This window comes from Dama dama, chromosome 3 (assembly GCF_033118175.1).
Source record: "Dama dama isolate Ldn47 chromosome 3, ASM3311817v1, whole genome shotgun sequence".
Classification (NCBI taxonomy): domain Eukaryota; kingdom Metazoa; phylum Chordata; class Mammalia; order Artiodactyla; family Cervidae; genus Dama; species Dama dama.
The window spans coordinates 4198396-4270484 of record NC_083683.1 but is presented as its reverse complement, the minus strand read 5'-3'; positions in this window follow the sequence as shown (position 1 = coordinate 4270484).

The window sequence follows — 72089 nt, the reverse complement described above, 5'->3', positions numbered from 1 at the left end:
TCATGCTCATCTCATTTTTGACACCTTTTTAATCTCTTCATATTTTTCACAACTTTTGAAGCTCTTCATATTTTTAATATTTTTGGAGCTCTTCATATTTTCACACGTTTTCACACTCTACATGTTTTTCAACACCGCTTCATGCTCCTCCTATTTTTCAGTCCGTTTCATGCTCCTCATATTTTTGACACCTTTTGAAGCTCTTCATATTTTTCACACCTTTTCAGGCTCTTCATGTTTTTGAACACTTCTTCATGCTCTTCCTCTTTTTCAGACCGTTTCATGCTCCTCATATTTTTGACACTTTTTGAAGCTCTTCATATTTTTCACTCATTTTCAGGCTCTTCATGTTTTTCAACACCACTTCATGCTCCTCCTATTTTTGAGACCGTTTGATGCTCCTCATATTTTTGACACCTTTAGAAACTCTTCATATTATTCACACCTTTTCAGGCTCTTCATGTTTTTTATCACTGCTTCATGCTCGTCCTATATTTCAGAACGTTTCATGCTCCTCATATTTTTGACACCTTTTGAAGCTCTTCATATATTTCACACCTTTTCAGGCTCTTCATATTTTTGATCACCGCTTCATGCTCCTCCTATTTTTGAGATTGTTTCATGCTCCTCATATTTTTGACACCTTTTGAAGCTTTTCATATTTTTCACACCTTTTCAGGCTCTTCATGTTTTTCAACACCGCTTCAAGCTCGTCGTATTTTGCCGACCGTTTCATGCTCCTCATATTTTTGACACCTTTTGAAGCTCTTCAGATATTTCACACCTTTCCAGGCTCTTCATTTTTTCAACACCACTTCATGCTCCTCCTATTTTTCAGATCATTTCATGCTCATCTCATTTTAACACCTTTTGAAGCTCTTCATATTTTTGACAAATTTTGAAGGTCTTCATATTTTTCACACCTTTTCAGGCTCTTCATGTTTTTGAACACGGCTTCATGCTCCTCCTATTTTTCAGACCGTTTAATCTCCTCATATTTTTGACATCTATTGAACCTCTTCATATTTTTCACACCTTTCCAGGCTCTTCATGTTTTTGAACACCGCTTCATGCTCCTCCTATTTTTCAGACCGTTTAATCCTCCTCATGTATTTCACACCTTTTGAAGCTCTTCATATTTGTCACACCTGTTCAGGCTCTTCATGTTTTTGAACACTATATCATGCTCCTCGTATTTTGCAGACCGTTTCATTCTCCTCATATTTTTGACACCTTTTGAAGCTCTTCATATGTTTCACACCTTTTCAGGCTTTTCATTTTTTTCAACACCACCTCACGCTGCTCCTATTTTTCAGAGCGTTTCATGCTCATCTCATTTTGACACCTTTTGAAGCTTTTTATATTGTTCACACCTTTTCAGGCTCTTCATGATTTTCAACACCGCTTCATGCTCCTCCTATTTTTCAGAACGTTTGATTCTCATCTCATTTTTGACACCTTTTTAATCTCTTCATATTTTTCACAACTTTTGAAGATCTTCATATTTTTAATATTTTTGAAGCTCTTCATACTTTCACACATTTTCACACTCTTCATGTTTTTCAACACTGCTTCATGCTTCTCCTATTTTTCAAACTGTATCATGCTTCTCATATTTTTGAAATCTTTTGAAGCTCTTCATATTTTTCACACCTTTTCAGGCTCTTCATGTTTTTGAACACTTCTTCATGCTCTTCCTCTTTTTCAGACCGTTTCATGCTCCTCATATTTTTGACACCTTTAGAAACTCTTCATATTTTTCACACCTTTTCAGGCTCTTCATGTTTTTTATCACTGCTTCATGCTCGTCCTATTTTTCAGAACGTTTCATGCTCCTCATATTTTTGACACCTTTTGAAGCTCTTCATATTTTTCACACCTTTTCAGGCTTTTCATGTTTTTGAACACCGCTTCATGTTCCTCCTATTTTTCAGACCGTTTCATGCTCCTCATATTTTTGACACCTTTTGAAGCTCTTCATATATTTCACACCTTTTCAGGCTCTTCATGTTTTTCAACACCGCTTCATGCTCCTCCTATTTTTCAGATTGTTTCATGCTCCTCATATTTTTGACACCTTTTGAAGCTCTTCATATTTTTCACACCTTTTCAGGCTCTTCATGTTTTTCAACACCGCTTCATGCTCGTCGTATTTTGCCGACCTTTTCATGCTCCTCATATTTTTGACACCTTTTGAAGCTCTTCAGATATTTCACACCTTTCCAGGCTCTTCATTTTTTCAACACCACTTCATGCTCCTCCTATTTTTCAGATTATTTCATGCTCATCTCATTTTAACACCTTTTGAAGCTCTTCACATTTTTGACACCTTTTGAAGCTCTTCATATTTTTCACACCTTTTCAGGCTCTTCATGTTTTTCAACACCGCTTCATGCTCCTCCAATTTTTCAGTCCGTTTCATGCTCCTCATATTTTTGACACCTTTTGAAGCTCTTCATATTTTTCACACCTTTTCGGGCTCTTCATGTTTTGAACACCGCTTCATACTCCTCCTATATTTCAGACAGTTTCATGCTCATCTCATTTTTGACACCTTTTGAAGCTTTCCATATTTTTCACAACTTTTCAGGCTCTTCATGTTTTTGAACACCTCTTCATGCTAATCCTATTTTTCAAACCATAACATGCTCCTCATATTTTTCACACCTTTTGAAGCTCTTCATATTTTTACACCTTTTCAGGCTCTTCATGTTTTTGAACACCACTTCCTGCTCCTTATATTTTTCAGAGAGTTTCATGCTCCTCATGTATTTCACACCTTCTGAAGCTCTTCATATTTTTCACACCTTTACAGGCTCTTCATGTTTTTCCACACCACTTCATGCTTCTCCTAATTTTCAGCTCTTTCATGCTCCTCATGTATTTCACACCTTTTGAAGCTTTTCATATTTTTCACACCTTTTCAGGCTCTTCATGTTTTTCAACACCGCTTCATGCTCCTCCTCTTTTTCAGACCGTTTCATGCTCCTCATATTTTTGACACCTTTTGAAGCTCTTCATATTTCTCACACCTTTTCAGGCTCTTCATGTTTTTCAACACCGCTTCATGCTCCTCCTATTTTTCAGACCGTTTCATGCTCCTCATATTTTTCACAACTTTTGAAGCTCTTCATATTTTTCACACCTTTTCAGGCTCTTCATATTTTTGAACACCGCTTCATGCTCCTCCTATTGTTTTAGACCGTTTCATGCTCCTCATATTTTTCACACGATTTCAGGCTCTTCATGTTTTGAACACCATTTCATGCTCCTCCTATTTTGCAGACCATTTCATGCTCCTCATATTTTTGACACCTTTTGAAGCTCTTCATATTTTTCACACCTTTTGAAGCTTTTCATATTTTTCATATTTTTGAAGCTCTTCATATTTTCACACGTTTTCAGACTCTTCATGTTTTTCAACACCGCTTCATGGTCCTGCTATTTTTCAGACCGTTTCATGCTCCTCATATATTTCACACCTTTTGAAGCTCTTCATATTTTTCACACCTTTTGAGGCTCTTCATATTTTTCATATTTTTGAAGCTCTTCATATTTTTCACACCTTTTCAGGCTCTTCATATTTTTGAACACCGCTTCATGCGCCTCCTATTTTTCAGAGAGTTTCATGCTCCTCATGTATTTCACACCGTTTGAAGCTCTTCATATTTTTCACACCTTTTCAGGCTCTTCATGTTTTTCCACACCACTTCATGCTTCTCCTAATTTTCAGCTCTTTCATGCTCCTCATGTATTTCACACCTTTTGAAGCTTTTCATATTTTTCACACCTTTTCAGGCTCTTCATGTTTTTCAACGCCGCTTCATGCTCCTCCTCTTTTTCAGACCGTTTCATGCTCCTCATATTTTTGACACCTTTTGAAGCTCTTCATATTTTTTACACCTTTTCGTGCTCTTCATGTTTTGAACACCGCTTCATACTCCTCCTATATTTCAGACAGTTTCATGCTCATCTCATTTTTGACACCTTTTGAAGCTTTTCATATTTTTCACAACTTTTCAGTCTCTTCATGTTTTTGAACACCTCTTCATGCTAATCCTATTTTTCAAACCATAACATGCTCCTCATATTTTTCACACCTTTTGAAGCTCTCCATATTTTTTACACCTTTTCAGGCTCTTCATGTTTTTGAACACCACTTCATGCTCCTTATATTTTTCAGAGAGTTTCATGCTCCTCATGTATTTCACACCTTCTGAAGCTCTTCATATTTTTCACACCTTTTCAGGCTCTTCATATTTTCTACACCACTTCATGCTTCTCCAAATTTTCAGCTCTTTCATGCTTCTCATGTATTTCACACCTTTTGAAGCTTTTCATATTTTTCACACCTTTTCAGGCTCTTCATGTTTTTCAACATCGCTTCATGCTCCTCCTCTTTTTCAGACCGTTTCATGCTCCTCATATTTTTGACACCTTTTGAAGCTCTTCATATTTTTCACACCTTTTCAGGCTCTTCATATTTTTGAACACCGCTTCATGCTCCTCCTATTTTTTAGACCGTTTCATGCTCCTCATATTTTTCACACCTTTTGAAGCTCTTCATATTTTTCACACGATTTCAGGCTCTTCATGTTTTTGAACACCATTTCATGCTCCTCCTATTTTGCAGACCGTTTCATGCTCCTCATATTTTTGACACCTTCTGAAGCTCTTCATATTTTTCACACCTTTTGAAGCTCTTCATATTTTTCACATTTTTGAAGTTCTTCATAATTTCACACGTTTTCAGACTCTTCATGTTTTTCAACACCGCTTCATGCTCCTCCTATTTTTCAGAATGTTTCATGCTCCTCATATTTTTGACATCTTTTGAAGCTCTTCATATTTTTCACACATTTTCAGGCTCTTTATGTTTTTGAACACCGCTTCATGGTCCTCCTAATTTTCAGAACTTTTCATGCTCCTCATATAATTCACACCTTTTGAAGCTCTTCATATTTTTCACATCTTTTCAGGCTCTTCATGTTTTTCAACACCGTTTCATTCTCCTCCTATTTTTCAGACCGTTTCATGCTCCTCATAATTTTGACACCTTTTGAAGCTCTTCATATTTTTCACACCTTTTGAAGCTGTTCATATATTTCACACCTTTTCAGGCTCTTGATGTTTTTCAACACCACTTCATGCTCCTCCTATTTTTCACACCCTTTCATGCTAATCTAATTTTTGACACCTTTTGAAGCTCTTCATATTTTTCACACCTTTTGAAGGTCTTCATATTTTTCACACCTTTTCAGGCTGTTCATGTTTTTGAACACCGCTTATGCTCGTCCTATTTTTCAGACCGTTTCATGCTCCTCATATTTTTGACACCTTTTGAAGCTCTTCATATTTTTCACACCTTTTCAGGCTCTTCATGTTTTTCAACACCGCTTCATGATCCTCCTATTTTTCGGACCGTTTCATGCTCCTCATATTTTTGACACCTTTTGAAACTCTTCATATTTTTCACACCTTTTCAGGCTCTTCATGTTTTTCAACAACACTTCATGCTACTCGTATTTTTCAGACGGTTTCATTCTCCTCATATTTTTGACACCTTTTAAAGCTCTGCATATATTTCACACCTTTTCAGGCTCTTCATGATTTTCCACACCACTTCATGCTCCTCCTATTTTTCAGACCGTTTCATGCTCATCTCATTTTTGACATCTTTTGAAGCTCTTCATATTTTTCACACCTTTTGAAGCTCTTCATAATTTTCATATTTTTGAAGCTCTTCATATTTTTCACACTTTTTCAGCCTCTTCATGTTTTTCAACACCTCTTCAGGCTCCTCCTATTTTTCAGACCCTTTCATGCTAATTTAATTTTTGACACATTTTGAAGCTCTTCATACTTTTCGCACCTTTTAAGTCTCTGCATGTTTTTGAACACCTTTTCATGCTCCTCATGTATTTCACTCCTTTTGAAGCTCTTCATATTTTGCACACATTTTCAGGTTCTTCATGTTTTTGAACACCGCTTCATCCTCCTCCTATTTTTCAGGCCGTTTCATGCTCCTCATATTTTTGACACCTTTTGAAGCTCTTCATATTTTTCACACCTTTTCAGGCTCTTCATGTTTTTCAACACCGCTTCATGCTCCTCCTATTTTTCGGACCGTTTCATGCTCCTCATATTTTTGACACCTTTTGCAGCTCTTCGTATAATTCACACCTTTTCAGGCTCTTCATTTTTTTCAACACCACTTCATGCTCCTCCTATTTTTCAGACCATTTCATGCAGATCTCATTTTTGACACCTTTTGAAGCTTTTCTTATTTTTCAAAACTATTGAAGTTCTTCATATATTTCACACGTTTTCAGGCTCTTCATGTTTTTCAACACTGCTTCATGCTCCTCCTATTTTTCAGACCGTTTCATGCTCCTCATATTTTTGACATCTTTTGAAGCTCTATATATTTTTCACACCTTTTCAGGCTCTTCATGTTTTTGAACACCGCTTCATGCTCCTCCTATTTTTCAGAATGTTTCATGCTCCTCATATTTTTGACATCTTTTGAAGCTCTTCATATTTTTCACACATTTTCAGGCTCTTTATGTTTTTGAACACCGCTTCATGGTCCTCCTAATTTTCAGAACTTTTCATGCTCCTCATATAATTCACACCTTTTGAAGCTCTTCATATTTTTCACAACTTTTCAGGCTCTTCATGTTTTTCAACACCGTTTCATGCTCCTCCTATTTTTCAGACCGTTTCATGTTCCTCATAATTTTGACACCTTTTGAAGCTCTTCATATTTTTCACACCTTTTGAAGGTCTTCATATTTTTCACACCTTTTCAGGCTGTTCATGTTTTTGAACACCGCTTATGCTCGTCCTATTTTTCAGACCGTTTCAGGCTCCTCATATTTTTGACACCTTTTGAAGCTCTTCATATTTTTCACACCTTTTCAGGCTCTTCATGTTTTTCAACACCGCTTCATGATCCTCCTATTTTTCGGACCGTTTCATGCTCCTCATATTTTTGACACCTTTTGAAGCTCTTCATATTTTTCACACCTTTTCTGGCTCTTCATGTTTTTCAACAACACTTCATGCTACTCGTATTTTTCAGACGGTTTCATTCTCCGCATATATTTGACACCTTTTAAAGCTCTGCATATATTTCACACCTTTTCAGGCTCTTCATGATTTTCAACACCACTTCATGCTCCTCCTATTTTTCAGACCGTTTAATGCTCATCTCATTTTTGACATATTTTTGAAACTCTTCATATTTTTCACACTTTTTCAGCGTCTTCATGTTTTTCAACACCTCTTCAGGCTCCTCCTATTTTTCAGACCCTTTCATGCTAATCTAATTTTTGACACTTTTTGAAGCTCTTCATACTTTTCGCACCTTTTAAGTCTCTGCACGTTTTTGAACACCTTTTCATGCTCCTCATGTATTTCACTCCTTTTGAAGCTCTTCATATTTTGCACACATTTTCAGGCTCTTCATGTTTTTGAACACCGCTTCATCCTCCTCCTATTTTTCAGAGAGTTTAATGCTCCTCATATTTTTGACACCTTTTGAAGCTCTTCATATTTCTCAAACCTTTTCAGGCTCTTCATGTTTTTCAACACCGCTTAATGCACCTCCTATTTTTCAGACCGTTTCATGCTCATGTCATTTTTGACACCTTTTGAAGCTTTTCATATTTTTCACATATTTTCAGGCTCTTCATGTTTTTGAACACCGCTTCATGCTAATCCTATTTTTCAAACCATATCATGCTCCTCATATTTTTGACACCTTTTGAAGCTCTTCATATTTTTCTCACCTTTTCAGGCTCTTCATGTTTTTGAACCCCGGTTCAGGCTCCTCTTATTTTTCAGACCGTTTCATGCTCCTCATATTTTTCACACCTTTTGAAGGTCTTCATATTTTTCACACCTTTTCAGGCTGTTCATGTTTTTGAACACCGCTTATGCTCGTCCTATTTTTCAGACCGTTTCATGCTCCTCATATTTTTGACACCTTTTGAAGCTCTTCATATTTTTCACACCTTTTCAGGCTCTTCATGTTTTTCAACACCGCTTCATGATCCTCCTATTTTTCGGACCGTTTCATGCTCCTCATATTTTTGACACCTTTTGAAACTCTTCATATTTTTCACACCTTTTCAGGCTCTTCATGTTTTTCAACAACACTTCATGCTACTCGTATTTTTCAGACGGTTTCATTCTCCTCATATTTTTGACACCTTTTAAAGCTCTGCATATATTTCACACCTTTTCAGGCTCTTCATGATTTTCCACACCACTTCATGCTCCTCCTATTTTTCAGACCGTTTCATGCTCATCTCATTTTTGACATCTTTTGAAGCTCTTCATATTTTTCACACCTTTTGAAGCTCTTCATAATTTTCATATTTTTGAAGCTCTTCATATTTTTCACACTTTTTCAGCCTCTTCATGTTTTTCAACACCTCTTCAGGCTCCTCCTATTTTTCAGACCCTTTCATGCTAATCTAATTTTTGACACATTTTGAAGCTCTTCATACTTTTCGCACCTTTTAAGTCTCTGCATGTTTTTGAACACCTTTTCATGCTCCTCATGTATTTCACTCCTTTTGAAGCTTTTCATATTTTGCACACATTTTCAGGTTCTTCATGTTTTTGAACACCGCTTCATCCTCCTCCTATTTTTCAGGCCGTTTCATGCTCCTCATATTTTTGACACCTTTTGAAGCTCTTCATATTTTTCACACCTTTTCAGGCTCTTCATGTTTTTCAACACCGCTTCATGCTCCTCCAATTTTCGGACCGTTTCATGCTCCTCATATTTTGACACCTTTTGCAGCTCTTCGTATAATTCACACCTTTTCAGGCTCTTCATTTTTTTCAACACCACTTCATGCTCCTCCTATTTTTCAGACCATTTCATGCAGATCTCATTTTTGACACCTTTTGAAGCTTTTCTTATTTTTCAAAACTATTGAAGTTCTTCATATTTTTCACACGTTTTCAGGCTCTTCATGTTTTTCAACACTGCTTCATGTTCCTCCTATTTTTCAGACCGTTTCATGCTCCTCATATTTTTGACATCTTTTGAAGCTCTATATATTTTTCACACATTTTCAGGCTCTTCATGTTTTTGAACACCGCTTCATGCTCCTCCTATTTTTCAGAATGTTTCATGCTCCTCATATTTTTGACATCTTTTGAAGCTCTTCATATTTTTCACACATTTTCAGGCTCTTTATGTTTTTGAACACCGCTTCATGGTCCTCCTAATTTTCAGAACTTTTCATGCTCCTCATATAATTCACACCTTTTGAAGCTCTTCATATTTTTCACACCTTTTCAGGCTCTTCATGTTTTTCAACACCGTTTCATGCTCCTCCTATTTTTCAGACCGTTTCATGTTCCTCATAATTTTGACACCTTTTGAAGCTCTTCATATTTTTCACACCTTTTGAAGCTGTTCATATATTTCACACCTTTTCAGGCTCTTGATGTTTTTCAACACCACTTCATGCTCCTCCTATTTTTCACACCCTTTCATGCTAATCTAATTTTTGACACCTTTTGAAGCTCTTCATATTTTTCACACCTTTTGAAGGTCTTCATATTTTTCACACCTTTTCAGGCTGTTCATGTTTTTGAACACCGCTTATGCTCGTCCTATTTTTCAGACCGTTTCAGGCTCCTCATATTTTTGACACCTTTTGAAGCTCTTCATATTTTTCACACCTTTTCAGGCTCTTCATGTTTTTCAACACCGCTTCATGATCCTCCTATTTTTCAGACCGTTTCATGTTCCTCATAATTTTGACACCTTTTGAAGCTCTTCATATTTTTCACACCTTTTGAAGGTCTTCATATTTTTCACACCTTTTCAGGCTGTTCATGTTTTTGAACACCGCTTATGCTCGTCCTATTTTTCAGACCGTTTCAGGCTCCTCATATTTTTGACACCTTTTGAAGCTCTTCATATTTTTCACACCTTTTCAGGCTCTTCATGTTTTTCAACACCGCTTCATGATCCTCCTATTTTTCGGACCGTTTCATGCTCCTCATATTTTTGACACCTTTTGAAGCTCTTCATATTTTTCACACCTTTTCAGGCTCTTCATGTTTTTCAACAACACTTCATGCTACTCGTATTTTTCAGACGGTTTCATTCTCCGCATATATTTGACACCTTTTAAAGCTCTGCATATATTTCACACCTTTTCAGGCTCTTCATGATTTTCAACACCACTTCATGCTCCTCCTATTTTTCAGACCGTTTAATGCTCATCTCATTTTTGACATATTTTTGAAACTCTTCATATTTTTCACACTTTTTCAGCGTCTTCATGTTTTTCAACACCTCTTCAGGCTCCTCCTATTTTTCAGACCCTTTCATGCTAATCTAATTTTTGACACTTTTTGAAGCTCTTCATACTTTTCGCACCTTTTAAGTCTCTGCACGTTTTTGAACACCTTTTCATGCTCCTCATGTATTTCACTCCTTTTGAAGCTCTTCATATTTTGCACACATTTTCAGGCTCTTCATGTTTTTGAACACCGCTTCATCCTCCTCCTATTTTTCAGAGAGTTTAATGCTCCTCATATTTTTGACACCTTTTGAAGCTCTTCATATTTCTCAAACCTTTTCAGGCTCTTCATGTTTTTCAACACCGCTTAATGCACCTCCTATTTTTCAGACCGTTTCATGCTCATGTCATTTTTGACACCTTTTGAAGCTTTTCATATTTTTCACATATTTTCAGGCTCATCATGTTTTTGAACGCCGCTTCATGCTAATCCTATTTTTCAAACCATATCATGCTCCTCATATTTTTGACACCTTTTGAAGCTCTTCATATTTTTCTCACCTTTTCAGGCTCTTCATGTTTTTGAACCCCGGTTCAGGCTCCTCTTATTTTTCAGACCGTTTCATGCTCCTCATATTTTTCACACCTTTTGAAGCTCTTCATATATTTCACACCTTTTCAGCCTCTTCATGTTTTTGAACACCGCTTCATGCTCCTCCTATTTTTCAGACCGTTTCATGCTCCTCATATTTTTGACACCTTTTGAAGCTCTTCATATTTTTCACACCTTTTGAAGCTCTTCATATATTTCACACCTTTTCAGCCTCTTCATGTTTTTGAACACCGCTTCATGCTCCTCCTATTTTTCAGACCGTTTCATGCTCCTCATATTTTTGACACCTTTTGAAGCTCTTCATATTTTTCACACCTTTTGAAGCTGTTCATATATTTCACACCTTTTCAGCCTCTTCATGTTTTTCAACACTGCTTCATGCTCCTCCTAATTTTCAGAACTTTTCATGCTCCTCATATTTTTGACACCTTTTGAAGCTCTTTATATTTTTCACAACTTTTCAGGCTCTTCATGTTTTTGAACACCATGTCCTGCTCCTCCTATTTTGCAGACCGTTTCATTCTCCTCATATTTTTGACACCTTTTGAAGCTCTTCATATATTTCACACCTTTTCAGATTTTTCATTTTTTTCAACACGACTTCATGCTCCTCCTGTTTTTCAGACCGTTTCATTCTCCTATATTTTTGACAGCTTTTGAAGGTCTTCATATTTTTCTCACCTTTTCAAGCTCTTCATTCTTTTCAACAACGCTTCATGCTCCTCCTATTTTTCAGCCCGTTTCATGCTCCTCATAGTTTTGAAACCTTTTGAAGCTCTTCATATTTTTCACACCTTTTCAGCTCTTCATGTTTTGAACACAGCTTTATGCTCCTCCTATTTTTCAGACCGTTTCATGCTCCTCATGAATTTTACACATTTTGAATCTCTTCATATTTTTCACAACTTATGAAGCTCTTCATATATTTCACACCTTTTCAGGCTCTTCAAGTTTTTCAACACAACTTCATGCTCCTCCTATTTTTCAGACCGTTTCATGCTCCTCATATTTTTGACATCTTTTGAAGCTTTTCATATTTTTCACACCTTTTCAGGCTCTTCATGTTTTTCAACACCACCTCATGCTCCTCCAGGTTTGCAGACCGTTTCATGCTCCTCCTAATTTTGACACCTTTTGAAGCTCTTCATATTTTTCACACCTTTTCAGGCTCTTCATGTTTTTGAATACCGCTTCATGCTCCTCCTATTTTTCAGACCATTTCATGCAGATCTCATTTTTGACACCTTTTGAAGCTCTTCTTATTTTTCAAAACTTTTGAAGCTCTTCATATTTTTCACACGTTTTCAGGCTCTTCATGTTTTTGAACACTGCTTCATGCTCCTCCTATTTTTCAGACAGTTTCATGCTCCTCATATTTTTGACATCTTTTGAAGCTCTATATATTTTTCACACCTTTTCAGGCTCTTCATGTTTTTCAACACCGCTTCATGCTCCTCCTATTTTTCAGAATGTTTCATGCTCCTCATATTTTTGACATCTTTTGAAGCTCTTAATATTTTTCACACATTTTCAGGCTCTTTATGTTTTTGAACACCACTTCATGGTCCTCCTAATTTTCAGAACTTTTCATGCTCCTGATATAATTCACACCATTTGAAGCTCTTCATATTTTTCACACCTTTTCAGGCTCTTCATGTTTTTCAACACCGTTTCATGCTCCTCCTATTTTTCAGACCGTTTCATGCTCCTCATAATTTTGACACCTTTTGAAGCTCTTCATAATTTTCACACCTTTTGAAGCTGTTCATATATTTCACACCTTTTCAGGCTCTTGATGATTTTCAACACCACTTCATGCTCCTCCTAATTTTCACACCCTTTCATGCTAATCTAATTTTTGACACCTTTTGAAGCTCTTCATATTTTTCACACATTTTGAAGGTCTTCATATTTTTCACACCTTTTCAGGCTGCTCATGTTTTTGAACACCGCTTATGCTCGTCCTATTTTTCAGACCGTTTCATGCTCCTCATATTTTTGACACCTTTTGAAGCTCTTCATTTTTTTTCACACCTTTTCAGGCTCTTCATGTTTTTCAACACCGCTTCATGATCCTCCTATTTTTCGGACCGTTTCATGCTCCTCATATTTTTGACACCTTTTGAAGCTCCTCATATTTTTCACACCTTTTCAGGCTCTTCATGTATTTCAACACCACTTCATGCTCCTCGTATTTTTCAGACGGTTTCATTCTCCTCATATTTTTGACACCTTTTGAAGCTCTGCATATATTTCACACCTTTTCAGGCTCTTCATGATTTTCAACACCACTTCATGCTCCTCCATTTTTCAGACGGTTTCATGCTCATCTCATTTTTGACATCTTTTGAAGCTCTTCATATTTTTCACACCTTTTGAAGCTCTTCATAATTTTCATATTTTTGAAGCTCTTCATATTTTTCACACTTTTTCAGCCTCTTCATTTTTTTCAACACCTCTTCAGGCTCCTCCTATTTTTCAGACCCTTTCATGCTAATCTAATTTTTGACACTTTTTGAAGCTCTTCATACTTTTCGCACCTTTTAAGTCTCTGCATTTTTGGAACACCTTTTCATGCTCCTCATGTATTTCACTCCTTTTGAAGCTCTGCATATTTTGCACACCTTTTCAGGCTCTTCATGTTTTTGAACACCGCTTCATCCTCCTCCTATTTTTAAGAGGGTTTCATGGTCGTCATATTTTTGACACATTTTGAAGCTCTTCATATTTTTCACACCTTTTCAGGCTCTTCATGTTTTTGAACACCACTTCATGTTCCTCCTATTTTTCAGACCGTTTCATGCTCCTCATATTTTTGTCACCTTTTGAAGCTTTCATATTTTTCACACTTTTTCAAGCTCTTCATGTTTTTCAACACCACTTCATGCTCCTCCTTTTTTGCAGACCGTTTCATGCTACTCATATATTTGACACCTTTTGAAGCTCTTCATATTTCTCACACCTTTTCAGGCTCTTCATGTTTTTCAACACCGCTTCATGCACCTCCGATTTTTCAGACCGTTTCATGCTCCTCATATTTTTGGCACCTTTTGAAGCTCTTCATATTTCTCAAACCTTTTCAGGCTCTTCATGTTTTTCAACACCGCTTAATGCACCTCCTATTTTTCAGACCGTTTCATGCTCATCTCATTTTTGACACATTTTGAAGCTTTTCATATTTTTCACATATTTTCAGGCTCTTCATATTTTTGAACACCGCTTCATGCTAATCCTATTTTGCAAACCATATCATGCTCCTCATGTTTTTCACATCTTTTGAAGCTCTTCATATTTTTCACACCTTTTCAGGCTCTTCATGTTTTTGAACACCACTTCATGCTCCTTCTATTTTTCAGAGAGTTTCATGCTCCTCATGTATTTCACACCTTTTGAAGCTCTTCATATTTTTCACACCTTTTCAGGCTTTTCATGTTTTTGAACACCGTTTCATGCTCCTCCTATTTTTCAGGCCGTTTCATGCTCCTCATATTTTTGACACCTTTTGAAGCTCTTCATATTTTTCACACCTTTTCAGGCACTTCATGTTTTTCAACACCGCTTCATGCTCCTCCTATTTTTCGGACCGTTTCATGCTCCACATATTTTTGACACCTTTTGAAGCTCTTCGTATAATTCACACCTTTTCAGGCTCTTCATTTTTTTCAACACCACATCATGCTCCTCCTATTTTTCAGACCATTTCATGCAGATCTCATTTTTGACAACTTTTGAAGCTCTTCTTATTTTTCAAAACTTTTGAAGCTCTTCATATTTTTCACACTTTTTCAGGCTCTTCATGTTTTTCAACACCGCTTCATGCTCCTCCTATTTTTCAGACGGTTTCATGCTCATCTCATTTTTGACACCTTTTGAATCTCTTCATATTTTTCACATCTTTTGAAGCTGTTCATATTTTTCACACTTTTTCAGGCTCTGCATGTTTTTCAACAACCTTTTTTGCTCCTCCTATTTTTCAGACGGTTTCATGCTCATCTCATTTTGACACTTTTTGAAGCTCTTCATATTTTTCACACCTTTTGAAGCTCTTCTTATTTTTCAAGTTTTTGAAGCTCTTCATATTTTTCACACGTTTTCAGCCTCTTCATGTTTTTCAACACCGCTTCTTGCTCCTGCTATTTTTCAGACCGTTTCATACTCCTCATATTTTTGACACGTTTTGAGGCTCTTCATATTTTTCACACCTTTTCAGGCTCTTCATGTTGTTGAACACCGCTTCATGCTCCTCCTATTTTTCAGACTGTTTCATGCTCCTCATGTATTTCACACCTTTTGAAGCTCTTCATATTTTGCACACCTTTTCAGGCTCTTCATGTTTTTCACAACCACTTCATGCTCCTCCTATTTTTCAGATCGTTTCATGCACATCTCATTTTTTACACCTTTTGAGGCTCTTCATATTTTTCACACCTTTTCAGGCTCTTCATGTTTTTGAACACCACTTCATGATCCTCCTATTTTTCAGACCATTTCATACTCCTCATATATTTGACATTTTTTGAGGCTCTTCATATTTTTCACACCTTTTCAGGCTCGTCATGTTTTTGAACACCGTTTCATGCTCCTCCTATTTTTCAGACCGTTTCATGCTCCTCATATTTTTGACCCCTTTTGAAGCTCTTCATATTGTTCACACCTTTTCAGGCTCTTCATGTTTTTGAACACCGCTTCATCCTCCTCCTATTTTTAAGAGGGTTTCATGCTCGTCATATTTTGGAAACATTTTGAAGCTCTTCATATTTTTCACACCTTTTCAGGCTCTTCATGTTTTTGAACACCACTTCATGTTCCTCCTATTTTTCAGACCGTTTCATGCTCCTCATATTTTTGTCACCTTTTGAAGCTTTCATATTTTTCACACTGTTTCAAGCTCTTCATGTTTTTCAACACCACTTCATGCTCCTCCTTTTTTGCAGACCGTTTCATGCTACTCATATATTTGACACCTTTTGAAGCTCTTCATATTTCTCACACCTTTTCAGGCTCTTCATGTTTTTCAACACCGCTTCATGCACCTCTGATTTTTCAGACCGTTTCATGCTCCTCATATTTTTGACACCTTTTGAAGCTCTTCATATTTCTCAAACCTTTTCAGGCTCTTCATGTTTTTCAACACCGCTTAATGCACCTCCTATTTTTCAGACCGTTTCATGTTCATCTCATTTCTGAAACCTTTTGAAGCTTTTCATATTTTTCACATATTTTCAGGCTCTTCATGTTTTTGAACAACGCTTCATGCTAATCCTATTTTGCAAACCATATCATGCTCCTCATGTTTTTCACACCTTTTGAAGCTCTTCATATTTTTCACACCTTTTCAGGCTCTTCATGTTTTTGAACACCAGTCCATGCTCCTTCTATTTTTCAGAGAGTTTCATGCTCCTCATAATTTTGACACCTTTTGAAGCTCTTCATATTTCTCACACCTTTTCAGGCTCTTCATATTTTTGAACACCGCTTCATGCTCCTCCAATTTTTCAGGCCGTTTCATGCTCCTCATAATTTTGACACCTTTTGAAGCTCTTCATATGTTTCACAACTTTTCAGGCTCTTCATTTATTTCAACACCACTTCATGCTCCTCCTATTTTTCAGACCGTTTCATGCTCATCTCATTTTCGACACCTTTTGAAGCTCTTCATATTTTTCACACCTTTTGAAGCTCTTCATATTTTGCACACCGTTCAAGGCTCTTCATATTTTTCAACACCGCTTCATGCTCCACCTACATTTCAGACCGTTTCATGCTCCTCATATTTTTGACACCTTTTGAAGCTTTTCATATTTTTCACACCTTTTCAGGCTCTTCATTTTTTTCAACACTACTTCTTGCTCCTCCGATTTTTCAGACCGTTTCATGCTCATCTAATTTTTGACACCTGTTGAAGCTCTTAATATTTTTCACACCTTCTGAAGCTCTTTATATTTTTCACACTTTTTCAGGCTCTTCATGTTTTTCAACACCACTTCATGCTTCTCCTATTTTTCAGCCCGTTTCATGCTCCTCATGTTTTTCACACCTTTTGAAGCTCGTCATATTTTTCACACCTTTTAAGGCTCTCCATGTTTTTGATCACCGTTTCTTGCTCCTCCTATTTTTTAGACCGTTTCATGCTCCTCATATTTTTGACACCTTTTGAAGCTCTTCATAATTTTCACACCCTTTCAGGCTATTCATGTTTTTCAACACCACTTCATGCTTCTCCTATATTTCAGACCGTTTCATGCTCCTCATATTTTTGACATTTTTAGAAACTCTTCATATCTTTCACACCTTTTCAGACTCTTCATGTTTTTCAACACCGCTTCATGCTCCTCCTATTTTTCAGACCATTTCCTGCTCTTCATATTTTTGACACCTCTTGAAGCTCTTCATATATTTCACACCTTTTCAGCCTCTTCATTTTTTTCAAACCGCTTCATGCTCCTCCAATTTTTCACATCGTTTCATGCTCATCTCATTTTTGACACCTTTTGAAGCTCTTCATATATTTCACACCTTTTCAAGCTCTTCATATTTTTCAGACCTTTTCAGGCTCTTCATGTTTTTGAACAAGGCTTCTTGCTCCTCCTATTTTTCATACCGTTTCATGCTCCTCATATTTTTGACACGGTTTGAAGCTCTTCATATTTTTCACACCTTTTCAGGCTCTTCATGTTTGAACACCACTTCATGCTCCTTCTATTTTTCAGAGAGTTTCATGCTCCTCATGTATTTCACACCTTTTGAAGCTCTTCATATTTTCCACACCTTTTCACGCTCTTCATATTTTTCCACACCACTTCATGCTTCTCCTATTTTTCAGCCCGTTTCAAACTACTCATGTATTTCACACCTTTTGAAGCTCTTCATATTTTTCACACCTTTTCAGGCTCTTCATATTTTTGAACACCGCTTCATGCTCCTCCAATTTTTCAGGCCGTTTCATGTTCCTCATAATTTTGACACCTTTTGAAGCTCTTCATATGTTTCACACCTTTTCAGGCTCTTCATTTTTTTCAACACCACTTCATGCTCCTCCTATTTTACAGACGGTTTCATGCTCATCTCATTTTTTACACCTTTTGAAACTCTTCATATTTTTCACACCTATTCAGGCTCTTCATGTTTTTCACACCTTTTCAGGCTCTTCATGTTTTTGAACACCATTTCAGGCTTCTCCTAATTTGCAGACCGTTTCATTCTCCTCATATTTTTGACACCTTTTGAAGCTCTTTATATATTTCACACCTTTTCAGGCTCTTCATTTTTTTCAACACCACTTCATGCTCCTCCTATTTTTCAGACCGTTTCATGCTCATCTCATTTTGACACATTTTGAAGCTCTTCAAATTTTTCACGTCTTTTGAAGCTCTTCATATTTTTCACACCTTTTCAGGCTCTTTATGATTTTCAACACCGCTTCATGCTCCTCCTATTTTTCAGACCGTTTCATGCTCATCTCATTTTGACACCTTTTGAAGCTCTTCAAATTTTTCACACCTTTTGAAGCTCTTCATATTTTTCATATTTTTGAAGCTCTTCATATTTTTCACACGTTTTCAGGCTCTGCATGTTTTTCAACACCGCTTCATGCTATTTCTATTTTTCAGAGTGTTTCATGCTCCTCATGTATTTCACACCTTTTGAAGCTCTTCATATTTTTCAAACCTTTTCAGGCTCTTCATATTTTTCCACACCCCTTCATGCTTCTCCTATTTTTCAGCCCGTTTCATGCTCCTCATGTATTTCACACCTTTTGAAGCTCTTCATATTTTTCACACCTTTTCAGGCTCTTCATGTTTTTGATCACCGTTTCATGCTCCTCCTATTTTTCAGACCGTTTCATGCTCATCTCATTTTCGACACCTTTTGAAGCTCTTCATATTTTTCACACCTTTAGAAGCTCTTCATATTTTGCACACCGTTCAAGGCTCTTCATATTTTTCAACACCGCTTCATGCTGCACCTACATTTCAGACCGTTTCATGCTCCTCATATTTTTGACACCTTTTGAAGCTTTTCATATTTTTCACACCTTTTCAGGCTCTTCATTTTTTTCAACACTACTTCTTGCTCCTCCAATTTTTCAGACCGTTTCATGCTCATCTAATTTTTGACACCTGTTGAAGCTCTTAAAATTTTTCACACCTTCTGAAGCTCTTTATATTTTTCACACTTTTTCAGGCTCTTCATGTTTTCAACACCACTTCATGCTTCTCCTATTTTTCAGCCCGTTTCATGCTCCTCATGTTTTTCACACCTTTTGAAGCTCGTCATATTTTTCACACCTTTTAAGGCTCTCCATGTTTTTGATCACCGTTTCTTGCTCCTCCTATTTTTCAGACCGTTTCATGCTCCTCATATTTTTGACACCTTTTGAAGCTCTTCATAATTTTCACACCCTTTCAGGCTCTTCATGTTTTTCAACACCACTTCATGCTTCTCCTATATTTCAGACCGTTTCATGCTCCTCATATTTTTGACATTTTTAGAAACTCTTCATATCTTTCACACCTTTTCAGACTCTTCATGTTTTTCAACACCGCTTCATGCTCCTCCTATTTTTCAGACCATTTCCTGCTCTTCATATTTTTGACACCTCTTGAAGCTCTTCATATATTTCACACCTTTTCAGCCTCTTCATTTTTTTCAAACCGCTTCATGCTCCTCCAATTTTTCACATCGTTTCTTGCTCATCTCATTTTTGACACCTTTTGAAGCTCTTCATATATTTCACACCTTTTCAAGCTCTTCATATTTTTCAGACCTTTTCAGGCTCTTCATGTTTTTGAACAAGGCTTCTTGCTCCTCCTATTTTTCAGACCGTTTCATGCTCCTCATATTTTTGACACGGTTTGAAGCTCTTCATATTTTTCACACCTTTTCAGGCTCTTCATGTTTGAACACCGCTTCATGCTCCTTCTATTTTTCAGAGAGTTTCATGCTCCTCATGTATTTCACACCTTTTGAAGCTCTTCATATTTTCCACACCTTTTCACGCTCTTCATATTTTTCCACACCACTTCATGCTTCTCCTATTTTTCAGCCCGTTTCAAACTACTCATGTATTTCACACCTTTTGAAGCTCTTCATATTTTTCACACCTTTTCAGGCTCTTCATATTTTTGAACACCGCTTCATGCTCCTCCAATTTTTCAGGCCGTTTCATGTTCCTCATAATTTTGACACCTTTTGAAGCTCTTCATATGTTTCACACCTTTTCAGGCTCTTCATTTTTTTCAACACCACTTCATGCTCCTCCTATTTTTCAGACGGTTTCATGCTCATCTCATTTTTTACACCTTTTGAAGCTCTTCATATTTTTCACACCTTTTCAGGCTCTTCATGTTTTTCACAGCTTTTCAGGCTCTTCATGTTTTTGAACACCATTTCAGGCTTCTCCTAATTTGCAGACCGTTTCATTCTCCTCATATTTTTGACACCTTTTGAAGCTCTTTATATATTTCACACCTTTTCAGGCTCTTCATTTTTTTCAACACCACTTCATGCTCCTCCTATTTTTCAGACCGTTTCATGCTCATCTCATTTTGACACATTTTGAAGCTCTTCAAATTTTTCACGTCTTTTGAAGCTCTTCATATTTTTCACACCTTTTCAGGCTCTTTATGATTTTCAACACCGCTTCATGCTCCCCCTATTTTTCAGACCGTTTCATGCTCATCTCATTTTGACACCTTTTGAAGCTCTTCATATTTTTCACACCTTTTGATGCTCTTCATATTTTTCACACCTTTTCAGGCTCTTTATGATTTTCAACACCACTTCATGCTCCTCCTATTTTTCCGGCGGTTTCATGCTCATCTCATTTTTTACACCTTTTGAAGCTCTTCATATTTTTCACACCTTTTGATGCTCTTCATATTTTTCACACTTTTTCAGGCTCTTCATGTTTTTCAACACCGCTTCATGCTATTTCTATTTTTCAGAGAGTTTCATGCTCCTCATGTATTTCACATCTTTAGAAGCTCTTCATATTTTTCAAACATTTTCAGGCTCTTCATGTTTTTCCACACCCCTTCATGCTTCTCCTATTTTTCAGCCCGTTTCATGCTCCTCATGTATTTCACACCTTTTGAAGCTCTTCATATTTTTCACACCTTTTCAGGCTCTTCATGTTTTTGATCACCGTTTCATGCTCCTCCTATTTTTCAGACCGTTTCATGCTCATCTCATTTTCGACACCTTTTGAAGCTCTTCATATTTTTCACACCTTTTGAAGCTCTTCATATTTTGCACACCGTTCAAGGCTCTTCATATTTTTCAACACCGCTTCATGCTCCACCTACATTTCAGACCGTTTCATGCTCCTCATATTTTTGACACCTTTTGAAGCTTTTCATATTTTTCACACCTTTTCAGGCTCTTCATTTTTTTCAACACTACTTCTTGCTCCTCCGATTTTTCAGACCGTTTCATGCTCATCTAATTTTTGACACCTGTTGAAGCTCTTAATATTTTTCACACCTTCTGAAGCTCTTTATATTTTTCACACTTTTTCAGGCTCTTCATGTTTTTCAACACCACTTCATGCTTCTCCTATTTTTCAGCCCGTTTCATGCTCCTCATGTTTTTCACACCTTTTGAAGCTCGTCATATTTTTCACACCTTTTAAGGCTCTCCATGTTTTTGATCACCGTTTCTTGCTCCTCCTATTTTTTAGACCGTTTCATGCTCCTCATATTTTTGACACCTTTTGAAGCTCTTCATAATTTTCACACCCTTTCAGGCTATTCATGTTTTTCAACACCACTTCATGCTTCTCCTATATTTCAGACCGTTTCATGCTCCTCATATTTTTGACATTTTTAGAAACTCTTCATATCTTTCACACCTTTTCAGACTCTTCATGTTTTTCAACACCGCTTCATGCTCCTCCTATTTTTCAGACCATTTCCTGCTCTTCATATTTTTGACACCTCTTGAAGCTCTTCATATATTTCACACCTTTTCAGCCTCTTCATTTTTTTCAAACCGCTTCATGCTCCTCCAATTTTTCACATCGTTTCATGCTCATCTCATTTTTGACACCTTTTGAAGCTCTTCATATATTTCACACCTTTTCAAGCTCTTCATATTTTTCAGACCTTTTCAGGCTCTTCATGTTTTTGAACAAGGCTTCTTGCTCCTCCTATTTTTCATACCGTTTCATGCTCCTCATATTTTTGACACGGTTTGAAGCTCTTCATATTTTTCACACCTTTTCAGGCTCTTCATGTTTGAACACCACTTCATGCTCCTTCTATTTTTCAGAGAGTTTCATGCTCCTCATGTATTTCACACCTTTTGAAGCTCTTCATATTTTCCACACCTTTTCACGCTCTTCATATTTTTCCACACCACTTCATGCTTCTCCTATTTTTCAGCCCGTTTCAAACTACTCATGTATTTCACACCTTTTGAAGCTCTTCATATTTTTCACACCTTTTCAGGCTCTTCATATTTTTGAACACCGCTTCATGCTCCTCCAATTTTTCAGGCCGTTTCATGTTCCTCATAATTTTGACACCTTTTGAAGCTCTTCATATGTTTCACACCTTTTCAGGCTCTTCATTTTTTTCAACACCACTTCATGCTCCTCCTATTTTACAGACGGTTTCATGCTCATCTCATTTTTTACACCTTTTGAAACTCTTCATATTTTTCACACCTATTCAGGCTCTTCATGTTTTTCACACCTTTTCAGGCTCTTCATGTTTTTGAACACCATTTCAGGCTTCTCCTAATTTGCAGACCGTTTCATTCTCCTCATATTTTTGACACCTTTTGAAGCTCTTTATATATTTCACACCTTTTCAGGCTCTTCATTTTTTTCAACACCACTTCATGCTCCTCCTATTTTTCAGACCGTTTCATGCTCATCTCATTTTGACACATTTTGAAGCTCTTCAAATTTTTCACGTCTTTTGAAGCTCTTCATATTTTTCACACCTTTTCAGGCTCTTTATGATTTTCAACACCGCTTCATGCTCCTCCTATTTTTCAGACCGTTTCATGCTCATCTCATTTTGACACCTTTTGAAGCTCTTCAAATTTTTCACACCTTTTGAAGCTCTTCATATTTTTCATATTTTTGAAGCTCTTCATATTTTTCACACGTTTTCAGGCTCTGCATGTTTTTCAACACCGCTTCATGCTATTTCTATTTTTCAGAGTGTTTCATGCTCCTCATGTATTTCACACCTTTTGAAGCTCTTCATATTTTTCAAACCTTTTCAGGCTCTTCATATTTTTCCACACCCCTTCATGCTTCTCCTATTTTTCAGCCCGTTTCATGCTCCTCATGTATTTCACACCTTTTGAAGCTCTTCATATTTTTCACACCTTTTCAGGCTCTTCATGTTTTTGATCACCGTTTCATGCTCCTCCTATTTTTCAGACCGTTTCATGCTCATCTCATTTTCGACACCTTTTGAAGCTCTTCATATTTTTCACACCTTTAGAAGCTCTTCATATTTTGCACACCGTTCAAGGCTCTTCATATTTTTCAACACCGCTTCATGCTGCACCTACATTTCAGACCGTTTCATGCTCCTCATATTTTTGACACCTTTTGAAGCTTTTCATATTTTTCACACCTTTTCAGGCTCTTCATTTTTTTCAACACTACTTCTTGCTCCTCCAATTTTTCAGACCGTTTCATGCTCATCTAATTTTTGACACCTGTTGAAGCTCTTAAAATTTTTCACACCTTCTGAAGCTCTTTATATTTTTCACACTTTTTCAGGCTCTTCATGTTTTCAACACCACTTCATGCTTCTCCTATTTTTCAGCCCGTTTCATGCTCCTCATGTTTTTCACACCTTTTGAAGCTCGTCATATTTTTCACACCTTTTAAGGCTCTCCATGTTTTTGATCACCGTTTCTTGCTCCTCCTATTTTTCAGACCGTTTCATGCTCCTCATATTTTTGACACCTTTTGAAGCTCTTCATAATTTTCACACCCTTTCAGGCTCTTCATGTTTTTCAACACCACTTCATGCTTCTCCTATATTTCAGACCGTTTCATGCTCCTCATATTTTTGACATTTTTAGAAACTCTTCATATCTTTCACACCTTTTCAGACTCTTCATGTTTTTCAACACCGCTTCATGCTCCTCCTATTTTTCAGACCATTTCCTGCTCTTCATATTTTTGACACCTCTTGAAGCTCTTCATATATTTCACACCTTTTCAGCCTCTTCATTTTTTTCAAACCGCTTCATGCTCCTCCAATTTTTCACATCGTTTCTTGCTCATCTCATTTTTGACACCTTTTGAAGCTCTTCATATATTTCACACCTTTTCAAGCTCTTCATATTTTTCAGACCTTTTCAGGCTCTTCATGTTTTTGAACAAGGCTTCTTGCTCCTCCTATTTTTCAGACCGTTTCATGCTCCTCATATTTTTGACACGGTTTGAAGCTCTTCATATTTTTCACACCTTTTCAGGCTCTTCATGTTTGAACACCGCTTCATGCTCCTTCTATTTTTCAGAGAGTTTCATGCTCCTCATGTATTTCACACCTTTTGAAGCTCTTCATATTTTCCACACCTTTTCACGCTCTTCATATTTTTCCACACCACTTCATGCTTCTCCTATTTTTCAGCCCGTTTCAAACTACTCATGTATTTCACACCTTTTGAAGCTCTTCATATTTTTCACACCTTTTCAGGCTCTTCATATTTTTGAACACCGCTTCATGCTCCTCCAATTTTTCAGGCCGTTTCATGTTCCTCATAATTTTGACACCTTTTGAAGCTCTTCATATGTTTCACACCTTTTCAGGCTCTTCATTTTTTTCAACACCACTTCATGCTCCTCCTATTTTTCAGACGGTTTCATGCTCATCTCATTTTTTACACCTTTTGAAGCTCTTCATATTTTTCACACCTTTTCAGGCTCTTCATGTTTTTCACAGCTTTTCAGGCTCTTCATGTTTTTGAACACCATTTCAGGCTTCTCCTAATTTGCAGACCGTTTCATTCTCCTCATATTTTTGACACCTTTTGAAGCTCTTTATATATTTCACACCTTTTCAGGCTCTTCATTTTTTTCAACACCACTTCATGCTCCTCCTATTTTTCAGACCGTTTCATGCTCATCTCATTTTGACACATTTTGAAGCTCTTCAAATTTTTCACGTCTTTTGAAGCTCTTCATATTTTTCACACCTTTTCAGGCTCTTTATGATTTTCAACACCGCTTCATGCTCCCCCTATTTTTCAGACCGTTTCATGCTCATCTCATTTTGACACCTTTTGAAGCTCTTCATATTTTTCACACCTTTTGATGCTCTTCATATTTTTCACACCTTTTCAGGCTCTTTATGATTTTCAACACCACTTCATGCTCCTCCTATTTTTCCGGCGGTTTCATGCTCATCTCATTTTTTACACCTTTTGAAGCTCTTCATATTTTTCACACCTTTTGATGCTCTTCATATTTTTCACACTTTTTCAGGCTCTTCATGTTTTTCAACACCGCTTCATGCTATTTCTATTTTTCAGAGAGTTTCATGCTCCTCATGTATTTCACATCTTTAGAAGCTCTTCATATTTTTCAAACATTTTCAGGCTCTTCATGTTTTTCCACACCCCTTCATGCTTCTCCTATTTTTCAGCCCGTTTCATGCTCCTCATGTATTTCACACCTTTTGAAGCTCTTCATATTTTTCACACCTTTTCAGGCTCTTCATGTTTTTGATCACCGTTTCATGCTCCTCCTATTTTTCAGACCGTTTCATGCTCATGTCATTTTCGACACCTTTTGAAGCTCTTCATATATTTCACACCTTTTGAAGCTCGTCATATTTTGCACACCTTTCCAGGCTCTTCATATTTTTCAACACCGCTTCATGCTCCACCTACTTTTCAGACCGTTTCATGCTCCTCATATATTTGACACCTTTGAACCTCTTCATATTTCATCACACGTTTTCTGGCTCTTCATGTTTTTCATCACCGCTTCACGCTCCTCCTATTTTTGAGACCGTTTCATGCTCCTCATAATTTTGACACCTTTGAACCTCTTCATATTTTATCACACTTTTTCAGACTCTTCATGTTTTTCAACACCACTTCATGCTCCTCCTATTTTTCAGACCGTTTCATGCTCCTCATATTTTTGAAAACTTTTGGAGCTCTTCATATTTTTCACACCTTTTCAGCCTCTTCATGTTTTATAACCGCTGCATACTCCTCCTATTTTTCAGACCGTTTCATGCTCCTCATATATTTCACACCTTTTGAAGCTCTTCATATTTTTCACACCTTTTCAGGCTCTTCATTTTTTTCAAATCCACTTCATGCTCCTCCTATTTTTCAGACCGTTTCATGCTCATCTCATTTTTGACACCTTTTGAAGCTCTTCATATTTTTCACAAGTTCTCAGCCTCCTCATGTTTTTCAACACCGTTTCTTGCTCCTCCTATTTTTCAGACCGTTTCATGCTCCTCATATTTTTCACACCTTTTGAAGCTCTTCATATTTTTCACACCTTTTCAGGCTCTTCATGTTTTGAACACCGCTTCATGCTCCTCCTATTTTTCAGACCCTTTCATGCTCCTCATATTTTTGACACCTTTTGAAGCTCTTCATATTTTTCACACCTTTTCAGGCTCTTCATATTTTTGAACACCGCTTAATGCTCCTCCAATTTTTCAGGCCGTTTCATGCTCCTCATAATTTTGACACCTTTTGAAGCTCTTCATATGTTTCACAACTTTTCAGGCTCTTCATGTTTTTGAACACCGTTTCATGCTCCTCCTATTTTTGAGACAGTTTCATGCTCCTCATATTTTCGACACCTTTTGAAGCTTTCATATTTTTCACACCTTTTCAAGCTCTTCATGTTTTTCAACACCACTTCATGCTCCTCCTTTTTTGCAGACCGTTTCATGCTACTCCTATTTTTGACACCTTTTGAAGCTCTTCATATTTCTCACACCTTTTCAGGCTCTTCATGTTTTTCAAAACCGCTTCATGCACCTCCGATTTTTCAGACCGTTTCATGCTACTCATATTTTTGACACCTTTTGAAGCTCTTCATATTTCTCAAACCTTTTCAGGTTCTTCATGTTTTTCAACACCGCTTAATGCACCTCCTATTTTTCAGACCGATTCATGCTCACCTCATTTTTGACACCTTTTGAAGCTCTTCATATTTCTCAAACCTTTTCAGGCTCTTCATGTTTTTCAACACAACTTTATGTATCTCCTATTTTTCGGACCGTTTCATGCTCCTCATATTTTTTACACCTTTTGAAGCTCTTCAAATTTTTCACATCTTTTGATGCTCTTCATATTTTTCACACCTTTTCAGGCTCTTCATATTTTTGAACCTCGTTTCATAATCCTCCTATTTTTCAGACCGTTTCATGCTCCTCATATTTTTGACACCTTTTGAAGCTCTTCATTTTTTTAACAAATTTTCAGGCTCTTCCTGTTTTTGAACACTGCTTCATGCTACTCCTATTTTTCAGACCGTTTAATGCTCCTCATATTTTTGACACCTTTTGTAGCTCTTCAAATTTTTCACACATTTTCAGGCTCTTCATGTTTTTGAACACCGCTTCATGCTAATCCTATTTTGCAAACCATATCATGCTCCTCATGTTTTTCACACCTTTTGAAGCTCTTCATATTTTTCACACCTTTTCAGGCTCTTCATGTTTTTGAACACCACTTCATGCTCCTTCTATTTTTCAGAGAGTTTCATGCTCCTCATGTATTTCACACCTTTTGAAGATCTTCATATTTTTCACACCTTTTCAGGCTTTTCATGTTTTTGAACACCATTTAATGCTCCTCCTATTTTTCATGCCGTTTCATGCTCCTCATATTTTTGACACCTTTTGAAGCTCTTCATATTTTTCACACCTTTTCAGGCTCTTCATGTTTTTCAACACCGCTTCATGCTCCTCCTATTTTTCGGACCGTTTCATGCTCCACATATTTTTGACACCTTTTGAAGCTCTTCGTATAATTCACACCTTTTCAGGCTCTTCATTTTTTTCAACACCACATCATGCTCCTCCTATTTTTCAGACCATTTCATGCAGATCTCATTTTTGACACCTTCTGAAGCTCTTCTTATTTTTCAAAACTTTTGAAGCTCTTCATATTTCTCAAACCTTTTCAGGCTCTTCATGTTTTTCAACACCGCTTCATGCTCCTCCTATTTTTCAGACGGTTTCATGCTCATCTCATTTTTGACACCTTTTGAAGCTCTTCATATTTTTCACACCTTTTGAAGCTCTTCTTATTTTTCACGTTTTTGAAGCTCTTCATATTTTTCACACGTTTTCAGCCTCTTCATGTTTTTCAACACCGCTTCTTGCTCCTGCTATTTTTCAGACCGTTTCATACTCCTCATATTTTTGACACGTTTTGAGGCTCTTCATATTTTTCACACCTTTTCAGGCTCTTCATGTTGTTGAACACCGCTTCATGCTCCTCCTATTTTTCAGACCGATTCATGCTCCTCATGTATTTCACACCTTTTGAAGCTCTTCATATTTTGCACACCTTTTCAGGCTCTTCATGTTTTTCACAACCACTTCATGCTCCTCCTATTTTTCAGATCGTTTCATGCACATCTCATTTTTTACACCTTTTGAGGCTCTTCATATTTTTCACACCTTTTCAGGCTCTTCATGTTTTTGAACACCACTTCATGATCCTCCTATTTTTCAGACCGTTTCATACTCCTCATATATTTGACATTTTTTGAGGCTCTTCATATTTTTCACACCTTTTCAGGCTCGTCATGTTTTTGAACACCGTTTCATGCTCCTCCTATTTTTCAGACCGTTTCATGCTCCTCATATTTTTGACCCCTATTGAAGCTCTTCATATTTTTCACACCTTTTCAGCCTCTTCATGTTTTTCAACACCGCTTCATGCTCCTCCTGTTTTTCAGACCGTTTCATGCTAGTCATATTTTTGACACCTTTTGAAGCTCTTCATATTTCTCACACCTTTTCAGGCTCTTCATGTTTTTCAACAACGCTTCATGCTCCTCCGATTTTTCAGACGGTTTCATGCTCCTCATATTTTTGACACCTTTTGAAGCTCTTCATTTTTTTCACACCTTTTCAGGCTCTTCATGTTTTTCAACACCGCTTCATGCACTTCCTATTTTTCAGAACGTTTCATGGTCATCTCATTTTTGACACCTTTTGAAGCTTTTCATATTTTTCAAAACTTTTCATGCTCTTCATGTTTTGAACACCGCTTCATGGTAATCCTATTTTTGAAACCATATCATGCTCCTCATATTTTTCACACATATTGAAGCTCTTCATATTTTTCAAACCTTTTCAGACTCTTCATGTTTTTGAACACCACTTCATGCTCCTTCTATTTTTCAGAGAGTTCCATTCTCCTCATGTATTTCACACCTTTTGAAGCTCTTCATATTTTTCACACCTTTTCAGGCTCTTCATGTTTTTGAACACCGTTTCATATTCCTCCTATTTTTCAGACGGTTTCATGCTCCTCATATTTTGACACCTTTTGAAGCTCTTCATATTTTTCACACTTTTTCAAGCTCTTCATGTTTTTCAACACCACTTCATGCTCCTCCTATTTTTCAGACGTTTCATGTTCCTCATATTTTTGACACCTTTAGAAACTTTTCATATTTTTCACACTTTTTCAGGCTCTTCATGTTTTTCAACACCGCTTCAGCTCCTCCTATTTTTCAGAGAGTTTCATGCTCCTCATAAATTTGACACATTTTAAAGCTCTTCATATTTCTCACACCTTTTCAGGCTCTTCATGTTTTTCAACAACGCTTCATGCTCCTCCGATTTTTCAAAGGGTTTCATGCTCCTCATATTTTTGACACCTTTTGAAGCTCTTCATATTTTTCACAACTTTTCAGGCTCTTCATGTTTTTCAACACCGCTTCATGCACCTCCTATTTTTCAGAACGTTTCATGCTCATCTCATTTTTGACACCTTTTGAAGCTCTTCATATTTTCACATTTTTGAAGCTCTTCATAATTTTACAAGTTTTCAGGCTCTTCATGTTTTTCAACACCGCTTCATGCTCCTGCTATTTTTCAGACCGTTTTATGTTCCTCATATTTTTCACACCTTTTGAAGCTCTTCAAATTTTTCACATTTTTGAAGCTCTTCATATTTTTCACACTTTTTCAGGCTCTTCATGTTTTTCAACACTACTTCATGCTCCTCCTATTTTTCAGATCGTTTCATGCTCCTCATATTTTTGACACCTTTTGAAGCTCTTCATATATTTCACACCTTTTCAGGCACTACTTGTTTTTAAACACCGCTTCATGGTCCTCCTTTTTTTTTGACACATTTTGAAGCTCTTCATATTTTTCACACCTATTCAGGCTCTTAATGTATTTGAACACTGTTTCATTATCCTCCTTTTTTTTGACACATTTTGAAGCTCTTCATAATTTTGACACCTTTTCAGGCTCTCCATATTTTTCAACACCACTTCATGCTCCTCCTATTTTTCAGATCGTTTCATGCTCCACATGTATTTGACACCTTTTGTAGCTCTTCATTTTTTTCACACCTTTTCAGGCTCTTCATGTTTCTCAACATCACTTCATGCCTCTTCTATTTTTCACACCGTTTCATGCTCCTCATATTTTTGACACCGTTTCAAGCTCTTCATATATTTCACACCTTTTCAGGCTCTGAATGTTGTCAACACCGCTTCATGCTCATCCTATTTTTCGGACCGCTTCATGCTCCTCATATTTTTGACATCTTTGGAGCACTTCATATTTTTCACACGTTTTCAGCCTCTTCATGTTTTTCAACACTGCATCATGCTCTTCCTATTTTTCAGATCGTTTCATGCTCCTCAATGTTTGACATGTTTTGAATCTCTTTATATTTTTCACACCTTTTCAGGCTCTTCATGTTTTGAACAACGTTTCATGCTCCTCCTATTTTTCAGAAAATTTCATGATCCTCATATATTTGAGACCTTTTAAAGCTCTTCATATTTTTCACAGCTTTTCAGCTCTTCATGTTTGTCAACACCACTTCATGCTCCTCCTATTTTTCAGACCGTTTCTTTCTCCTCATATTTTTGACACCTTTTGAAGCTCTTCATATATTTCACACATTTTCAGGCTCTTCATCTTTTTGCACACCTCTTCATGCTCCTCCTATTTTTCACACCGTTTCATGCTGCTCTCATTATTGACACATTTCGAAGCTATTCGTATTTTTCACACCTTTGGAAGCTCTTCATATTTTTCACACATTTTCAGGCTTTTCATGTTTTCAACACCTCTTCATACTCCTCCTTTTTTTCAGTCCGTTTCATGTTCCTCATATTTTTCACACCTTTTAATGCTCTTCATATTTTTCACACCTTTTCAGGCTCTTCATGTTTTTCAACACCGCTTCATGCTCCTCCTATTTTTCAGACTGTTTCATGCTCCTCATATTTTTGACACGTTTTGAGGCTCTTCATATTTTCACAACTTTTGAAACTCTTCATATATTTCACACCTTTTCAGGCTCTTCATGTTTTTCAACCGTGCTTCATGTTCCTCATATTTTTCACACCGTTTCATGCTCCTCATAATTTTGACACCTTTTGAAGATCTTAATATTTTTCACACCTTTTCAGGCTCTTCATGTTTTTGAACACCATTTCATGCTCCTCCTTTTTTTTGACACATTTTGAAGGTCTTCATAATTTTCACACCTTTCAGGCTCTTCATGTTTTTCAACACCGTTTCATGCTGCTCCTATTTTTCAGATCATTTCATGCTCCTCATATATTTCACATCTTTTGTAGCTCTTCATATTTTTCACACCTTTTCAGTCTCTTCAGGTTTCTCAACATCACTTCATGCTTCTCCTATTTTTCACACCGTTTCATGCTCCTCATATTTTTGACACCTTTTCATGCTCTTTATATATTTCCCACCTTTTCAGGCTCTTAAAGTTTTCAACACCGCTTCATGCTCATCCTATTTTTCGGACCGCTTCATGCTCCTCCTACATTTGACATCTTTTGAAGCTCTTCATACTTTTCACACCTTTTCAGGCTCTTCATGTTTTTCAACACCGCTTCATGCTCCTCCTATTTTTCAGACCGTTTCATGCTCCTCATATTTTTGACACGTTTTGAGGCTCTTCATGTTTTTCACACCTTTTCAGGCTCTTCATGTTTTTCAACACCGCTTCATGCTCCTCCTATTTTTCAGACCGTTTCATGCTCATCTCATTTTTGACACCTTTTGAAGCTTTTCATATTTTTCACACCTTTTCAGGCTCTTCATGTTTTGAACACCACTTCATGCTCCTCCTATTTTTCATCGAGTTTCATGCTCCTCATATTTTTGACACCTTTTGAAACTCTTCATATATATCACACCTTTTCAGGCTCTTCATTTTTTGAACACCACTTCATGCTCCTCCTATTTTTCAGACCGTGTCATGCTCCTCATATTTTTCACACCTTTTAAAGCTCTTCATATTTTTCACATTTTTGAAGCTCTTCATATTTTTCACACATTTTCAGGCTCTTCATGTTTTTCACCACCGCTTCATGCTCCTTCTATTTTTCAGACCTTTTCATACTCCTCATATTTTTCACACTTTTTGACGCTCTTCATATTTTTCACATTTTTGAAGCTTTTCATATTTTTCACACCTTTTCAGGCTCTTCATGTTTTTGAACACCACTTCATGATCCTCCTATTTTTCAGACCGTTTCATACTCCTCATATATTTGACATTTTTTGAGGCTCTTCATATTTTTCACACCTTTTCAGGCTCGTCATGTTTTTGAACACCGTTTCATGCTCCTCCTATTTTTCAGACCGTTTCATGCTCCTCATATTTTTGACCCCTATTGAAGCTCTTCATATTTTTCACACCTTTTCAGCCTCTTCATGTTTTTCAACACCGCTTCATGCTCCTCCTGTTTTTCAGACCGTTTCATGCTAGTCATATTTTTGACACCTTTTGAAGCTCTTCATATTTCTCACACCTTTTCAGGCTCTTCATGTTTTTGAACACCGCTTCATCCTCCTCCTATTTTTAAGAGTGTTTCATGCTCCTCATATTTGGACACATTTTGAAGCTCTTCATATTTTTCACACCTTTTCAGGCTCTTCATGTTTTTCAACACTGTTTCATGCTGCTCCTATTTTTCAGACCGCTTCATGTTCCTCATATTTTTCACACCTTTTGAAGCTCTTCATATTTTTCAAAACTTTTCAGGTTCTTCATGTTTTTGACGACTGCTTCATGCTCCTCCTATTTTTCCGACCGTTTCATGCTCCTTATATATTTGACACCTTGTGAAGCTCCTCCTATTTTTCACACCTTTTCAGGCTCTTCATGTTTTTCAACACCGCTTCATGCACCTCCTATTTTTCAGAACGTTTCATGCTCATCTCATTTTTGACACCTTTTGAAGCTTTTCATATTTTTCACACCTTTTCAGGCTCTTCATGTTTTGAACACCACTTCATGCTCCTCCTATTTTTCATAGAGTTTCATGCTCCTCATATTTTTGACACCTTTTGAAGGTCTTCATAATTTTCACACCTTTCAGGCTCTTCATGTTTTTCAACACCGTTTCATGCTGCTCCTATTTTTCAGATCATTTCATGCTCCTCATATATTTCACATCTTTTGTAGCTCTTCATATTTTTCACACCTTTTCAGTCTCTTCAGGTTTCTCAACATCACTTCATGCTTCTCCTATTTTTCACACCGTTTCATGCTCCTCATATTTTTGACACCTTTTCAAGCTCTTTATATATTTCCCACCTTTTCAGGCTCTTAAAGTTTTCAACACCGCTTCATGCTCATCCTATTTTTCGGACCGCTTCATGCTCCTCCACATTTGACATCTTTTGAAGCTCTTCATACTTTTCACACCTTTTCAGGCTCTTCATGTTTTTCAACACCGCTTCATGCTCCTCCTATTTTTCAGACCGTTTCATGCTCCTCATATTTTTGACACGTTTTGAGGCTCTTCATGTTTTTCACACCTTTTCAGGCTCTTCATGTTTTTCAACACTGTTTCATGCTGCTCCTATTTTTCAGACCGTTTCATGTTCCTCATATTTTTCACACCTTTTGAAGCTCTTCATATTTTACAAAACTTTTCAAGTTCTTCATGTTTTTGAAGACTGCTTCATGCTCCTCCTATTTTTCAGACCGTTTCATGCTCCTTATATATTTGACACCTTGTGAAGCTCCTCCTATTTTTCACACCTTTTCAGGCTCTTCATGTTTTTCAACACCGCTTCATGCACCTCCTATTTTTCAGAACGTTTCATGCTCATCTCATTTTTGACACCTTTTGAAGCTTTTCATATTTTTCACACCTTTTCAGGCTCTTCATGTTTTGAACACCACTTCATGCTCCTCCTATTTTTCATAGAGTTTCATGCTCCTCATTTTTTTGACACCTTTTGAAGGTCTTCATAATTTTCACACCTTTCAGGCTCTTCATGTTTTTCAACACCGTTTCATGCTGCTCCTATTTTTCAGATCATTTCATGCTCCTCATATATTTCACATCTTTTGTAGCTCTTCATATTTTTCACACCTTTTCAGTCTCTTCAGGTTTCTCAACATCACTTCATGCTTCTCCTATTTTTCACACCGTTTCATGCTCCTCATATTTTTGACACCTTTTCAAGCTCTTTATATATTTCCCACCTTTTCAGGCTCTTAAAGTTTTCAACACCGCTTCATGCTCATCCTATTTTTCGGACCGCTTCATGCTCCTCCTACATTTGACATCTTTTGAAGCTCTTCATACTTTTCACACCTTTTCAGGCTCTTCATGTTTTTCAACACCGCTTCATGCTCCTCCTATTTTTCAGACCGTTTCATGCTCCTCATATTTTTGACACGTTTTGAGGCTCTTCATGTTTTTCACACCTTTTCAGGCTCTTCATGTTTTTCAACACTGTTTCATGCTGCTCCTATTTTTCAGACCGTTTCATGTTCCTCATATTTTTCACACCTTTTGAAGCTCTTCATATTTTACAAAACTTTTCAAGTTCTTCATGTTTTTGAAGACTGCTTCATGCTCCTCCTATTTTTCAGACCGTTTCATGCTCCTTATATATTTGACACCTTGTGAAGCTCCTCCTATTTTTCACACCTTTTCAGGCTCTTCATGTTTTTCAACACCGCTTCATGCACCTCCTATTTTTCAGAACGTTTCATGCTCATCTCATTTTTGACACCTTTTGAAGCTTTTCATATTTTTCACACCTTTTCAGGCTCTTCATGTTTTGAACACCACTTCATGCTCCTCCTATTTTTCATAGAGACTCATGCTCCTCATATTTTTGACACCTTTTGAAGCTCTTCATATATTTCACACCTTTCCAGGCTATTCATGTTTTCAACACCACTTCATGCTACTCCTATTTTTCAGACCGTATCATGCTCCTCATATTTTTGACACCTTGTGAAGCTTTTCATATTTTTCACACCTTTTCAGGTTCTTCATGTTTTTCAAGACGACATCATGCTGCTCGTATTTTTCAGACCTTTTCATGCTCCTCATATTTTTGACACCTTTTGAAACTCTTCATATATATCACACCTTTTCAGGCTCTTCATTTTTTGAACACCACTTCATGCTCCTCCTATTTTTCAGACCGTGTCATGCTCCTCATATTTTTCACACCTTTTAAAGCTCTTCATATTTTTCACATTTTTGAAGCTCTTCATATTTTTCACACATTTTCAGGCTCTTCATGTTTTTCACCACCGCTTCATGCTCCTTCTATTTTTCAGACCTTTTCATACTCCTCATATTTTTCACACTTTTTGACGCTCTTCATATTTTTCACATTTTTGAAGCTTTTCATATTTTTCACACCTTTTCAGGCTCTTCATGTTTTTGAACACCACTTCATGATCCTCCTATTTTTCAGACCGTTTCATACTCCTCATATATTTGACATTTTTTGAGGCTCTTCATATTTTTCAGACCTTTTCATGCTCGTCATGTTTTTGAACACCGTTTCATGCTCCTCCTATTTTTCAGACCGTTTCATGCTCCTCATATTTTTGACCCCTATTGAAGCTCTTCATATTTTTCACACCTTTTCAGCCTCTTCATGTTTTTCAACACCGCTTCATGCTCCTCCTGTTTTTCAGACCGTTTCATGCTAGTCATATTTTTGACACCTTTTGAAGCTCTTCATATTTCTCACACCTTTTCAGGCTCCTCATGTTTTTGAACACCGCTTCATCCTCCTCCTATTTTTAAGAGTGTTTCATGCTCCTCATATTTGGACACATTTTGAAGCTCTTCATATTTTTCACACCTTTTCAGGCTCTTCATGTTTTTCAACACTGTTTCATGCTGCTCCTATTTTTCAGACCGCTTCATGTTCCTCATATTTTTCACACCTTTTGAAGCTCTTCATATTTTTCAAAACTTTTCAGGTTCTTCATGTTTTTGACGACTGCTTCATGCTCCTCCTATTTTTCAGACCGTTTCATGCTCCTTATATATTTGACACCTTGTGAAGCTCCTCCTATTTTTCACACCTTTTCAGGCTCTTCATGTTTTTCAACACCGCTTCATGCACCTCCTATTTTTCAGAACGTTTCATGCTCATCTCATTTTTTACACCTTTTGAAGCTTTTCATATTTTTCACACCTTTTCAGGCTCTTCATGTTTTGAACACCACTTCATGCTCCTCCTATTTTTCATAGAGTTTCATGCTCCTCATATTTTTGACACCTTTTGAAGCTCTTCATATATTTCACACCTTTCCAGGCTATTCATGTTTTCAACACCACTTCATGCTACTCCTATTTTTCAGAACGTATCATGCTCCTCATATTTTTGACACCTTGTGAAGCTTTTCATATTTTTCACACCTTTTCAGGTTCTTCATGTTTTTCAAGACGACATCATGCTGCTCGTATTTTTCAGACCGTTTCATGCTCCTCATATTTTTGACACCTTTTGAAACTCTTCATATATATCACACCTTTTCAGGCTCTTCATTTTTTGAACACCACTTCATGCTCCTCCTATTTTTCAGACCGTGTCATGCTCCTCATATTTTTCACACCTTTTAAAGCTCTTCATATTTTTCACATTTTTGAAGCTCTTCATATTTTTCACACATTTTCAGGCTCTTCATGTTTTTCACCACCGCTTCATGCTCCTTCTATTTTTCAGACCTTTTCATACTCCTCATATTTTTCACACTTTTTGACGCTCTTCATATTTTTCACATTTTTGAAGCTTTTCATATTTTTCACACCTTCTCAGGCTCTTCATGTTTTTCAAAAACGCTTCTTGCTCCTCCTATTTTTCAGAACCTTTCATGCTCATCTCATTTTTGACACTTTTTGAAGCTCTTGATATTTTTCACAGCTTTTGAAGCTCTTCATATTTTTCACAACTTTTCAGGCTCTTCATGTTTTTGATCACCGTTTCATGCTCCTCCTATTTTTCAGAACTTTTCTTGCTCATCTAATTTTTGACACCTTTTGAAGCTCTTCATATTTTTCACAACTTTTCAGGCTCTTCATTTTTTTGAACACCATTTCATGCTCCTCCTATTTTTCAGAGTGTTTCATGCTCCTCATATTTTTGACACATTTTGAAGCTCTTCATATTTTTCACACCTTTTCAGGCTCTTCATGTTTTTCAACACCGCTTCATGCTCCTCCTATTTTTCAGACCGTTTCATGCTACTCATATTATTGACACCTTTTGAAGCTCTTCATATTTTCACATTTTTGAAGCTCTTCATAATTTTACAAGTTTTCAGGCTCTTCATGTTTTTCAACACCGCTTCATGCTCCTGCTAATTTTTCAGACCGTTTCATGTTCCTCATATTTTTCACACCTTTTGAAGCTCTTCAAATTTTTCACATTTTTGAAGCTCTTCATATTTTTCACACTTTTTCAGGCTCTTCATGTTTTTCAACACTACTTCATGCTCCTCCTATTTTTCAGACCGTTTCATGCTCCTCATATTTTTGACACCTTTTGAAGCTCTTCATATTTTTCAAAACTTTTCAGGTTCTTCATGTTTTTGACGACTGCTTCATGCTCCTCCTATTTTTCCGACCGTTTCATGCTCCTTATATATTTGACACCTTGTGAAGCTCCTCCTATTTTTCACACCTTTTCAGGCTCTTCATGTTTTTCAACACCGCTTCATGCACCTCCTATTTTTCAGAACGTTTCATGCTCATCTCATTTTTGACACCTTTTGAAGCTTTTCATATTTTTCACACCTTTTCAGGCTCTTCATGTTTTGAACACCACTTCATGCTCCTCCTATTTTTCATAGAGTTTCATGCTCCTCATTTTTTTGACACCTTTTGAAGGTCTTCATAATTTTCACACCTTTCAGGCTCTTCATGTTTTTCAACACCGTTTCATGCTGCTCCTATTTTTCAGATCATTTCATGCTCCTCATATATTTCACATCTTTTGTAGCTCTTCATATTTTTCACACCTTTTCAGTCTCTTCAGGTTTCTCAACATCACTTCATGCTTCTCCTATTTTTCACACCGTTTCATGCTCCTCATATTTTTGACACCTTTTCAAGCTCTTTATATATTTCCCACCTTTTCAGGCTCTTAAAGTTTTCAACACCGCTTCATGCTCATCCTATTTTTCGGACCGCTTCATGCTCCTCCTACATTTGACATCTTTTGAAGCTCTTCATACTTTTCACACCTTTTCAGGCTCTTCGTGTTTTTCAACACCGCTTCATGCTCCTCCTATTTTTCAGACCGTTTCATGCTCCTCATATTTTTGACACGTTTTGAGGCTCTTCATGTTTTTCACACCTTTTCAGGCTCTTCATGATTTTCAACACTGTTTCATGCTGCTCCTATTTTTCAGACCGTTTCATGTTCCTCATATTTTTCACACCTTTTGAAGCTCTTCATATTTTACAAAACTTTTCAAGTTCTTCATGTTTTTGACGACTGCTTCATGCTCCTCCTATTTTTCAGACCGTTTCATGCTCCTTATATATTTGACATCTTGTGAAGCTCCTCCTATTTTTCACACCTTTTCAGGCTCTTCATGTTTTTCAACACCGCTTCATGCACCTCCTATTTTTCAGAACGTTTCATGCTCATCTCATTTTTGACACCTTTTGAAGCTTTTCATATTTTTCACACCTTTTCAGGCTCTTCATGTTTTGAACACCGCTTCATGCTCCTCCTATTTTTCAGACCGTATCATGCTCCTCATATTTTGACACCTTTTGAAGCTCTTCATATATTTCACACCTTTTCAGTCTCTTCTTTTTCTTCAACACCACCTCATGCACCTCCTATTTTTCAGACCGTTTCATGATCATCTCATTTTTGACACCTTTTGAAGCTCTTCATATTTTTCACACCTTTTCAGGCTCCTCATTTTTTTCAACACCACTTCATTCTCCTCCTATTTTTCAGACCGTTTCATGCTCATCTCTTTTTTGACACCTTTTGAAGCTCTTCATATTTTTCACACATTTTGAAGCTCTTAATATTTTTCACACCTTTTCTGGCTCTTCATTTTTTTCAACACCGGTTCATGGTACTCCTATTTTTTAGACCGTTTCATGCTCCTCATATTTTTGACAACTTTTGAAGCTGTTCATATTTTTCACACCTTTTCAGGCTCTTCATTTTTTTCAACACTGCTTCATGCTCCTCCTATTTTTCAGAACGTTCCATGCTCCTTATATTTTTGACACCTTTTGAAGCTCTTCATATTTTTCACACCTTTTCAGGCTCTTCATGTTTATCAACACCGCTTAATGCTCCTCCTATTTTTCAGACCGTTTCTTGCACCTCATATATTTCACACCTTTAGAAGCTCTTCATATTTTTCACACATTTTCAGTCTCTTCATGTTTCTCAACACCGCTTCCTGCTCCTCCTCTTTTTCAGACCGTTTCATGCTCCTCATATTTTTGACACATTTTGAAGCTCTTCATGTTTCTCACAGCTTTTCAGGTTCTTCATGTTTTTCAACACTACTTCATGCTCCTCCTATTTTTCAGACGGTTTCATGCTCATCTCATTTTTGACACCATTTGAAGCTCTTCATATTTTTCACATCTTTTGAAGCTCTTCATATTTTTCACACGTTTTCAGGCTCTTCATGTTGTTCAACACCCTTTCTTGCTCCTCCTATTTTTCAGACCGTTTCATGCTCCTCATATTTTTGACACGTTTTGAAGCTCTTCATATTTTTCACACCTTTTCAGGCTCTTCATGTTTTTGAACACCGTTTGATAGTCCTCCTATTTTTCAGACCGTTTCATGCTCCTCATATTTTTGACACCTTTTGAAGCTCTTCATATTTTTCACTACTTTTCAGGGTCTTCCTGTTTTTGAACACCGCTTCATGCTCCTCCTATTTTTCAGACCGTTTCATGCTCATCTCATTTTGACACCTTTTGAAGCTCTTCATGTTTTTCACATCTTCTGAAGCTCTTCATATTTTTCACAAATTTTCAGGCTCTTTATGATTTTCAACACCGCTTCATGCTCCTCCTATTTTTCAGACCGTTTCATGTTCATCTCATTTTGACACCTTTTGAAGCTCTTCATAATTTTCACACCTTTTGAAGCTCTTCATATTTTGCATATTTTTGAAGTTCTTCATAATTTCACGCCTTTTCAGGCTCTTCATGTTTTTGAACACCGCTTCATGCTCCTACTATTTTTCAGACCGTTTCATGCTCCTCATATTTTTGACACCTTTTGAAGCTCTTCATATTTTTCACACCTTTTCAGGCTCTTCATGTTTTTGAACACCGCTTCATGATCCTCCTATTTTTCTGACCTTTTCATGCTCCTCATATTTTTGACAACTTTTGAAGCTCTTCATATTTTTCACAACTTTTCAGGCTTTTCCTATTTTTGAACACCGCTTCATGCTCCTCCTATTTTTCAAACTGTTTCATGCTCCTCATATTTTTGACACCTTTTGAAGCCCTTCATATATTTCACACCTTTTCCGTCTCTTCTTTTTTTTCAACACCACTTCATGCTCCTCCTATTTTTCAGACCGTTTCATGCTCATCTCATTTTTGACACCTTTTGAAGCTCTTCATATTTTTCACACCTTTTCAGGCTCTTCATGTTTTTGAACACCGCTTCATGCTCCTCCTGTTTTTCAGACTGCTTCATACTCCTCTCATTTTTGACACTTTTTGAAGCTCTTCATATTTTTGACACCTTTTGAATCTCTTCATATTTCTCACACGTTTTCAGGCTCTTCATGATTTTCAACACCGATTCATGCTCCTCCTCTTTTTCAGACCGTTTCATGCTCCTCATATTTTTGATACCTTTTGAATCTCCTCATATTTTTTACACCTTTTGAACCTCTTCATATATTTCACACTTTTTCAGGCTCTTCATATTTTTGAACACCTCTTCATGCTAATCCTATTTTTCAAACCATAACATGCTCCTCATATTTTTCACACCTTTTGAAGCTCTTCATATTTTTCACACCTTTTCAGGCTCTTCATGATTTCCACACCACTTCATGCTTCTCCTAATTTTCAGCTCTTTCATGCTCCTCATGTATTTCACACCTTTTGAAGCTTTTCATATTTTTCACACCTTTTCAGGCTCTTCATGTTTTTCAACGCCGCTTCATGCTCCTCCTCTTTTTCAGACCGTTTCATGCTCCTCATATTTTTGACACCTTTTGAAGCTCTTCATATTTTTTACACCTTTTCGTGCTCTTCATGTTTTGAACACCGCTTCATACTCCTCCTATATTTCAGACAGTTTCATGCTCATCTCATTTTTGACACCTTTTGAAGCTTTTCATATTTTTCACAACTTTTCAGGCTCTTCATGTTTTTGAACACCTCTTCATGCTAATCCTATTTTTCAAACCATAACATGCTCCTCATATTTTTCACACCTTTTGAAGCTCTCCATATTTTTTACACCTTTTCAGGCTCTTCATGTTTTTGAACACCACTTCATGCTCCTTATATTTTTCAGAGAGTTTCATGCTCCTCATGTATTTCACACCTTCTGAAGCTCTTCATATTTTTCACACCTTTTCAGGCTCTTCATATTTTTCCACACCACTTCATGCTTCTCCAAATTTTCAGCTCTTTCATGCTCCTCATGTATTTCATACCTTTTGAAGCTTTTCATATTTTTCACACCTTTTCAGGCTCTTCATGTTTTTCAACATCGCTTCATGCTCCTCCTCTTTTTCAGACCGTTTCATGCTCCTCATATTTTTGACAGCTTTTGAAGCTCTTCATATTTCTCACACCTTTTCAGGCTCTTCATGTTTTTCAACACCGCTTCATGCTCCTCCTATTTTTCAGACCGTTTCATGCTCCTCATAATTTTGACACCTTTTGAAGCTCTTCAATTTTTCACACCTTTTCAGGCTCTTCATATTTTTGAACACCGCTTCATGCTCCTCCTATTTTTTAGACCGTTTCATGCTCCTCATATTTTTCACACCTTTTGAAGCTCTTCATATTTTTCACTCGATTTCAGGCTCTTCATGTTTTTGAACACCATTTCATGCTCCTCCTCTTTTGCAGACCGTTTCATGCTCCTCATATTTTTGACACCTTCTGAAGCTCTTCATATTTTTCACACCTTTTGAAGCTCTTCATATTTTTCATATTTTTGAAGTTCTTCATAATTTCACACGTTTTCAGACTCTTCATGTTTTTCAACACCGCTTCATGCTCCTCCTATTTTTCAAACCGTATCATTCTCCTCATATTTTTCACACCTTTTGAAGCTCTTCGTATTTTTCACACGTTTTCAGGCTCTTCATGTTTTTGAACACTTCTTCATGTTCCTCCTATTTTTCAGACCGTTTCATGCTCCTCATATTTTTGACACCTTTTGAAACTTTTCATATTTTTCACACTTTTTCAGGCTCTTCATGTTTTTCAACACCACTTCATGCTCCTTTTTTGCAGACCTTTTCATGCTATTCATATTTTTGACACCTTTTGAAACTCTTCATATTTTTCACACCTTTTCAGGCTCTTCATGTTTTTGAACACTTCTTCATGTTTCTCCTATTTTTCAGACCGTTTCATGCTCCTCATATTTTTGACACCTTTTGAAACTTTTCATATTTTTCACACTTTTTCAGGCTCTTCATGTTTTTCAACACCACTTCATGCTCCTTTTTTGCAGACCTTTACATGCTATTTATATTTTTGACACCTTTTGAAACTCTTCATATTTTTCACACCTTTTCAGGCTCTTCATGTTTTTCAACACCGCTTCATGCTCCTCCGATTTTTCAGTCCGTTTCATGCTCCTCATATTTTTGACACCTTTTGAAGCTCTTCATATTTTTCACACCTTTTCGGGCTCTTCATGTTTTGAACACCGCTTCATACTCCTCCTATATTTCAGACAGTTTCATGCTCATCTCATTTTTGACACCTTTTGAAGCTTTCCATATTTTTCACAACTTTTCAGGCTCTTCATGTTTTTGAACACCTCTTCATGCTAATCCTATTTTTCAAACCATAACATGCTCCTCATATTTTTCACACCTTTTGAAGCTCTTCATATTTTTTACACCTTTTCAGGCTCTTCATGTTTTTGAACACCACTTCCTGCTCCTTATATTTTTCAGAGAGTTTCATGCTCCTCATGTATTTCACACCTTCTGAAGCTCTTCATATTTTTCACACCTTTACAGGCTCTTCATGTTTTTCCACACCACTTCCTGCTCCTTATATTTTTCAGAGAGTTTCATGCTCTCATATTTTTGACACCTTTTGAAGCTCTTCATATTTCTCACACCTTTTCAGGCTCTTCGTGTTTTTCAACACCGCTTCATGCTCCTCCTATTTTTCAGACCGTTTCATGCTCCTCATATTTTTGACACCTTTTGAAGCTCTTCATATTTTTCACACCTTTTCAGGCTCTTCATATTTTTGAACACCGCTTCATGCTCCTCCTATTTTTTAGACCGTTTCATGCTCCTCATATTTTTCACACCTTTTGAAGCTCTTCATATTTTTCACACGATTTCAGGCTCTTCATGTTTTGAACACCATTTCATGCTCCTCCTATTTTGCAGACCGTTTCATGCTCCTCATATTTTTGACACCTTTTGAAGCTCTTCATATTTTTCACACCTTTTGAAGCTTTTCATATTTTTCATATTTTTGAAGCTCTTCATATTTTCACACGTTTTCAGACTCTTCATGTTTTTCAACACCGCTTCATGATCCTGCTATTTTTCAGACCGTTTCATGCTCCTCATATATTTCACACCTTTTGAAGCTCTTCATATTTTTCACACCTTTTGAGGCTCTTCATATTTTTCATATTTTTGAAGCTCTTCATATTTTTCACACCTTTTCAGGCTCTTCATATTTTTGAACACCGCTTCATGCTCCTCCTATTTTTCAGAGAGTTTCATGCTCCTCATGTATTTCACACCGTTTGAAGCTCTTCATATTTTTCACACCTTTTCAGGCTCTTCATGTTTTTCCACACCACTTCATGCTTCTCCTAATTTTCAGCTCTTTCATGCTCCTCATGTATTTCACACCTTTTGAAGCTTTTCATATTTTTCACACCTTTTCAGGCTCTTCATGTTTTTCAACGCCGCTTCATGCTCCTCCTCTTTTTCAGACCGTTTTATGCTCCTCATATTTTTGACACCTTTTGAAGCTCTTCATATTTTTCACACCTTTTCAGGCTCTTCATGTTTTTGAACACCATTTCATGCTCCTCCTATTTTACAGTCCGTTTCATTCTCCTCATATTTTTGACACCTTTTGAAGCTCTTCATATATTTCACACCTTTTCAGGCTTTTCATTATTTTCAACACCACTTCATGCTCCTCTTATTTTTCAGACCGTTTCATGCTCATCTCATTTTGACACTTTTTGAAGCTCTTCATGTTTTTCACATATTCTGAAGCTCTTCATATTTTTCACAAATTTTCAGGCTCTTTATGATTTTCAACACCGCTTCATGCTCCTCCTATGTTTCAGACCGTTTCATGTTCATCTCATTTTGACACCTTTTGAAGCTCTTCATATTTTTCACACCTTTTGAAGCTTTTCATATTTTTCATATTTTTGACGTTCTTCATAATTTCACACGTTTTCAGACTCTTCATGTTTTTCAACACCGCTTCATGCTCCTCCTATTTTTAAAACCGTATCATTCTCCTCATATTTTTCACACCTTTTGAAGCTCTTCGTATTTTTCACACCATTTCAGGCTCTTCATGTTTTTGAACACCACATCATGCTCCTTCTATTTTTCCGAGAGTTTCATGCTCCTCATATATTTCACACCTTTTGAAGCTCTTCATATTTTTCACACCTTTTCAGGCTCTTCATGTTTTTGAACACTTCTTCATGTTCCTCCTATTTTTCAGACCATTTCATGCTCCTCATATTTTTGACACCTTTTGAAACTTTTCATATTTTTCACACTTTTTCAGGCTCTTCATGTTTTTCAACACCACTTCATGCTCCTTTTTTGCAGACCTTTTCATGCTATTCATATTTTTGACACCTTTTGAAACTCTTCATATTTTTCACACCTTTTCAGGCTCTTCATGTTTTTCAACACCGCTTCATGCTCCTCCGATTTTTCAGTCCGTTTCATGCTCCTCATATTTTTGACACCTTTTGAAGCTCTTCATATTTTTCACACCTTTTCGGGCTCTTCATTTTTTGAACACCGCTTCATACTCCTCCTATATTTCAGACAGTTTCATCCTCATCGCATTTTTGACACCTTTTGAAGCTTTCCATATTTTTCACAACTTTTCAGGCTCTTCATGTTTTTGAACACCTCTTCATGCTAATCCTATTTTTCAAACCATAACATGCTCCTCATATTTTTCACACCTTTTGAAGCTCTTCATATTTTTTACATCTTTTCAGGCTCTTCATGTTTTTGAACACCACTTCATGCTCCTTATATTTTTCAGAGAGTTTCATGCTCCTCATGTATTTCACACCTTCTGTAGCTCTTCATATTTTTCACACTTTTACAGGCTGTTCATGTTTTTCCACACCACTTCATGCTTCTCCTAATTTTCAGCTCTTTCATGCTCCTCATGTATTTCACACCTTTTGAAGCTTTTCATATTTTTCACACCTTTTCAGGCTCTTCATGTTTTTCAACACCACTTCATGCTCCTCCTCTTTTTCAGACCGTTTCATGCTCCTCATATTTTTGACACCTTTTGAAGCTCTTCATATTTCTCACACCTTTTCAGGCTCTTCATGTTTTTCAACACCGCTTCATGCTCCTCCTATTTTTCAGACCGTTTCATGCTCCTCATATTTTTGACACCTTTTGAAGCTCTTCATATTTTTCACACCTTTTCAGGCTCTTCATATTTTTGAACACCGCTTCATGCTCCTCCTATTTTTTAGACCGTTTCATGCTCCTCATATTTTTCACACATTTTGAAGCTCTTCATATATTTCACACGATTTCAGGCTCTTCATGTTTTGAACACCATTTCATGCTCCTCCTATTTTGCAGACCGTTTCATGCTCCTCATATTTTTGACACCTTTTGAAGCTCTTCATATTTTTTACACCTTTTCGTGCTCTTCATGTTTTGAACACCGCTTCATACTCCTCCTATATTTCAGACAGTTTCATGCTCATCTCATTTTTGACACCTTTTGAAGCTTTTCATATTTTTCACAACTTTTCAGGCTCTTCATGTTTTTGAACACCTCTTCATGCTAATCCTATTTTTCAAACCATAACATGCTCCTCATATTTTTCACACCTTTTGAAGCTCTCCATATTTTTTACACCTTTTCAGGCTCTTCATGTTTTTGAACACCACTTCATGCTCCTTATATTTTTCAGAGAGTTTCATGCTCCTCATGTATTTCACACCTTCTGAAGCTCTTCATATTTTTCACACCTTTTCAGGCTCTTCATATTTTTCCACACCACTTCATGCTTCTCCAAATTTTCAGCTCTTTCATGCTCCTCATGTATTTCATACCTTTTGAAGCTTTTCATATTTTTCACACCTTTTCAGGCTCTTCATGTTTTTCAACATCGCTTCATGCTCCTCCTCTTTTTCAGACCGTTTCATGCTCCTCATATTTTTGACAGCTTTTGAAGCTATTCATATTTCTCACACCTTTTCAGGCTCTTCATGTTTTTCAACACCGCTTCATGCTCCTCCTATTTTTCAGACCGTTTCATGCTCCTCATAATTTTGACACCTTTTGAAGCTCTTCAATTTTTCACACCTTTTCAGGCTCTTCATATTTTTGAACACCGCTTCATGCTCCTCCTATTTTTTAGACCGTTTCATGCTCCTCATATTTTTCACACCTTTTGAAGCTCTTCATATTTTTCACTCGATTTCAGGCTCTTCATGTTTTTGAACACCATTTCATGCTCCTCCTCTTTTGCAGACCGTTTCATGCTCCTCATATTTTTGACACCTTCTGAAGCTCTTCATATTTTTCACACCTTTTGAAGCTCTTCATATTTTTCATATTTTTGAAGTTCTTCATAATTTCACACGTTTTCAGACTCTTCATGTTTTTCAACACCGCTTCATGCTCCTCCTATTTTTCAAACCGTATCATTCTCCTCATATTTTTCACACCTTTTGAAGCTCTTCGTATTTTTCACACGTTTTCAGGCTCTTCATGTTTTTGAACACTTCTTCATGTTCCTCCTATTTTTCAGACCGTTTCATGCTCCTCATATTTTTGACACCTTTTGAAACTTTTCATATTTTTCACACTTTTTCAGGCTCTTCATGTTTTTCAACACCACTTCATGCTCCTTTTTTGCAGACCTTTTCATGCTATTCATATTTTTGACACCTTTTGAAACTCTTCATATTTTTCACACCTTTTCAGGCTCTTCATGTTTTTGAACACTTCTTCATGTTTCTCCTATTTTTCAGACCGTTTCATGCTCCTCATATTTTTGACACCTTTTGAAACTTTTCATATTTTTCACACTTTTTCAGGCTCTTCATGTTTTTCAACACCACTTCATGCTCCTTTTTTGCAGACCTTTACATGCTATTTATATTTTTGACACCTTTTGAAACTCTTCATATTTTTCACACCTTTTCAGGCTCTTCATGTTTTTCAACACCGCTTCATGCTCCTCCGATTTTTCAGTCCGTTTCATGCTCCTCATATTTTTGACACCTTTTGAAGCTCTTCATATTTTTCACACCTTTTCGGGCTCTTCATGTTTTGAACACCGCTTCATACTCCTCCTATATTTCAGACAGTTTCATGCTCATCTCATTTTTGACACCTTTTGAAGCTTTCCATATTTTTCACAACTTTTCAGGCTCTTCATGTTTTTGAACACCTCTTCATGCTAATCCTATTTTTCAAACCATAACATGCTCCTCATATTTTTCACACCTTTTGAAGCTCTTCATATTTTTTACACCTTTTCAGGCTCTTCATGTTTTTGAACACCACTTCCTGCTCCTTATATTTTTCAGAGAGTTTCATGCTCCTCATGTATTTCACACCTTCTGAAGCTCTTCATATTTTTCACACCTTTACAGGCTCTTCATGTTTTTCCACACCACTTCCTGCTCCTTATATTTTTCAGAGAGTTTCATGCTCTCATATTTTTGACACCTTTTGAAGCTCTTCATATTTCTCACACCTTTTCAGGCTCTTCGTGTTTTTCAACACCGCTTCATGCTCCTCCTATTTTTCAGACCGTTTCATGCTCCTCATATTTTTGACACCTTTTGAAGCTCTTCATATTTTTCACACCTTTTCAGGCTCTTCATATTTTTGAACACCGCTTCATGCTCCTCCTATTTTTTAGACCGTTTCATGCTCCTCATATTTTTCACACCTTTTGAAGCTCTTCATATTTTTCACACGATTTCAGGCTCTTCATGTTTTGAACACCATTTCATGCTCCTCCTATTTTGCAGACCGTTTCATGCTCCTCATATTTTTGACACCTTTTGAAGCTCTTCATATTTTTCACACCTTTTGAAGCTTTTCATATTTTTCATATTTTTGAAGCTCTTCATATTTTCACACGTTTTCAGACTCTTCATGTTTTTCAACACCGCTTCATGATCCTGCTATTTTTCAGACCGTTTCATGCTCCTCATATATTTCACACCTTTTGAAGCTCTTCATATTTTTCACACCTTTTGAGGCTCTTCATATTTTTCATATTTTTGAAGCTCTTCATATTTTTCACACCTTTTCAGGCTCTTCATATTTTTGAACACCGCTTCATGCTCCTCCTATTTTTCAGAGAGTTTCATGCTCCTCATGTATTTCACACCGTTTGAAGCTCTTCATATTTTTCACACCTTTTCAGGCTCTTCATGTTTTTCCACACCACTTCATGCTTCTCCTAATTTTCAGCTCTTTCATGCTCCTCATGTATTTCACACCTTTTGAAGCTTTTCATATTTTTCACACCTTTTCAGGCTCTTCATGTTTTTCAACGCCGCTTCATGCTCCTCCTCTTTTTCAGACCGTTTTATGCTCCTCATATTTTTGACACCTTTTGAAGCTCTTCATATTTTTCACACCTTTTCAGGCTCTTCATGTTTTTGAACACCATTTCATGCTCCTCCTATTTTACAGTCCGTTTCATTCTCCTCATATTTTTGACACCTTTTGAAGCTCTTCATATATTTCACACCTTTTCAGGCTTTTCATTATTTTCAACACCACTTCATGCTCCTCTTATTTTTCAGACCGTTTCATGCTCATCTCATTTTGACACTTTTTGAAGCTCTTCATGTTTTTCACATATTCTGAAGCTCTTCATATTTTTCACAAATTTTCAGGCTCTTTATGATTTTCAACACCGCTTCATGCTCCTCCTATGTTTCAGACCGTTTCATGTTCATCTCATTTTGACACCTTTTGAAGCTCTTCATATTTTTCACACCTTTTGAAGCTTTTCATATTTTTCATATTTTTGACGTTCTTCATAATTTCACACGTTTTCAGACTCTTCATGTTTTTCAACACCGCTTCATGCTCCTCCTATTTTTAAAACCGTATCATTCTCCTCATATTTTTCACACCTTTTGAAGCTCTTCGTATTTTTCACACCATTTCAGGCTCTTCATGTTTTTGAACACCACATCATGCTCCTTCTATTTTTCCGAGAGTTTCATGCTCCTCATATATTTCACACCTTTTGAAGCTCTTCATATTTTTCACACCTTTTCAGGCTCTTCATGTTTTTGAACACTTCTTCATGTTCCTCCTATTTTTCAGACCATTTCATGCTCCTCATATTTTTGACACCTTTTGAAACTTTTCATATTTTTCACACTTTTTCAGGCTCTTCATGTTTTTCAACACCACTTCATGCTCCTTTTTTGCAGACCTTTTCATGCTATTCATATTTTTGACACCTTTTGAAACTCTTCATATTTTTCACACCTTTTCAGGCTCTTCATGTTTTTCAACACCGCTTCATGCTCCTCCGATTTTTCAGTCCGTTTCATGCTCCTCATATTTTTGACACCTTTTGAAGCTCTTCATATTTTTCACACCTTTTCGGGCTCTTCATTTTTTGAACACCGCTTCATACTCCTCCTATATTTCAGACAGTTTCATCCTCATCGCATTTTTGACACCTTTTGAAGCTTTCCATATTTTTCACAACTTTTCAGGCTCTTCATGTTTTTGAACACCTCTTCATGCTAATCCTATTTTTCAAACCATAACATGCTCCTCATATTTTTCACACCTTTTGAAGCTCTTCATATTTTTTACATCTTTTCAGGCTCTTCATGTTTTTGAACACCACTTCATGCTCCTTATATTTTTCAGAGAGTTTCATGCTCCTCATGTATTTCACACCTTCTGTAGCTCTTCATATTTTTCACACTTTTACAGGCTGTTCATGTTTTTCCACACCACTTCATGCTTCTCCTAATTTTCAGCTCTTTCATGCTCCTCATGTATTTCACACCTTTTGAAGCTTTTCATATTTTTCACACCTTTTCAGGCTCTTCATGTTTTTCAACACCACTTCATGCTCCTCCTCTTTTTCAGACCGTTTCATGCTCCTCATATTTTTGACACCTTTTGAAGCTCTTCATATTTCTCACACCTTTTCAGGCTCTTCATGTTTTTCAACACCGCTTCATGCTCCTCCTATTTTTCAGACCGTTTCATGCTCCTCATATTTTTGACACCTTTTGAAGCTCTTCATATTTTTCACACCTTTTCAGGCTCTTCATATTTTTGAACACCGCTTCATGCTCCTCCTATTTTTTAGACCGTTTCATGCTCCTCATATTTTTCACACATTTTGAAGCTCTTCATATATTTCACACGATTTCAGGCTCTTCATGTTTTGAACACCATTTCATGCTCCTCCTATTTTGCAGACCGTTTCATGCTCCTCATATTTTTGACACCTTTTGAAGCTCTTCATATTTTTTACACCTTTTCGTGCTCTTCATGTTTTGAACACCGCTTCATACTCCTCCTATATTTCAGACAGTTTCATGCTCATCTCATTTTTGACACCTTTTGAAGCTTTTCATATTTTTCACAACTTTTCAGGCTCTTCATGTTTTTGAACACCTCTTCATGCTAATCCTATTTTTCAAACCATAACATGCTCCTCATATTTTTCACACCTTTTGAAGCTCTCCATATTTTTTACACCTTTTCAGGCTCTTCATGTTTTTGAACACCACTTCATGCTCCTTATATTTTTCAGAGAGTTTCATGCTCCTCATGTATTTCACACCTTCTGAAGCTCTTCATATTTTTCACACCTTTTCAGGCTCTTCATATTTTTCCACACCACTTCATGCTTCTCCAAATTTTCAGCTCTTTCATGCTCCTCATGTATTTCATACCTTTTGAAGCTTTTCATATTTTTCACACCTTTTCAGGCTCTTCATGTTTTTCAACATCGCTTCATGCTCCTCCTCTTTTTCAGACCGTTTCATGCTCCTCATATTTTTGACAGCTTTTGAAGCTATTCATATTTCTCACACCTTTTCAGGCTCTTCATGTTTTTCAACACCGCTTCATGCTCCTCCTATTTTTCAGACCGTTTCATGCTCCTCATAATTTTGACACCTTTTGAAGCTCTTCAATTTTTCACACCTTTTCAGGCTCTTCATATTTTTGAACACCGCTTCATGCTCCTCCTATTTTTTAGACCGTTTCATGCTCCTCATATTTTTCACACCTTTTGAAGCTCTTCATATTTTTCACTCGATTTCAGGCTCTTCATGTTTTTGAACACCATTTCATGCTCCTCCTCTTTTGCAGACCGTTTCATGCTCCTCATATTTTTGACACCTTCTGAAGCTCTTCATATTTTTCACACCTTTTGAAGCTCTTCATATTTTTCATATTTTTGAAGTTCTTCATAATTTCACACGTTTTCAGACTCTTCATGTTTTTCAACACCGCTTCATGCTCCTCCTATTTTTCAAACCGTATCATTCTCCTCATATTTTTCACACCTTTTGAAGCTCTTCGTATTTTTCACACGTTTTCAGGCTCTTCATGTTTTTGAACACTTCTTCATGTTCCTCCTATTTTTCAGACCGTTTCATGCTCCTCATATTTTTGACACCTTTTGAAACTTTTCATATTTTTCACACTTTTTCAGGCTCTTCATGTTTTTCAACACCACTTCATGCTCCTTTTTTGCAGACCTTTTCATGCTATTCATATTTTTGACACCTTTTGAAACTCTTCATATTTTTCACACCTTTTCAGGCTCTTCATGTTTTTGAACACTTCTTCATGTTTCTCCTATTTTTCAGACCGTTTCATGCTCCTCATATTTTTGACACCTTTTGAAACTTTTCATATTTTTCACACTTTTTCAGGCTCTTCATGTTTTTCAACACCACTTCATGCTCCTTTTTTGCAGACCTTTACATGCTATTTATATTTTTGACACCTTTTGAAACTCTTCATATTTTTCACACCTTTTCAGGCTCTTCATGTTTTTCAACACCGCTTCATGCTCCTCCGATTTTTCAGTCCGTTTCATGCTCCTCATATTTTTGACACCTTTTGAAGCTCTTCATATTTTTCACACCTTTTCGGGCTCTTCATGTTTTGAACACCGCTTCATACTCCTCCTATATTTCAGACAGTTTCATGCTCATCTCATTTTTGACACCTTTTGAAGCTTTCCATATTTTTCACAACTTTTCAGGCTCTTCATGTTTTTGAACACCTCTTCATGCTAATCCTATTTTTCAAACCATAACATGCTCCTCATATTTTTCACACCTTTTGAAGCTCTTCATATTTTTTACACCTTTTCAGGCTCTTCATGTTTTTGAACACCACTTCCTGCTCCTTATATTTTTCAGAGAGTTTCATGCTCCTCATGTATTTCACACCTTCTGAAGCTCTTCATATTTTTCACACCTTTACAGGCTCTTCATGTTTTTCCACACCACTTCCTGCTCCTTATATTTTTCAGAGAGTTTCATGCTCTCATATTTTTGACACCTTTTGAAGCTCTTCATATTTCTCACACCTTTTCAGGCTCTTCGTGTTTTTCAACACCGCTTCATGCTCCTCCTATTTTTCAGACCGTTTCATGCTCCTCATATTTTTGACACCTTTTGAAGCTCTTCATATTTTTCACACCTTTTCAGGCTCTTCATATTTTTGAACACCGCTTCATGCTCCTCCTATTTTTTAGACCGTTTCATGCTCCTCATATTTTTCACACCTTTTGAAGCTCTTCATATTTTTCACACGATTTCAGGCTCTTCATGTTTTGAACACCATTTCATGCTCCTCCTATTTTGCAGACCGTTTCATGCTCCTCATATTTTTGACACCTTTTGAAGCTCTTCATATTTTTCACACCTTTTGAAGCTTTTCATATTTTTCATATTTTTGAAGCTCTTCATATTTTCACACGTTTTCAGACTCTTCATGTTTTTCAACACCGCTTCATGATCCTGCTATTTTTCAGACCGTTTCATGCTCCTCATATATTTCACACCTTTTGAAGCTCTTCATATTTTTCACACCTTTTGAGGCTCTTCATATTTTTCATATTTTTGAAGCTCTTCATATTTTTCACACCTTTTCAGGCTCTTCATATTTTTGAACACCGCTTCATGCTCCTCCTATTTTTCAGAGAGTTTCATGCTCCTCATGTATTTCACACCGTTTGAAGCTCTTCATATTTTTCACACCTTTTCAGGCTCTTCATGTTTTTCCACACCACTTCATGCTTCTCCTAATTTTCAGCTCTTTCATGCTCCTCATGTATTTCACACCTTTTGAAGCTTTTCATATTTTTCACACCTTTTCAGGCTCTTCATGTTTTTCAACGCCGCTTCATGCTCCTCCTCTTTTTCAGACCGTTTTATGCTCCTCATATTTTTGACACCTTTTGAAGCTCTTCATATTTTTCACACCTTTTCAGGCTCTTCATGTTTTTGAACACCATTTCATGCTCCTCCTATTTTACAGTCCGTTTCATTCTCCTCATATTTTTGACACCTTTTGAAGCTCTTCATATATTTCACACCTTTTCAGGCTTTTCATTATTTTCAACACCACTTCATGCTCCTCTTATTTTTCAGACCGTTTCATGCTCATCTCATTTTGACACTTTTTGAAGCTCTTCATGTTTTTCACATATTCTGAAGCTCTTCATATTTTTCACAAATTTTCAGGCTCTTTATGATTTTCAACACCGCTTCATGCTCCTCCTATGTTTCAGACCGTTTCATGTTCATCTCATTTTGACACCTTTTGAAGCTCTTCATATTTTTCACACCTTTTGAAGCTTTTCATATTTTTCATATTTTTGACGTTCTTCATAATTTCACACGTTTTCAGACTCTTCATGTTTTTCAACACCGCTTCATGCTCCTCCTATTTTTAAAACCGTATCATTCTCCTCATATTTTTCACACCTTTTGAAGCTCTTCGTATTTTTCACACCATTTCAGGCTCTTCATGTTTTTGAACACCACATCATGCTCCTTCTATTTTTCCGAGAGTTTCATGCTCCTCATATATTTCACACCTTTTGAAGCTCTTCATATTTTTCACACCTTTTCAGGCTCTTCATGTTTTTGAACACTTCTTCATGTTCCTCCTATTTTTCAGACCATTTCATGCTCCTCATATTTTTGACACCTTTTGAAACTTTTCATATTTTTCACACTTTTTCAGGCTCTTCATGTTTTTCAACACCACTTCATGCTCCTTTTTTGCAGACCTTTTCATGCTATTCATATTTTTGACACCTTTTGAAACTCTTCATATTTTTCACACCTTTTCAGGCTCTTCATGTTTTTCAACACCGATTCATGCTCCTCCGATTTTTCAGTCCGTTTCATGCTCCTCATATTTTTGACACCTTTTGAAGCTCTTCATATTTTTCACACCTTTTCGGGCTCTTCATTTTTTGAACACCGCTTCATACTCCTCCTATATTTCAGACAGTTTCATCCTCATCGCATTTTTGACACCTTTTGAAGCTTTCCATATTTTTCACAACTTTTCAGGCTCTTCATGTTTTTGAACACCTCTTCATGCTAATCCTATTTTTCAAACCATAACATGCTCCTCATATTTTTCACACCTTTTGAAGCTCTTCATATTTTTTACATCTTTTCAGGCTCTTCATGTTTTTGAACACCACTTCATGCTCCTTATATTTTTCAGAGAGTTTCATGCTCCTCATGTATTTCACACCTTCTGTAGCTCTTCATATTTTTCACACTTTTACAGGCTGTTCATGTTTTTCCACACCACTTCATGCTTCTCCTAATTTTCAGCTCTTTCATGCTCCTCATGTATTTCACACCTTTTGAAGCTTTTCATATTTTTCACACCTTTTCAGGCTCTTCATGTTTTTCAACACCACTTCATGCTCCTCCTCTTTTTCAGACCGTTTCATGCTCCTCATATTTTTGACACCTTTTGAAGCTCTTCATATTTCTCACACCTTTTCAGGCTCTTCATGTTTTTCAACACCGCTTCATGCTCCTCCTATTTTTCAGACCGTTTCATGCTCCTCATATTTTTGACACCTTTTGAAGCTCTTCATATTTTTCACACCTTTTCAGGCTCTTCATATTTTTGAACACCGCTTCATGCTCCTCCTATTTTTTAGACCGTTTCATGCTCCTCATATTTTTCACACATTTTGAAGCTCTTCATATATTTCACACGATTTCAGGCTCTTCATGTTTTGAACACCATTTCATGCTCCTCCTATTTTGCAGACCGTTTCATGCTCCTCATATTTTTGACACCTTTTGAAGCTCTTCATATTTTTCACACCTTTTGAAGCTTTTCATATTTTTCATATTTTTGAAGCTCTTCATATTTTCACACGTTTTTAGACTCTTCATGTTTTTCAACACCGCTTCATGATCCTGCTATTTTTCAGACCGTTTCATGCTCCTCATATATTTCACACCTTTTGAAGCTCTTCATATTTTTCACACCTTTTGAGGCTCTTCATATTTTTAATATTTTTGAAGCTCTTCATATTTTTCACACCTTTTCAGGCTCTTCATATTTTTGAACACCGCTTCATGCTCCTCCTATTTTTCAGAGAGTTTCATGCTCCTCATGTATTTCACACCTTTTGAAGCTCTTCATATTTTTCACACCTTTTCAGGCTCTTCATGATTTCCACACCACTTCATGCTTCTCCTAATTTTCAGCTCTTTCATGCTCCTCATGTATTTCACACCTTTTGAAGCTTTTCATATTTTTCACACCTTTTCAGGCTCTTCATGTTTTTCAACGCCGCTTCATGCTCCTCCTCTTTTTCAGACCGTTTCATGCTCCTCATATTTTTGACACCTTTTGAAGCTCTTCATATTTTTTACACCTTTTCGTGCTCTTCATGTTTTGAACACCGCTTCATACTCCTCCTATATTTCAGACAGTTTCATGCTCATCTCATTTTTGACACCTTTTGAAGCTTTCCATATTTTTCACAACTTTTCAGGCTCTTCATGTTTTTGAACACCTCTTCATGCTAATCCTATTTTTCAAACCATAACATGCTCCTCATATTTTTGACACCTTTTGAAGCTCTTCATATTTTTCACACCTTTTGAAGCTTTTCATATTTTTCATATTTTTGAAGCTCTTCATATTTTCACACGTTTTTAGACTCTTCATGTTTTTCAACACCGCTTCATGATCCTGCTATTTTTCAGACCGTTTCATGCTCCTCATATATTTCACACCTTTTGAAGCTCTTCATATTTTTCACACCTTTTGAGGCTCTTCATATTTTTCATATTTTTGAAGCTCTTCATATTTTTCACAGCTTTTCAGGCTCTTCATATTTTTGAACACCGCTTCATGCTCCTCCTATTTTTCAGAGAGTTTCATGCTCCTCATGTATTTCACACCTTTTGAAGCTCTTCATATTTTTCACACCTTTTCAGGCTCTTCATGATTTCCACACCACTTCATGCTTCTCCTAATTTTCAGCTCTTTCATGCTCCTCATGTATTTCACACCTTTTGAAGCTTTTCATATTTTTCACACCTTTTCAGGCTCTTCATGTTTTTCAACGCCGCTTCATGCTCCTCCTCTTTTTCAGACCGTTTCATGCTCCTCATATTTTTGACACCTTTTGAAGCTCTTCATATTTTTTACACCTTTTCGTGCTCTTCTTGTTTTGAACACCGCTTCATACTCCTCCTATATTTCAGACAGTTTCATGCTCATCTCATTTTTGACACCTTTTGAAGCTTTTCATATTTTTCACAACTTTTCAGGCTCTTCATGTTTTTGAACACCTCTTCATGCTAATCCTATTTTTCAAACCATAACATGCTCCTCATATTTTTCACACCTTTTGAAGCTCTCCATATTTTTTACACCTTTTCAGGCTCTTCATGTTTTTGAACACCACTTCATTCTCCTTATATTTTTCAGAGAGTTTCATGCTCCTCATGTATTTCACACCTTCTGAAGCTCTTCATATTTTTCACACCTTTTCAGGCTCTTCATATTTTTCCACACCACTTCATGCTTCTCCAAATTTTCAGCTCTTTCATGCTCCTCATGTATTTCATACCTTCTGAAGCTTTTCATATTTTTCACACCTTTTCAGGCTCTTCATGTTTTTCAACATCGCTTCATGCTCCTCCTCTTTTTCAGACCGTTTCATGCTCCTCATATTTTTGACACCTTTTGAAGCTCTTCATATTTCTCACACCTTTTCAGGCTCTTCATGTTTTTCAACACCGTTTCATGCTCCTCCTATTTTTCAGACCGTTTCATGCTCCTCATATTTTTGACACCTTTTGAAGCTCTTCATATTTTTCACACCTTTTCAGGCTCTTCATATTTTTGAACACCGCTTCATGCTCCTCCTATTTTTTAGACCGTTTCATGCTCCTCATATTTTTCACATCTTTTGAAGCTCTTCATATTTTTCACACGATTTCAGGCTCTTCATGTTTTTGAACACCATTTCATGCTCCTCCTATTTTGCAGACCGTTTCATGCTCCTCATATTTTTGACACCTTCTGAAGCCCTTCATATTTTTCACACCTTTTGAAGATCTTCATATTTTTCATATTTTTGAAGTTCTTCATAATTTCACACGTTTTCAGACTCTTCATGTTTTTCAACACCGCTTCATGCTCCTCCTATTTTTCAAACCGTATCATTCTCCTCATATTTTTCACACCTTTTGAAGCTCTTCATATTTTTCACACCTTTCAGGCTCTTCATATTTTTGAACACCGCTTCATGCTCCTCCTATTTTTTAGACCGTTTCATGCTCCTCATATTTTTCACACATTTTGAAGCTCTTCATATATTTCACACGATTTCAGGCTCTTCATGTTTTGAACACCATTTCATGCTCCTCCTATTTTGCAGACCGTTTCATGCTCCTCATATTTTTGACACCTTTTGAAGCTCTTCATATTTTTCACACCTTTTGAAGCTTTTCATATTTTTCATATTTTTGAAGCTCTTCATATTTTCACACGTTTTTAGACTCTTCATGTTTTTCAACACCGCTTCATGATCCTGCTATTTTTCAGACCGTTTCATGCTCCTCATATATTTCACACCTTTTGAAGCTCTTCATATTTTTCACACCTTTTGAGGCTCTTCATATTTTTCATATTTTTGAAGCTCTACATATTTTTCACAGCTTTTCAGGCTCTTCATATTTTTGAACACCGCTTCATGCTCCTCCTATTTTTCAGAGAGTTTCATGCTCCTCATGTATTTCACACCTTTTGAAGCTCTTCATATTTTTCACACCTTTTCAGGCTCTTCATGATTTCCACACCACTTCATGCTTCTCCTAATTTTCAGCTCTTTCATGCTCCTCATGTATTTCACACCTTTTGAAGCTTTTCATATTTTTCACACCTTTTCAGGCTCTTCATGTTTTTCAACGCCGCTTCATGCTCCTCCTCTTTTTCAGACCGTTTCATGCTCCTCATATTTTTGACACCTTTTGAAGCTCTTCATATTTTTTACACCTTTTCGTGCTCTTCATGTTTTGAACACTGCTTCATACTCCTCCTATATTTCAGACAGTTTCATGCTCATCTCATTTTTGACACCTTTTGAAGCTTTCCATATTTTTCACAACTTTTCAGGCTCTTCATGTTTTTGAACACCTCTTCATGCTAATCCTATTTTTCAAACCATAACATGCTCCTCATATTTTTGACACCTTTTGAAGCTCTTCATATTTTTCACACCTTTTGAAGCTTTTCATATTTTTCATATTTTTGAAGCTCTTCATATTTTCACACGTTTTTAGACTCTTCATGTTTTTCAACACCGCTTCATGATCCTGCTATTTTTCAGACCGTTTCATGCTCCTCATATATTTCACACCTTTTGAAGCTCTTCATATTTTTCACACCTTTTGAGGCTCTTCATATTTTTCATATTTTTGAAGCTCTTCATATTTTTCACACCTTTTCAGGCTCTTCATATTTTTGAACACCGCTTCATGCTCCTCCTATTTTTCAGAGAGTTTCATGCTCCTCATGTATTTCACACCTTCTGAAGCTCTTCATATTTTTCACACCTTTTCAGGCTCTTCATATTTTTCCACACCACTTCATGCTTCTCCTAATTTTCAGCTCTTTCATGCTCCTCATGTATTTCACACCTTTTGAAGCTTTTCATATTTTTCACACCTTTTCAGGCTCTTCATGTTTCTCAACGCCGCTTCATGCTCCTCCTCTTTTTCAGACCGTTTCATGCTCCTCATATTTTTGACACCTTTTGAAGCTCTTCATATTTTTTACACCTTTTCGTGCTCTTCATGTTTTGAACACCGCTTCATACTCCTCCTATATTTCAGACAGTTTCATGCTCATCTCATTTTTGACACCTTTTGAAGCTTTTCATATTTTTCACAACTTTTCAGGCTCTTCATGTTTTTGAACACCTCTTCATGCTAATCCTAATTTTCAAACCATAACATGCTCCTCATATTTTTCACACCTTTTGAAGCTCTCCATATTTTTTACACCTTTTCAGGCTCTTCATGTTTTTGAACACCACTTCATGCTCCTTATATTTTTCAGAGAGTTTCATGCTCCTCATGTATTTCACACCTTCTGAAGCTCTTCATATTTTTCACACCTTTTCAGGCTCTTCATATTTTTCCACACCACTTCATGCTTCTCCAAATTTTCAGCTCTTTCATGCTCCTCATGTATTTCATACCTTTTGAAGCTTTTCATATTTTTCACACCTTTTCAGGCTCTTCATGTTTTTCAACATCGCTTCATGCTCCTCCTCTTTTTCAGACCGTTTCATGCTCCTCATATTTTTGACACCTTTTGAAGCTCTTCATATTTCTCACACCTTTTCAGGCTCTTCATGTTTTTCAACACCGTTTCATGCTCCTCCTATTTTTCAGACCGTTTCATGCTCCTCATATTTTTGACACCTTTTGAAGCTCTTCATATTTTTCACACCTTATCAGGCTCTTCATATTTTTGAACACCGCTTCATGCTCCTCCTATTTTTTAGACCGTTTCATGCTCCTCATATTTTTCACACCTTTTGAAGCTCTTCATATTTTTCACACGATTTCAGGCTCTTCATGTTTTTGAACACCATTTCATGCTCCTCCTATTTTGCAGACCGTTTCATGCTCCTCATATTTTTGACACCTTCTGAAGCCCTTCATATTTTTCACACCTTTTGAAGATCTTCATATTTTTCATATTTTTGAAGTTCTTCATAATTTCACACGTTTTCAGACTCTTCATGTTTTTCAACACCGCTTCATGCTCCTCCTATTTTTCAAACCGTATCATTCTCCTCATATTTTTCACACCTTTTGAAGCTCTTCATATTTTTCACACCTTTTCAGGCTCTTCATATTTTTCAACACCGCTTCATGCTCCTCCTATTTTTTAGACCGTTTCATGCTCCTCATATTTTTCACACATTTTGAAGCTCTTCATATTTTTCACACGATTTCAGGCTCTTCATGTTTTGAACACCATTTCATGCTCCTCCTATTTTGCAGACCGTTTCATGCTCCTCATATTTTTGACACCTTTTGAAGCTCTTCATATTTTTCACACCTTTTGAAGCTTTTCATATTTTTCATATTTTTGAAGCTCTTCATATTTTCACACGTTTTTAGACTCTTCATGTTTTTCAACACCGCTTCATGATCCTGCTATTTTTCAGACCGTTTCATGCTCCTCATATATTTCACACCTTTTGAAGCTCTTCATATTTTTCACACCTTTTGAGGCTCTTCATATTTTTCATATTTTTGAAGCTCTTCATATTTTTCACAGCTTTTCAGGCTCTTCATATTTTTGAACACCGCTTCATGCTCCTCCTATTTTTCAGAGAGTTTCATGCTCCTCATGTATTTCACACCTTTTGAAGCTCTTCATATTTTTCACACCTTTTCAGGCTCTTCATGATTTCCACACCACTTCATGCTTCTCCTAATTTTCAGCTCTTTCATGCTCCTCATGTATTTCACACCTTTTGAAGCTTTTCATATTTTTCACACCTTTTCAGGCTCTTCATGTTTTTCAACGCCGCTTCATGCTCCTCCTCTTTTTCAGACCGTTTCATGCTCCTCATATTTTTGACACCTTTTGAAGCTCTTCATATTTTTTACACCTTTTCGTGCTCTTCATGTTTTGAACACCGCTTCATACTCCTCCTATATTTCAGACAGTTTCATGCTCATCTCATTTTTGACACCTTTTGAAGCTTTCCATATTTTTCACAACTTTTCAGGCTCTTCATGTTTTTGAACACCTCTTCATGCTAATCCTATTTTTCAAACCATAACATGCTCCTCATATTTTTGACACCTTTTGAAGCTCTTCATATTTTTCACACCTTTTGAAGCTTTTCATATTTTTCATATTTTTGAAGCTCTTCATATTTTCACACGTTTTTAGACTCTTCATGTTTTTCAACACCGCTTCATGATCCTGCTATTTTTCAGACCGTTTCATGCTCCTCATATATTTCACACCTTTTGAAGCTCTTCATATTTTTCACACCTTTTGAGGCTCTTCATATTTTTCATATTTTTGAAGCTCTTCATATTTTTCACACCTTTTCAGGCTCTTCATATTTTTGAACACCGCTTCATGCTCCTCCTATTTTTCAGAGAGTTTCATGCTCCTCATGTATTTCACACCTTTTGAAGCTCTTCATATTTTTCACACCTTTTCAGGCTCTTCATGATTTCCACACCACTTCATGCTTCTCCTAATTTTCAGCTCTTTCATGCTCCTCATGTATTTCACACCTTTTGAAGCTTTTCATATTTTTCACACATTTTCAGGCTCTTCATGTTTTTCAACGCCGCTTCATGCTCCTCCTCTTTTTCAGACCGTTTCATGCTCCTCATATTTTTGACACCTTTTGAAGCTCTTCATATTTTTTACACCTTTTCGTGCTCTTCATGTTTTGAACACCGCTTCATACTCCTCCTATATTTCAGACAGTTTCATGCTCATCTCATTTTTGACACCTTTTGAAGCTTTCCATATTTTTCACAACTTTTCAGGCTCTTCATGTTTTTGAACACCTCTTCATGCTAATCCTATTTTTCAAACCATAACATGCTCCTCATATTTTTGACACCTTTTGAAGCTCTTCATATTTTTCACACCTTTTGAAGCTTTTCATATTTTTCATATTTTTGAAGCTCTTCATATTTTCACACGTTTTTAGACTCTTCATGTTTTTCAACACCGCTTCATGATCCTGCTATTTTTCAGACCGTTTCATGCTCCTCATATATTTCACACCTTTTGAAGCTCTTCATATTTTTCACACCTTTTGAGGCTCTTCATATTTTTCATATTTTTGAAGCTCTTCATATTTTTCACACCTTTTCAGGCTCTTCATATTTTTGAACACCGCTTCATGCTCCTCCTATTTTTCAGAGAGTTTCATGCTCCTCATGTATTTCACACCTTTTGAAGCTCTTCATATTTTTCACACCTTTTCAGGCTCTTCATGATTTCCACACCACTTCATGCTTCTCCTAATTTTCAGCTCTTTCATGCTCCTCATGTATTTCACACCTTTTGAAGCTTTTCATATTTTTCACACATTTTCAGGCTCTTCATGTTTTTCAACGCCGCTTCATGCTCCTCCTCTTTTTCAGACCGTTTCATGCTCCTCATATTTTTGACACCTTTTGAAGCTCTTCATATTTTTTACACCTTTTCGTGCTCTTCATGTTTTGAACACCGCTTCATACTCCTCCTATATTTCAGACAGTTTCATGCTCATCTCATTTTTGACACCTTTTGAAGCTTTTCATATTTTTCACAACTTTTCAGGCTCTTCATGTTTTTGAACACCTCTTCATGCTAATCCTATTTTTCAAACCATAACATGCTCCTCATATTTTTCACACGTTTTGAAGCTCTCCATATTTTTTACACCTTTTCAGGCTCTTCATGTTTTTGAACACCACTTCATGCTCCTTATATTTTTCAGAGAGTTTCATGCTCCTCATGTATTTCACACCTTCTGAAGCTCTTCATATTTTTCACACCTTTTCAGGCTCTTCATATTTTTCCACACCACTTCATGCTTCTCCAAATTTTCAGCTCTTTCATGCTCCTCATGTATTTCATACCTTCTGAAGTTTTTCATATTTTTCACACCTTTTCAGGCTCTTCATGTTTTTCAACATCGCTTCATGCTCCTCCTCTTTTTCAGACCGTTTCATGCTCCTCATATTTTTGACACCTTTTGAAGCTCTTCATATTTCTCACACCTTTTCAGGCTCTTCATGTTTTTCAACACCGCTTCATGCTCCTCCTATTTTTCAGACCGTTTCATGCTCCTCATATTTTTCACACCTTTTGAAGCTCTTCATATTTTTCACACGATTTCAGGCTCTTCATGTTTTTGAACACCATTTCATGCTCCTCCTATTTTGCAGACCGTTTCATGCTCCTCATATTTTTGACACCTTTTGAAGCTCTTCATATTTTTCACACCTTTTGAAGCTCTTCATATTTTTCATATTTTTGAAGTTCTTCATAATTTCACACGTTTTCAGACTCTTCATGTTTTTCAACACCGTTTCATGCTCCTCCTATTTTTCAAACCGTATCATTCCTCTCATATTTTTCACACCTTTTGAAGCTCTTCGTATTTTTCACACGTTTTCAGGCTCTTCATGTTTTTGAACACTTCTTCATGTTCCTCCTATATTTCAGACCGTTTCATGCTCCTCATATTTTTGACACCTTTTGAAACTTTTCATATTTTTCACACTTTTTCAGGCTCTTCATGTTTTTCAACACCACTTCATGCTCCTTTTTTGCAGACCTTTTCATGCTATTCATATTTTTGACACCTTTTGAAACTCTTCATATTTTTCACACCTTTTCAGGCTCTTCATGTTTTTGAACACTTCTTCATGTTTCTCCTATTTTTCAGACCGTTTCATGCTCCTCATATTTTTGACACCTTTTGAAACTTTTCATATTTTTCACACTTTTTCAGGCTCTTCATGTTTTTCAACACCACTTCATGCTCCTTTTTTGCAGACCTTTTCATGCTATTCATATTTTTGACACCTTTTGAAACTCTTCATATTTTTCACACCTTTTCAGGCTCTTCATGTTTTTCAACACCGCTTCATGCTCCTCCAATTTTTCAGTCCGTTTCATGCTCCTCATATTTTTGACACCTTTTGAAGCTCTTCATATTTTTCACACCTTTTCGGGCTCTTCATGTTTTGAACACCGCTTCATACTCCTCCTATATTTCAGACAGTTTCATGCTCATCTCATTTTTGACACCTTTTGAAGCTTTCCATATTTTTCACAACTTTTCAGGCTCTTCATGTTTTTGAACACCTCCTCATGCTAATCCTATTTTTCAAACCATAACATGCTCCTCATATTTTTCACACCTTTTGAAGCTCTCCATATTTTTTACACCTTTTCAGGCTCTTCATGTTTTTGAACACCACTTCATGCTCCTTATATTTTTCAGAGAGTTTCATGCTCCTCATGTATTTCACACCTTCTGAAGCTCTTCATATTTTTCACACCTTTACAGGTTCTTCATGTTTTTCCACACCACTTCATGCTTCTCCTAATTTTCAGCTCTTTCATGCTCCTCATGTATTTCATACCTTTTGAAGCTTTTCATATTTTTCACACCTTTTCAGGCTCTTCATGTTTTTCAACATCGCTTCATGCTCCTCCTCTTTTTCAGACCGTTTCATGCTCCTCATATTTTTGACACCTTTTGAAGCTCTTCATATTTCTCACACCTTTTCAGGCTCATCATGTTTTTCAACACCGTTTCATGCTCCTCCTATTTTTCAGACCGTTTCATGCTCCTCATATTTTTGACACCTTTTGAAGCTCTTCATATTTTTCACACCTTATCAGGCTCTTCATATTTTTGAACACCGCTTCATGCTCCTCCTATTTTTTAGACCGTTTCATGCTCCTCATATTTTTCACACCTTTTGAAGCTCTTCATATTTTTCACACGATTTCAGGCTCTTCATGTTTTTGAACACCATTTCATGCTCCTCCTATTTTGCAGACCGTTTCATGCTCCTCATATTTTTGACACCTTCTGAAGCCCTTCATATTTTTCACACCTTTTGAAGATCTTCATATTTTTCATATTTTTGAAGTTCTTCATAATTTCACACGTTTTCAGACTCTTCATGTTTTTCAACACCGCTTCATGCTCCTCCTATTTTTTAGACCGTTTCATGCTCCTCATATTTTTCACACATTTTGAAGCTCTTCATATTTTTCACACGATTTCAGGCTCTTCATGTTTTGAACACCATTTCATGCTCCTCCTATTTTGCAGACCGTTTCATGCTCCTCATATTTTTGACACCTTTTGAAGCTCTTCATATTTTTCACACCTTTTGAAGCTCTTCATATTTTTCACACCTTTTCAGGCTCTTCATATTTTTCAACACCGCTTCATGCTCCTCCTATTTTTTAGACCGTTTCATGCTCCTCATATTTTTCACACATTTTGAAGCTCTTCATATTTTTCACACGATTTCAGGCTCTTCATGTTTTGAACACCATTTCATGCTCCTCCTATTTTGCAGACCGTTTCATGCTCCTCATATTTTTGACACCTTTTGAAGCTCTTCATATTTTTCACACCTTTTGAAGCTTTTCATATTTTTCATATTTTTGAAGCTCTTCATATTTTCACACGTTTTTAGACTCTTCATGTTTTTCAACACCGCTTCATGATCCTGCTATTTTTCAGACCGTTTCATGCTCCTCATATATTTCACACCTTTTGAAGCTCTTCATATTTTTCACACCTTTTGAGGCTCTTCATATTTTTCATATTTTTGAAGCTCTTCATATTTTTCACAGCTTTTCAGGCTCTTCATATTTTTGAACACCGCTTCATGCTCCTCCTATTTTTCAGAGAGTTTCATGCTCCTCATGTATTTCACACCTTTTGAAGCTCTTCATATTTTTCACACCTTTTCAGGCTCTTCATGATTTCCACACCACTTCATGCTTCTCCTAATTTTCAGCTCTTTCATGCTCCTCATGTATTTCACACCTTTTGAAGCTTTTCATATTTTTCACACCTTTTCAGGCTCTTCATGTTTTTCAACGCCGCTTCATGCTCCTCCTCTTTTTCAGACCGTTTCATGCTCCTCATATTTTTGACACCTTTTGAAGCTCTTCATATTTTTTACACCTTTTCGTGCTCTTCATGTTTTGAACACCGCTTCACACTCCTCCTATATTTCAGACAGTTTCATGCTCATCTCATTTTTGACACCTTTTGAAGCTTTCCATATTTTTCACAACTTTTCAGGCTCTTCATGTTTTTGAACACCTCTTCATGCTAATCCTATTTTTCAAACCATAACATGCTCCTCATATTTTTGACACCTTTTGAAGCTCTTCATATTTTTCACACCTTTTGAAGCTTTTCATATTTTTCATATTTTTGAAGCTCTTCATATTTTCACACGTTTTTAGACTCTTCATGTTTTTCAACACCGCTTCATGATCCTGCTATTTTTCAGACCGTTTCATGCTCCTCATATATTTCACACCTTTTGAAGCTCTTCATATTTTTCACACCTTTTGAGGCTCTTCATATTTTTCATATTTTTGAAGCTCTTCATATTTTTCACAACTTTTCAGGCTCTTCATATTTTTGAACACCGCTTCATGCTCCTCCTATTTTTCAGAGAGTTTCATGCTCCTCATGTATTTCACACCTTTTGAAGCTCTTCATATTTTTCACACCTTTTCAGGCTCTTCATGATTTCCACACCACTTCATGCTTCTCCTAATTTTCAGCTCTTTCATGCTCCTCATGTATTTCACACCTTTTGAAGCTTTTCATATTTTTCACACATTTTCAGGCTCTTCATGTTTTTCAACGCCGCTTCATGCTCCTCCTCTTTTTCAGACCGTTTCATGCTCCTCATATTTTTGACACCTTTTGAAGCTCTTCATATTTTTTACACCTTTTCGTGCTCTTCATGTTTTGAACACCGCTTCATACTCCTCCTATATTTCAGACAGTTTCATGCTCATCTCATTTTTGACACCTTTTGAAGCTTTCCATATTTTTCACAACTTTTCAGGCTCTGCATGTTTTTGAACACCTCTTCATGCTAATCCTATTTTTCAAACCATAACATGCTCCTCATATTTTTGACACCTTTTGAAGCTCTTCATATTTTTCACACCTTTTGAAGCTTTTCATATTTTTCATATTTTTGAAGCTCTTCATATTTTCACACGTTTTTAGACTCTTCATGTTTTTCAACACCGCTTCATGATCCTGCTATTTTTCAGACCGTTTCATGCTCCTCATATATTTCACACCTTTTGAAGCTCTTCATATTTTTCACACCTTTTGAGGCTCTTCATATTTTTCATATTTTTGAAGCTCTTCATATTTTTCACACCTTTTCAGGCTCTTCATATTTTTGAACACCGCTTCATGCTCCTCCTATTTTTCAGAGAGTTTCATGCTCCTCATGTATTTCACACCTTTTGAAGCTCTTCATATTTTTCACACCTTTTCAGGCTCTTCATGATTTCCACACCACTTCATGCTTCTCCTAATTTTCAGCTCTTTCATGCTCCTCATGTATTTCACACCTTTTGAAGCTTTTCATATTTTTCACACATTTTCAGGCTCTTCATGTTTTTCAACGCCGCTTCATGCTCCTCCTCTTTTTCAGACCGTTTCATGCTCCTCATATTTTTGACACCTTTTGAAGCTCTTCATATTTTTTACACCTTTTCGTGCTCTTCATGTTTTGAACACCGCTTCATACTCCTCCTATATTTCAGACAGTTTCATGCTCATCTCATTTTTGACACCTTTTGAAGCTTTTCATATTTTTCACAACTTTTCAGGCTCTTCATGTTTTTGAACACCACTTCATGCTCCTTATATTTTTCAGAGAGTTTCATGCTCCTCATGTATTTCACACCTTCTGAAGCTCTTCATATTTTTCACACCTTTTCAGGCTCTTCATATTTTTCCACACCACTTCATGCTTCTCCAAATTTTCAGCTCTTTCATGCTCCTCATGTATTTCATACCTTCTGAAGTTTTTCATATTTTTCACACCTTTTCAGGCTCTTCATGTTTTTCAACATCGCTTCATGCTCCTCCTCTTTTTCAGACCGTTTCATGCTCCTCATATTTTTGACACCTTTTGAAGCTCTTCATATTTCTCACACCTTTTCAGGCTCTTCATGTTTTTCAACACCGCTTCATGCTCCTCCTATTTTTCAGACCGTTTCATGCTCCTCATATTTTTCACACCTTTTGAAGCTCTTCATATTTTTCACACGATTTCAGGCTCTTCATGTTTTTGAACACCATTTCATGCTCCTCCTATTTTGCAGACCGTTTCATGCTCCTCATATTTTTGACACCTTTTGAAGCCCTTCATATTTTTCACACCTTTTGAAGCTCTTCATATTTTTCATATTTTTGAAGTTCTTCATAATTTCACACGTTTTCAGACTCTTCATGTTTTTCAACACCGTTTCATGCTCCTCCTATTTTTCAAACCGTATCATTCCTCTCATATTTTTCACACCTTTTGAAGCTCTTCGTATTTTTCACACGTTTTCAGGCTCTTCATGTTTTTGAACACTTCTTCATGTTCCTCCTATATTTCAGACCGTTTCATGCTCCTCATATTTTTGACACCTTTTGAAACTTTTCATATTTTTCACACTTTTTCAGGCTCTTCATGTTTTTCAACACCACTTCATGCTCCTTTTTTGCAGACCTTTTCATGCTATTCATATTTTTGACACCTTTTGAAACTCTTCATATTTTTCACACCTTTTCAGGCTCTTCATGTTTTTGAACACTTCTTCATGTTTCTCCTATTTTTCAGACCGTTTCATGCTCCTCATATTTTTGACACCTTTTGAAACTTTTCATATTTTTCACACTTTTTCAGGCTCTTCATGTTTTTCAACACCACTTCATGCTCCTTTTTTGCAGACCTTTTCATGCTATTCATATTTTTGACACCTTTTGAAACTCTTCATATTTTTCACACCTTTTCAGGCTCTTCATGTTTTTCAACACCGCTTCATGCTCCTCCGATTTTTCAGTCCGTTTCATGCTCCTCATATTTTTGACACCTTTTGAAGCTCTTCATATTTTTCACACCTTTTCGGGCTCTTCATGTTTTGAACACCGCTTCATACTCCTCCTATATTTCAGACAGTTTCATGCTCATCTCATTTTTGACACCTTTTGAAGCTTTCCATATTTTTCACAACTTTTCAGGCTCTTCATGTTTTTGAACACCTCCTCATGCTAATCCTATTTTTCAAACCATAACATGCTCCTCATATTTTTCACACCTTTTGAAGCTCTCCATATTTTTTACACCTTTTCAGGCTCTTCATGTTTTTGAACACCACTTCATGCTCCTTATATTTTTCAGAGAGTTTCATGCTCCTCATGTATTTCACACCTTCTGAAGCTCTTCATATTTTTCACACCTTTTGAAGCTTTTCATATTTTTCACACCTTTTCATGCTCTTCATGTTTTTCAACACCGCTTCATGCTCCTCCTCTTTTTCAGACCGTTTCATGCTCCTCATATTTTTGATACCTTTGAAGCTCTTAATATTTTTCACACCTTTTCAAGCTCTTCATGTTTTGAACACCATTTCAATGTTCTCCTATTTTTCAGACCGTTTCATGCTCCTCATATTTTTGACAACTTTTGAAGCTCCTCATATTTTTCACACCTTTTCAGGCTCTTCATGTTTTTCAACACACTTTCATGCTCCTCATATGTTTGACACCTTTTGAATCTCTTCATATTATTCACACCTTTTCAGGCTCTTCATGATTTTCAACACCGCTTCATGCTCCCCATATTTTTGAGACCGTTTTATGCTACTCATATTTTGACACCTTTTGAAACTCTTCATGTATTTCACACCTTTTCAGGCTCTACATGTTTTTCAACACCGCTTCATGCTCGTCATATTTTGAGACCGTTTTATGCTACTCATATTTTGACACCTTTTGAAGCTCTTCATGTATTTCAGACCTTTTCAGGCTCTTCATGATTTTCAACACTGCTTCATGCTCTTCCTATTTTTCAGACCGTTTCATGCTCCTCATATTTTTGATACCTTTGAAGCTCTAAATATTTTTCACACCTTTTCAAGCTCTTCATCTTTTTCAACACCGTTTCATGCTCCTCATATTTTTCAGACCGTTTCATTCTCCTCATATTTTTGAAACCTTTTGAAGCTCTTCATATATTTCACACCTTTTAAGGCTCTTCATGTTTCTGAACACCGCTTCATGCTCCTCCTATATTTCACACTTTTTGAAGCTCTTCATATATTTCACACCTTTTCAAGCTCTTCATGTTTTTGAACACCGCTTCATGCTCCTCTTATTTTTGACACCTTTTGAAGCTCTTCATATATTTCACACCTTTTCAGGCTCTTCATGTTTTTGAACACCGCTTCATGCTCCTCCTATATTTCACACCTTTTGAAGCTCTTCATATATTTCACACCTTTTCAGACTCTTCATGTTTTTCAACATCGCTTCATACTCCTCCTATTTTTTTGACCGTTTCATGCTCCTCATATATTTGACACCTTTTGAAGCTCTTCATATTTTTCACACCTTTTGAAGCTCTTCATATTTTTCACACCTTTTGAAGCTCTTCATATTTTACACATATTTTCACCCTCTTCATGTTTTTCAACACCTTTTCATGCTCCTCCTATTTTTCGGACTGTTTCATTCTCTTCATATTTTTGACACTTTTTGAAGCTCTTCATATTTTTCACACCTTTTCAGGCTCTTCATCTTTTTCAACACCGTTTCATGCTCCTCATATTTTTCAGACCGTTTCATTCTCCTCATATTTATGTCAACTTTTGAAACTCTTCATTTTCTTCACACCTTTTCATGCTCTTCATGTTTTTGAACACTGCTTCATGCTCCTCCTATGTTTCAGACCGTTTCATGCTCCTCATATTTTGAAACCTTTTGAAGTTCGTCATGTATTTCACACCTTTTCAGGCTCTTCATGTTTTTAAACACCTCTTTATTCTTCTCCTGTTTTTCAGACCATTTCATGCTCCTCATATTTTTCACACTTTTTGAAGCTGTTCATATTTTTCACACTTTTTGAAGCTCTTCATACTTTTCATACCT